At 40.0% G+C, this 68,548-nt stretch overlaps 1 protein-coding gene across 3 annotated transcripts; it reads left to right on the top strand.

The window, feature by feature from the left end:
- The first annotated feature begins 8,019 nt into the window (after positions 1 to 8,019).
- On the top strand, positions 8,020 to 63,892 carry CACUL1 (CDK2 associated cullin domain 1). Of its 3 annotated transcripts, XM_037399433.1 has the most exons (10): positions 8,020 to 8,469; positions 14,989 to 15,115; positions 19,703 to 19,805; positions 30,090 to 30,185; positions 36,125 to 36,227; positions 38,666 to 38,746; positions 49,446 to 49,535; positions 53,830 to 53,968; positions 59,236 to 59,279; positions 60,430 to 63,892. In XM_037399433.1, exons 1-10 carry the CDS (start codon positions 8,169 to 8,171, stop codon positions 60,468 to 60,470), a joined length of 1,125 nt encoding a protein of 374 aa, XP_037255330.1. In that variant the 5' UTR covers positions 8,020 to 8,168; the 3' UTR covers positions 60,471 to 63,892. The 3 variants fall into 3 exon arrangements, with proteins under 3 accessions (XP_037255330.1, XP_037255332.1, XP_037255331.1); XM_037399435.1 differs by lacking the exon at positions 30,090 to 30,185; XM_037399434.1 differs by lacking the exon at positions 38,666 to 38,746.
- Positions 63,893 to 68,548: the final 4,656 nt, after the last annotated feature.

Below are 68,548 nucleotides of genomic sequence, written 5' to 3'. Positions count from 1 at the left end.
ACAAGTCCATACAGGGAAAGCAAACAGGTTCAGTTCTCGGTCAGCTGTAACTAGAAGGTCGACTGTTGTTTGAGACCCCCAGAAGACTCTAAAATACAGGTAAGGTGCATGCACAGTGCTTAATCAACGAAGTCCCACCTATTCTTGGAAGATGAATAACTATGACTCTTCTGAGAAATGTAATGCATAAACATATGCATGGTGTATATAACTTAGCCTAAGTGTAACATACGGCATGCACATTAGATGGAGCAATCCCCTGTGCATCCACTGCCGCGATACAGGAATGTCTGCTTCTTAATGCTACATTGTGTTAAGGAGTTTTCTTTATTCCCGATTTCGGTGACACCAGGTCCTGAAGAATACATGAGTGGAGCTTCTTTTAATTATTGAGTTGAAAGCAGACCAAGAAACCACACGACAGCCTGTCATTAAAGCCTTCCCCACCATGACAGCTTATTGGAAAAAAAAAGTTTTAATGGACTAGTATTTCCTCTCTTATAGCTGTGGAAAGATAGCGGTCCAGTTTAAAACTTGAGACACGGTGACTTCATGCCTAATCTCCCAGCAGAGGAACTACAGATGCTATTTTTCCATGTCCTGAGAAAATACCAAGAATGAGGAAGTTGATATCCAGTATCTAATACTAAACAAAGACTGGGCACCAGTTCTTCTGTTGCTGCATGCTGGTGGTTCATGCCAGCCAGATATATGCTGTGCAAATTATTTTCCAGAATGTCTTAGAAGTGCAAGCAAATGAAAGATGCAATGAAGAAAGCTTTCCTACTATCTGATTAAAATGTCCTGGAAAGGCCTATTTTTGAAACAGCAATAGAAGTGCTGCCTAACACCTAGAAGCACTGTGCAGAGAGTAATCAGTGGTGGGGCTCTATACGGTATGGTAGCAAAACATCGCCCTGTAAGGGAGGCACTACCTGTTCTCTTCCCCTTTATGTATTGTTTTAGCTTGTGCCATGATTCTTCCTCCCTGCCTGTCTCCCTTCCCAGATTCTCCCCTGAAAAATCATCTTGTGGCTATCACAAATGTATTCTAAACCTTCCAGTTATCTGCTGCTCGCTATTGGTGAGGATGTATCACACCCATAGAGCCATTATTCAAGCAAATACATTACTTATGTTATTTTTGCCCCGCCAGTTTTCCTGCATTATTGCTCAGAAAATGTTCCTCTGTGTTCAGCCCTGCAGATGACTGGCTCCACCTCTAGGCGAATGACAGTTGGCTTTACAGGGTGATCTGCCCATCACTGTTTATGCTGGGCTTTTTAATTTTCAATTTGGAAAAATCAGATCAGAATGTTTTGTTACATTGATGGCTCTCAGTAACTGGCACCACGCTGCTGTTACACTTACCTGCAGGAAGTCTGGGACAAATAAAAGTTTTCACCCTATTCACTCTGTTATGAAAACTCCCAAATTTTTCCTAGATTTTATACCTAAATGTATTGATAATGTCCCTTTTTAAAAAGTTCCTCGCTACTGAGAAAATCCTATTGGCATCAGTTAATATCAAAATCCTTTTCACTTTTACTTTTTTTAAATTACTAAATTATTGTGCTTTTATACCCAACACATCTCGGTATTTGCATTCACAGCCAAAGAAGTGGAAATGGGAAACTGGATTGAAGATTAAAGCACAAAAGCTTTGGCAGATTTTCTGAAAATGTTACTTAATTTATTCTATTATGTACCCTTATTTTACTGGAACCAAAGTTTTCATGGACTCATGCATATTCTCTAAATACATTGTGAGAAAGAAATGAAATAATGATACAATAAACAAAATCTGTTCTGAGAAGTCTACAGTTTCCTTTTTGCTTTTAGTCAAGAAGCACTTGTTTGATAAATGGGGCGCGTTTAGAGAGCTGACAATAGACTGCACACACGAGCAGAGGCGGAGGCTCGGTGGAAGATTACCAGGAGATAATGGAGTAAGTCAAATGTGAAAACATGATGAAACTGCAAAAAATTTACATGCTGTTTTGCTTCTTACTTTTGCATTAATAAAACTGGGGCTTTTGTATTTATTTCTACATGCTACCCTGTAAGCATATGTCATTGGATACACCCATTGCAACCTGCCCAGCACCATGGTCCCAGGGGAGTGGGCTGACATCTAATGATGAGCTGTGTAAAAACAGCATTGGTGAAACACCTTCTGCAGCTTTTTACTGCATTAAATGCATTGGGCCTCTTCTGAGAAATCTGAATCCATCGGGGAGCCAGAACGATGCATCCACTTTGGCCCCAGTGAGACCACACTGGTGCCGGCTGAGCTGCTGAGCGCAGGTGGTGCGGGCCTGGAGCCAGTTGTGGTGGGGACCCTCAGTGGGGAACCTGTGTGAGCAGCAGCCGGCGTGAGGGCTGACAGCCCCGGGTTTGAAGAGGGCTGCGTGGAAGTGGCATCAATCCCCTGCAAGGACCACGTGGTGCCAGGGCCCTTTGCCGGGAGTGGGGCAGCTGGACCTGGCTGGTGGGAGCGTTGTCTTCAAAGGTGTCATGCAATGGCCAAACACGTGCGACCTTCCTGTGTGGTATTAGCCACCATGGGTAGCTCAGATACGGCCAAAATCTCACCTTTTGTGTAACCGCACACAAGAGGTGGTGTGTGCTCTGGCCAAGAGCTGTGGCTGGCTGCCTGTGTGCATCCTGGACTGTCAGATGCTTGAAGCTTTCCCTGGTAAAAAGGTGATTAGGTCTTCAAATTTTGTGGTGCATAAGCAAGGATAGAGTGCACTCCAAATTTTTCACATATGCTGGAGGCAAGTGGCTGGTTTTGTAAAGTGTTGAACACAGTTTCAGAGACTCATTTCTATTGCTTACACTGGCCCAGTGTCATCCAGACGTACTAGACTGGTCAATCAAAGGCCCAAGAACCAGCCAAAATGAGGTTACTAATGAATACCAGCCCATATATTTTATTATTTCAATGTGAGTTCCTTTTGATACTGGCTTATGGGACAGAATAGTCACACCCATAGTTAGAAGGATTAACCCATATCACATGCCACAAAAATGCTTTTTCGTATTTTTGCAATTATGCTAAAAGAATTGTGCTTTGTATCGGTGCTGTAGAACCAAACCCATATGAACAAAATACATGCTGTAAAATTACAGGATACACATGCCACCCATCCTGCTACCTCCAGGGCTCAGGTGAGGGCATTGCTTTACATGCCTGGCTGACATGACAGAGCATCCAGCGCATGCTCAGCTGGGGCTCTGGGCCAGGGAACGTGGCTGCACAGGGCTGCCTCTTCTGCCTGTTCCCATGGGCCAAATACTGAGTTATCCTCATAGGCAGGAACTGGGTGATACAGCCCTTGAAATAATCCTGTTTGATAATTTATGAGGGTGAGCATAACATGCAAGACTTGATAAAGAAAGGTAACAGGACACAGGCAAAGAGTGAACCTCAAGCTCTGAGCTTCAATGGCGCTCCTGGATGAAAGGGCAGAAGGTTTATGGATAGGGGTCCTAGGTGAGGCTGGTCATGTTAATTATAGCCAATTAGCACACTCAGGGCCCTCACATCAGGCACAGATGATGGAGGGGATGTGACCATTAGTGGGGAAGTTAGAAAAATTTCAGTGGCTATACTACTGTAGTCATTGTGCTCTTAATAACTTGCTGCTGATGGTGTTTGGCCAGAGAAAAGGGAGCTTGTTTGAAAATACATTTGCATTATAAAAGCTTCACACAATTCTGGGTCCTGTTCTCTTTGTAAGTCTGGAGAGGAGGAATACAGCCTTACTTGCGGAAGCAGGTATGCACTTGAACCAAATGTAAAGCTTTCCCACTTACCCTAAGTGCAAATTATTTGGCTGAGTTTTTGGCATATGCACCCAAGAGTAAGAGACAGCAGACTGCAGCGTGTCTGCTATGACTCTCCTGTTAGCTACGGGAGAATAGGATCTGATTTGACTATGTATTTTTGTTGCACTCTGCACTGCAAAAGCATACCTGTATGTCTGGCACATACAGGAGAAAAGCCAAACTTCTCTGGAGTGTTGTTTTTTTTGTTTTGATCAGCAGCATACATTTACTCTGCTGTTCCCTGGCTGTGCAACAAGTGTGTGCTTCTCTTCTCCACCAAAGGCACCATGCTGGCTGGCAAGAGGCTGCTCCTGCTGCCTTGGTGGGGGGTAGTTAGGATTTCTGTATTTTCAAAATACATTGTTTCTTTTGCTTTCTTTTGCTTGTGGAAGATGGCAGAGATTGTTCCAGTTCAGGCAGCTGATTTCTACTTGTGCTGTTTCTTTCTTCTGAACTCTCAGAAATCAATACTGCTGATAAAAATGTGTTAACAGCCTTTAGTGCCCCAGGACTTATCACATAAGCTGGTTTTGTGTGTTTTTTTTCCCTAGGCAGAGCCCAACTAAGAGATTGTAATACAACCAGACAGACTGTATATAGTCTGTGTTTGCAGACAGTATATGGTCAAGAAACACTAAGGGTGGTCTTTCCATACTGTAACTGGCATGCTTTCCATGAAAACTTTACACTAATCAGCTTGCCCTAAGCAGCAGTTGCTGTTGGAAGGGGTATGCCATAGGTACTGCCAGACTGGACTATCAGTTCCCTGAGCTCAAGCAAGTCATCTCCCAGAGATTGTCAAAATATGTCTCAAAAATAATGAGCACTTGAGCCTTCCCTTTTGGTTTATCTACTTTCTGCCAGTATTCTGCAAGGGGCTGTCTTATTTGCCATTGAAAGAGCTATGTTTCATGCTCTCCCGACAGACTGCTATTTAAGGCTCTGCTTAGCATTCATATTTCTTTCTTGTCAGAATTATTTTCTTTTTTCATTTGGTGTTTAGAACTAGAGCTATAAATCTAGGAAGCATTTTACATGCTGTGTTAGGGCTTGATTGAAATCCTATTGAAATCAATGAAAGCTTTCCTATTGACTTCAGTGGACTGGGCACTTGGGAAATAAGGAAAAATGGTCTGTTTTAAAATAAGAAGAATTGTATCCATGTCATAATGTTTATTACCAATAGCATGAAATAAAACAAAACGTATTATGCATGGCTTTTCCCAACAGGCCTCATATATCATTTAATTGCCACCTACATACACCCAGATGTGACATGGAGTGCAGCAACAGCTGTCCTGGGGTACTTAATAATTCTGCTTTATGCACACAAGTATCTGAGGAAAAAGAAAATACCCTTATCTGTCTGATACAAATGTTCATATAAAATCAAAATGACACAAGACAGAAACATTCAGCAGAAGCTAGTGTTGCAGCCTGCTTCCAAGCGCCTGGAAAGAAAAGCTCCCTTGTAGCCTCATTTCTACAAATTTCTCTGTAGAAATTAGTTCTTTAATGAGTCACACTTTCCGTGGGTACTGTTAGGAAACCTTGATCTTCCCTTTTAATTTGTAGGAAAGCTTGCAGCTGTGACCTGGTTATCAAAAGTGCTGAGCAAAAAAAATAAAAAAAAGTAAATATTATGAAGATGTAACAAACGCTTCTGATACTACTCTATGTAATTAAATACTGATCCAGGAGTCTGAAAGTGTGAAATCTGCATATTACTTTGTTGGCGAAAGTACTGTAGTCTACTGATGAGCTAGTTACAATGAAGATGAGTCTTAAGTCTCCAGGGATTTTTATGGAGATGTGAGGATACTCAGGTCGTGTCAGAATTGCATTTGTATGTGGTGTTCTCAACTAATATTGAAAATAATTATAGTTGTGGTATTGCAAAATGTAATTTTGCTAAGACTGTATTTAAAGCCTGAATCAAATTTTTACATGCTGACGAGGAAAAAAGGAAACGATGCGGAGAAGGCTCTGAGGTGCATGCAAAAACAAGCGTTGCTTTAATGATGAAGTATTTGATAGTGCCTTTATCAGCATGCAGTCATGTGTTTAAATAGCATGAGCCATACATCACTATTGCAGTTTGTCATTTGCCTTATGGGAGGGAAGAAAGAGCTTCTTGTTTGATCTGTAAGATGAGCTAACTTGTTGCACCAGGCAACAGAGGAGGCTCTGTAGAGAGCTCCACACTGAAGTATTTCCTAATCTTTTTTGGATTCCTGCCACAAGGAAGTGCAGTGAGGGTAGTCACAGTGCAAGGAACATTGTGAAAGGGATTAGAAAGGAAACATACCTCTAAAGATCATGGCAAAAAAACCCAATCCCAAAAGACCCCAGCTGGTCAGTAAATTACAGAGGTGGTAAGAAAAATAGCTGTGTGCAATAAAAGAGTACAAAACAAAGGAAGAAATCCTAGAACTGAAAAATGCTGGGTTTTTCTTACTTTTTGACTGCTCTATGATGTCAACATAAGCACTTTCAAAATTAATAAAATGAAGATAAAGCTCTGCTGATAAGGATAAGTTCCTGATTTCTCCTCAGGTCACAGTGTTTTTAAATACTGGCAAATAATCTGAGACCCAGTCCTGAGATCAGTGGAAGTGGATGAGTAGGAGTTGCCCTGCAGGTTGAGAACACAAACATGTCTTTCTTGAAGCAGCAAAGATATGCAGACTTCATTTACGTTTCTTTGTGATCACCAGAATATTGCAACACTTACCTAAGCTAAAAATGGTTTGCTGCTTTAGCTTCCCAACTTTAATATTCACCATAAATATCTGTGCTGATATTTGCCTTGTATTACACATCCCACTCAGTAAATGCAAAGATGGAGCAGAAGTGAACAAAAATGTCCTTTCTGTCCTTTTTCCATCTGTGGTTAAGGTGTAGATAGAAATAAATCAACAGCCAAAATAGCGTGTGAATATGCTGAATCCATAATCTAAGAGCTATGCATAATGCGCCAAATCAGCTTCTGGTCTCCAAGACATATTGTGATTTGTTGGTGTTTACCAAGTTAGAAAATGGAGAGGTTCAAAATTGGTTTGAACAATCCATTGATGCTCAGTGTGATTTTTAAATCTAAGAAAAACACTATTAGTTAAAATACATGAGAAAAAAATGCAATAGGGACAAATTCTTTTCATCACTTGCTTTTATCAAAGCAACTTGAGATAGACTGTTTCCACACTGCAGTGAAATCAGTGGCATCTTCTGCTGTTGTAAAAACAGGAAAATTTTGCCTCATACTAAAATACAAATTGGTGTTTCTATTTGGAAAACAAATCATAAGCTTTTCACTTTTCATGAGACATTTTAGAAAGAAGGCTAGGCATCTCTGCTGTTATCCTCATTTTTTGCTTTTTTTTGTTTGTTTGCCAAATAAGAGCAAAAGCCCACACAGTTGATATTTATTTTTGGTAAAAAGCCGCTGTTGATGTCCGTTCTTCCATCACAGTAGCCAGTTGCAAATGAAAATAAAACCTAAGGGAAGCAGACTTGAAAACAAGTTGATAATGCTGAAATTGGTTTTAACTGGTACATTGTTAATTGACAAGATAAACGACTTTCTATGTTATTTGTGCGGGCTTTTCCTCCATTCACAGGAGAAAGGAAACATTGCAAAATGGCAATGTTGTCTAGGCACTTCACAGATCACAAAGTAAGAGCGGTAAGGGTGGTATAACCGCCACAGCCACGTTTGCTTTTCTAACGGGGACTTTGCGGCGGTAGCGCCCCTTTGCCCGCCCGGCCCCCCGGCGGCGGTGGAGTGCTTTCCCGCTAGAGGGGGATGCAGCCCACGCGCATGGCAGCGGGCGCAGGCCCTGGCCGCTGAGACGGGCAGCCCTGCGGATCTCTCCTCAGCAAGAAGGGGAAGCCAAACGCAGGACCTGCTGGAGCCTCCCATCTCAAGTTAAAATTAGTCACTGGGCCTGGGACGAACGGAAGGGGGAGAGAGCAGCCCCCTCCCGGCTCGCCGCGGGCCACAGCTCCACCCGCCACCTCACGACGCCGGCGGAGCCCGCTCCGCCCCACAATGCATAGCGGGCGGCCCCGCCGCCTTCTGCGCTCCAGCCAATCACAGCTCCGCCCCTCCGGACTACACTCCCCAGCGTTACCCGTGGCGGGGCGTTCCCGATTCTTCCGCCGTCTTCCGCCTGCCGCAAAGTGTCGCGCTGTGCGGCCGGAGCCTGGGCTGGCGGCCGCGGCCCGTGCCCGGAGCCGTGCCGCGGCGAGCCCCGCCGGGCGAAGAGCGGCCGCCATGGGCGGCGGGCGGTGATCTCCCGCCCCGCCCCGTGCCGCGCCGGCAGGCAGTCGCCATGGAGGAGGAGAGCATGGAGGAGGAGGGCGGCTGTGAGGCCATGATGGACGACCAGAACCACAACAACTGGGGCGCCGGCGGCTACGGGCGGCACCTGCTGGGCCCCGCTGCGGCGCCGCTCGGTGACCGCCTGCTGCGCGGCGTCTCCGCCGAGCCCCCGGCCGGACCGGAGTTCCCCGCGGTGTCCGAGGCCAACGGTGTGCTGCGGGGCTGCGAGCCGGGGGCCGCCGCCGCCGCCAAGGGGGGAGCCGGAGCCATCGCCGCCGCCATCAACATCAACGCCTCGACCTCCAAGTTCCGTAAGTGACCGCCCTGCCCTCTGCCCCGGGGGCCTCGGGCGCACGGAGGGTCACCCGCCTCCTCCGCTGCCCCCCTGCTCGCTTCTCCGTGCCCCTTGGCTGGTCTCGGGTCTGTCCTGCGGTAGGCCCCTTCCTTGGGTCTTGGCCCGAGAGGCTTCTCAAAGCAAAATCAAATGGGTTGCGGTGCCTTGGAGGGAGAAAATAACCTTTTTTGCTCGCACTCCAACTGCTGCAGGTTTCCTGTCATGGCAAGATGACGCGGTAGATCTGGCTGTAGAACTGGGAGAGCGAGTGTAGGCAGCTTTTATAGCTGTACAGAGGCACTGTTGAATTTCCTGAAGGTTTTAGCTCAGGTTGTGTTTTCCTGGAGGGTTTTTGTTTCTGGCTGAGAAGCCCAAAGCTGGGCCTGAAACCTTTTTGTGATTGCTGACAGCAGATGGCAATGAGTGCAGAGCTCCTGGGAAGGGTGTGCTGTCCTGGAAGGGACAGATGTCTGCAAAGGCCTGATGAGAACAACTGAAGACTAATTTACACACACATCTCTCCCCGCCGCCCCCCCCCCCCCCCCCCCAAAAAAATAAAATAAAATAAAAGTCTCAAAATGTCTTTTGCATGTAGTTTTTAACAGAAATGGCAAATTTTTCAGTTGTTTTGCTGAGCTAAGGATGAGGCAAGGGAGGATTTTTTGCTGTTTCAATTATACTTTTATTTCCAGATGTCACCTCTCTGGGCAAAATATGCCCTTTTCTCTAATGGCTGTCAGAAAACTTGGATTTGGCTAGTTAAAAGGATTCCTAGAAGTGTAACTATGTAACTGCCATGATGAAATTTTGATGGGAAACACGTTTTTTTCATTGTTTCCCTCCTTTCCCCATTGCTAGCTTACCTGTCCAGCTCCTCAACAGCTCAGCTCTAGAGCTGATCAGAAGCTTGATGTTCAGGCTTCTGGACCCCTGCTTCCCTGGTGGCCTGGGTTTTGTGGCTCTAGGCACCTGGCCAAGGCGGCTGCTTTGAAGTTGAGTCTCCCAGACTCCGTAAGCTCTCTGGCTCTGCCTGCCTTGCTTTGCTGAGCTCCAGGTACCTCAGGGTGGCTCATAAATACTTGAGACAGCTGAAATGAGATGTCCTTCAGTCTTGCTTAAACTAAGCTCTTGATTTCCCAATCCAGACATTTGGAGTCTTAGTTTTTCCTTCTGTTTCAGAATGAAAATGGTCTTCAAGCTGGATCTTTACCAAATGGGAAGGTGATTTTCCAGCTAATGTACAATTTATGTGTGAGGGGACAAAGAAGCAGCTGTGCGTGATTTTGCTTAGAGTGTGGGTTTTGAGTTCTTGTTTTCACTTCTCCACCACTGGTATCCCGACATAGTATCTGTCTTACTGATGTTACGTATTGTTTTAAAGAAAATTTAAATTCCTGTAAAATACAAAATTCTCTGACTTAAGTTCATTAGAACTTTTCTACAACTTTATGATGTGGATAGTTTTGATGGTACATGTATGTGAACAGAACAAGTCCAGTGAAGTAGTACAGATTGAGAAAGTACAGGACCTGAGTTACGATCCTGCCTGTTCTAATCCTGGCTCTGACAGAAGATCCCTTCGTCTCTTCTGATACATTTCCATGTATAGAAGAAGGAGGAAAGGTTACTTTTGATGTAAACATAGAATGAGAAGGGAGACAAGTGTGTGCTAGATTCTCTCCTGCCTTAGTTATGGCAGAGCACGTGTAGAGAAGCTGATTGTCAGCCTTAAGCTTGATAGGAAGGTTGTCTGTTCTTTGCTGCATGAAGAACTTCTTGCAATTGAATGAGCAAGGACTCATGCCTTGCTTGCTTCGTGATGTACAGGCTGAGTCTTAAACAGGTTATCCTACAGGTGACCTTAAAAAATGTGGGTGCTGTATGGTTTCCAAAAATCCTATATGATAAATTGGAGCACCTCTTGACATTCCGATAGGTCTCCTTCCTGATTCTTTCCTCCAAAACAAAAAAACCAGTGCCTGTGTTCCAGTGCCGTAATTACTTGCAGAGTGTTGGTCTTGTTCATGTTCATAGTAGCGGACTAAAGCTGTCTGGTGGACCTTTTTTGGTCTAATTTAGCCAGCAGAACAATAGAAGAAGGTTAGATGGAAACCCATTAAAATCATTCAAGAGGGCCAAATCCAGTTCTCCTTCCTTGAGATCTTGGTGAGACTGAGAACTAAAATCAGATATAATAATGCATGGTTCATGTAAGTAGGTTTTCTTCTAGTTAAGAAAACTTAAGAAGATTTTCCATGTTGTAGTAAACTTACAAATAAATCTGTGTTTACAGTTCATTAGTTTCAGTCATAGTAATGGATTTATAAAGCAGTAGCATTATGAAAAATATTTTTCAAAGGCCGTAAGGGAGAAAAGAGTAAGAACTGTTAATACTTTAAGCAAAAGTCTTCCATAGTAGTAATTGTAGCATAACTCAATTATGGTGAAAAATGAAGAGTGGTTTGGTTGTTTGTTTTTTTTTTTTAAATCCTTTTCAAGCAAGGATGGTTATAAATGTGTTTGATGCCAGTCCCATTTAGGGTGGGCACATGTGGCTGTCAGTGTTGACTACCCTGTTGCATAACATAGTTCAGCACAGTGTCTGTGCATTGCTGCGTAGGCAAATTGTCTGATGAAGAAAAAATTCAACATTACTTTTACTAACCAGTCTTAACACAGACTGAGAAACATGTAATAAAAATAGAATAGAATTGAAAGTAACTACGGGGCAGACTCGTAAACTTGCTAATGTATGCTAGGATGTGTCAGGCAGGGGTTATAGCAAAATCTATTGTGTAAACATGCACATGACAGCTGAGATTAAGGAAAGCGTAGAGCCACAGGGATAGCTACAAGTCTGTAGATTAGTCTCAGGCGTCTGCTTGAGGAGTTTGTACACTTTGAGAAAATATTTTAGGATTGTAGGGTGCGTTCCAAATTAAGCAGTAAAGCTTCATATATATGTCATTTTGTGAGATGAAATAATGCTTCTGAAAGATGCCTAGCTGCTGCCTTTGATTTTTATTGTCAGAATAAATGACAGATAGTTGTCAGACCCATATCTGCTTAGTTGACAGCAAGTTGGATTACCCGTCCTGCTTTTTTAGCTATAGTTTTAAAAGAAGGAAGGTTTTTTTATATGTGAATGTAGTAAAGTGTTTTGAGCAGCTTTTCAGGTTAAGTTGTCTCATCTAAAAAAAGCCCCAACAGTATCAGTGATTTTTTTTTTTTTTTTAAATGGTATTCTATTTCTTGTGTCCTCTGCCTCTTATGTTCCAGCATCTTTTTTGAATTATGTGTGTTTGTAGATTTTTCTTATCAATTTCATGGGGGGATGTATACAGAGTCTTGGACTTTTTGGGTGGTTTTTTGTTGGGTTTTTTTTTTTTAATTTTCTTGGTTTTTTTGCCATTCTTCTGATTGAAGTTATCATCAAAGAATTTGTTAGCTTGGAGCAGGCTATGTTTCAGTTATGGCTATGATACTGAAATATCTAGGTTATGATGTAAAGCTCATGCATATTCTTTTTCACTTAAATGGTTTCACTGCTGCATTTGACTTCAGCAGTTTCTCTTTTGAAGTTTTCTGTATATGGAAAAGCAGCAGTTGTTTCTCAAGCTTTACCTGTGAAGTCTTTGGAAAATGCTGGCTTCCTTTCCATTCAATCAGACTGATTTCTCTCCCATCCCCTCCCCAAACATGGCTGTAGCTGCATAAATCATACATTCTAGGATTCTTTGTTATAAAGTATGTGTTACTTCCAAGAAATTTAATAAATCTCAATGAAATGAAAGTCATATTTTAGTATTGCCCTTTCCTTGCGATTTGGAATTGGAGGCTGTTGGACAAATTCTTTTAAATTTTAAATAACTAATGTAGGGATAAACATTTAAGAGTGACTTCCTAAAAAGGTGGAAAAGTAAAAAATATGTTTCTAAAAGAGCAGTCTGTCTGCTTTCTAAGGATTTGGGTCATTCCTTTCTTTCTTGGTCTTGAGGTTCTGGCAGCGTTTGTAATTCAAGGGTGCTACCTAAACTCATCCTTCACTTTTTGTGTGTATGTAAGCACTGCCAGAAAAAAAAGGTTGTTACTAACTTGTGACAGTTATTAACATTTTAAAGTAATTTGTTTTCTGGATTAGAAGAATAAGTGATTGTTTGGTGTGTAGTCTTGGACTATTAACTGTATAAATGCTATGGTTGGCTTAGTTTCAGAACTGAAATTTGGAAATCAAATGAAATAGTAGTTGTAAGAGTCTTTTGAATAAAAATGAAGCTGTTCTGGAATGTTACTTTGAACTCATCAGTGTTTCTTAGGCAAGTGTCCCAAGGCTGTTCATAAAAGCATTTTGTCCTTTACCTGTGCAGCACTTCTAATGGGCAGGACTCCCTGTCTGCAGGTACTTGTATTTTTTTTTTTTTTTTTAAAGTAATAAATGGACATCTCAACAGCCTGTTAAAAGTTATTTTGCAGCGTTCTCAATTCTTCCTTGACTATTTTCTTCAAATGAATAGAGCTCATCTAATATGTTAACCCAGATGTGGGTGTGATTATACATTGAAATCTTAAGTCAAGACTTGGTCTAATATTTATGCTGACTTCAGTTTAATATCTGCAGAACAGAGTACTTCTGTGGAGACCCACCTTGTTTGATGTAACGAAGTAAGACACAAATGCTCAAAATTTGCTGCTGAGTGTAAGTGTGAGTAGTAAAGCTACTATGTGGAAGCTGCTTCTCAGAGGATCTGCCCAGAGCCTGGGCTCTGTAAGGGGCAAGAATTCAAGCGAGGCATTGCGAGAGAGACGAAGAAGGGGTGAATTTACAGTCAGGCAGGTGCTGTGCTGTTCCTGACTGCATGGAGGCTTTTACCTTGTAGAGGTGACTTGCTGGACATGTTAAGTTAGGTCCTACTAGTTGTGTACCCAGACCCTGTAACCTTTATCAACTTGTTAGCAAATGGTGGTGTACTTTCAGATTGCAGGGTGCTGTGTCAGGTCAGCATCCTGCAGCACTTGGTGGTGGTGATCCGTTCACTGCTCAGACACTTACTAGGTTAACTAGATCTGTTTCTGTAACAGGTATGAAGCACGAGTGAGCCATTGGCTAGTTGAGTGAAGAGAGTGCTAGGAGAACTACAATACTAAACAGATACACAACAGGAGTCTGTAATACCTGCTCTTACAGCTAGCGTTCAAACACCTCCTTGTCTCACACCTCTTTTTATTCTGCGTTCTGTTTGTAGTCTTCTTTTTCTCATGATACTGTTAAGTCTTGCCTGTACTTCTCTAAAATTGTTCTTCATAATGCTGCCAAAAGTGACTTAGCCAGCTCCTCTCAACCCCTTGTGAAACTTAACGTTTCAGAAATTGCTCTTTAAACCCAGCAGTGAATCTACGTTTACGCATGTATTTAAAATGCAGCTTGATCAAAATATTTCTTCTCAGTGTGGTGTCCAAACTGCATTGTTTGGGGTGGGAACTGTCTTTATTCTCTGTTCCATATAGCCCAGACCCACATGCAGAGTTTAAATGAAGAAATGACTTTACATTTCCTTGGCTGGATAGTTTTGATATGAAGTACACCCTGTGCTGTGAGTTACTGAGGGCTTTGTTTTCAGTGAGTGCCGTGAAGTTTATGGAGGTGTGACAAGCCAGCTAGGTAGTCCTGTGAGTACATCCTTGAAGGGAAGGTGTTAACCCTTCTGCTGTGGCTGCTATTGGAACTGAGCCATGTGTGGTTAGTTCAGAAATCCTCCCTGAAAAGAGAGAGATTAAAACTCTGTGTCTGTGAAGGCACACCGACTGACTGGCTTGCGTGGTAGGGTGCAGTGGGGAAGCTCAAAGGGAGAGTCAGGGAGTGATGGGGAACGCTAATTTAAATACCTCCTCTTCTTCCCTGTGTTGATCCTTATCTGGAAAAGGAGTACTATTGTGCCTGCTAGAGGGGGAACCGTAATACTGATCCAAAGGCAGAGGGAATTGCATCAGCTTTTAGGCCAAGGGAGTTGCTGGTCCTACCTGAGACTTGTAAAATACATGTGCTAGGAAGGAGTATTCTGTCAACTACTAGTCTTGGCCAAAGCTTGTCCTCCTGCATGTGAGGACCTGGTGTTAATTGTTGATTCTGGACTCCCACAAGATTGCATAATTCATTAATGTGAACCAACTACCTAACTAGTCTTTTTAATTGTTACTGTGTTGTCATGCTAGGACTTCCAGGAGTTTGTTTTTCAGTGCTGCTTGGGCCCTTAAGAAATATCCAAGCACTGATTTGGCAGGTTTTCTGATTTTATTATATTTTCTGTAAATAAAAAGTTACAAATTCAAGTCTGGGTTTTACTTTTAGATTAGGCTATCTTAGTGGAAGTGAACTGTTCCCAGCTTTTTAGCCAGTTTACTGGTGTAATCTGAAATTGCAGAGCATTCACTTGCTTCTAAGCTTTTAGCTTTAAACTTTTAGCAAAGTTACTAATGTAGTTTTGTCTTTTTCTTGTAGTAATGAATGTTATAACAATTGAAGATTATAAGAGCACATATTGGCCAAAGTTGGACAGTGCCATAGATCAGCTTTTAACTCAGAGTCCTGGTGACTACATCCCTATCTCCTATGAACAAATATACAGGTAAGGAAGCTATGGTTTGTTTCTTTTTTTTTTCTTTAAAGTTAAATGTTTGTTTTACCTTGCAGCTTATGTATATATCATATTTTCTTTGTGAGGAGGAAAGTGGGAAGGTTATGTGGAGTACAATATTGTTTAAATAGTTGGAATGAGTGAATAATAGATATATATATATCTTGACATCCCATGTTAACAGTAATAAATGGTAAAGAATTAAAATGTGTAGGTGCTGAAAACATTAACATTAAAGTAAGATCAAACACAGTTACTTGGTGTAATATATTAAGTATTAAAGTCTCAACATCCCTTTCCTCAAAGGGTAAGAAGACGACTGGCATGGTAGGTGTTTGACTTCTAATGTTTCAAAAGGCTTCTTTGTCATGTCTAATAGCAACCAGTTTGGTGCAGTAGAGGTGCAGAAGTAAATAGAAGCAACTAGTGCCAAGATCCATCCGTATAAACTGTCATTTGTGTGTTTTGCGTTAGGTAGATTTGGTCTTGGACAGCCAGCTGACTGCATGCGCAGTTAGAGGCTGTCTGAAAGACTGATAAAAGGTTCAGTCCTTTATATCTCATTCTTGTCTGGAGAATGTTTGATTTGTACCTGGCCTGGAGCTGCAGTTTACTTTGCTTTAAAAGGGATCTAGGCACACGCCAGAACTCCTCTGCAGACTAAACGAGTGCACGGTAGTGGGGATGGTAGGGGATTTGCTTCAAAACCACACTGCTGCTCCAAACTAGAATGCTAAATGCTTTAGAGACCTGGCAGTTTCTTAAGAGAGTGACTGAAATGGAGATTTTTGGTTCCGTAGGTGACAGGTATTCAGGGTGTTGGTAAACAGGATGGAAACTGGGTAGCTGCTGCTGCATTTATGGGCCAAGATGTTAAAACTACTGGGCCTTGCCAGTAACACCGCTAGTAGCAATGCTGGCTTGGTTTTCTTTACCATAGTGTTGCACTCTATGAAATAACGCTGGTGGCTCTGTCACTGATTGCTATTTTTAGAGGCTTTCAGCACTACTGTCTACTGCCCACTTGCTCTTAGCGACTTGGTCTCTCCAGTTTGAAACTTTGAGTTAGGGAACCAGATACGAGAATGGCAGGTGTTTGGTCTTCCCTCTTAATTCCAGTTAAAAACTTCATTAAACAACTTCTTCCCTCTCCAAACTTTTGGAACTGCTGTTATCAGGACTTGGACTTCATCATGAGTATAAATAATTAAGATGGTCATTTGAATTGAGAGACATTTTGCAGCTTTAGTCTAAGTCATCAAAATCCTTTCCCCAGCTTGAAATCCCCAATGTGCAAACAGCCATTGCTAAGAATTAAGCCAACATCTCATCTCTTGACAGTCATCTCTGACGACGAGTAGGTGTACAAAATTAATGATTTAATTCTTAGAGTAGTTCCATATCTAGTTGTGGTTTTCAGATAACTGGAGTTCATCCTTGTCACATTTTTATTCCTCAAAAGTTTTGTTTATTGAAGGCATAATGGGGTTTAGGTTTCTGCTAGATAACCCTTATACCATCAAGGTGACACTTTATGCAGTATTGTAATGATGCACAGATGTCTGCTGCATGTATTTTACAATTACCAAAACAAAATATTTTCTGTACTTAAGTGTTACTGATAAAGCTAGTGTGTTAATTTTCTTTTAAAAATTATGTCTGTAGTTGTAATTACTCTGACACAGCCTCCTCCAACCAGGAGATTGATATTTTATTTTTAAATTTTTAAACTATTTTTAGTGTTCCTTTGCTTGACAATCTAGATTGTTTGAGAAGGGAAGGAAAACTGATTTTTTAATTTTTTTTTTTTAAATTTATTGAAGTTAATGAGGATGCTTGCTTGGAGTATTATGGAAAGTCTGTAGCAGAACTGGGGTTTAGATCCTTTCTGCTTCCCTAGGCTAAGTCTTTAGTCTGAAAAACAGGGTGGTTTTTTTAAATGTTTTGAACAGCTACATATCTCATATATTTTTTTTTTACAGTGAAACTGAGCTGCAAATACAGTGGTGTTTTTGATCGTCCTTGTGCTGACTAAAGGAATCAAGGTTTCCATAATGTAAACTCAAAATATGTTATGAGATACCCAAACTATTATGTTTGTCATGATCAGTGATAACTGTAGGTGTCTACTCCGCAGCAGTGAAAGCTAGGAGATAGCTTCGAAGGTGTGTATGCAAGTACTTCCTACAGATCAGTTTACCCATAAGGTGTTGGTGTGATTAGTGACTGTTTTCATTTTGAGTCCAAAGCTTGCCTGCGCATAGTGCCCTCCTATTAAAAGGGTTAAATATATTGACAGAGAGATTTGAAGGAAACTTCGAGATGAGGAAAATACGAACAGCTAGGTTATGCTTGTGGCAACTTTTACAACTGCCTCCCAGGTACAGTGCAGTTAGATCAGTGTTCTTCAAGACACCTTACAGATCTCAGATCTGCATCGCTTTTACTAAATGCTTACCTTCTAATGCTCTGCTTGGCTCTTCCTTTTCCCAAGGTGTTTGGTTATGCTAGAGGACTAACAAACTGGTGACTTCTTTGGGGTAATAGCAGGGCAAGGATGATTCACAGAAACAGCCTGTAATCAGGAACTGAAAACAGGATCTGAAAATGGGGAAGGAACCTCTAAACAGCAGTGTTCAGATAAAATGTAAATACACTCTGCGCATACATACAGAGACTGGTGTTTGACTAGAGAACAAGTTGCAGAAGTAGGTATAGTAGTATTATAGGTAAAACTAAGCAGAAGTACTTTAAAATTCATTTTGATTACGTTGTTGCAAATGAAGTGCTCAGCTTGTGGAAGTGGCTGTGCACTGGTTAGTTACAGAGCAAACAAACATGGCCATTTGCTGTTGTCACTTAGCTGGCTGGTTTGTAAAATACCACAAAAATCAGTCTGCCTTTTCTTGTCAGTGTTTCTATCTTTGATCCAAATTAAATTGATATTTTTCTGTGTACTGCATCATACCAAAATGTCCTTTGCACTTGCTTGTTCCAGAATAGGATCTGGTATTGGTAGACTTCATGTAAAAAAAAAGCAGGATGACTTTGACTGTTATTTTAAAGAATATCAAACTACAGATACTAAATTATTTAAAAAATATAATAGTGGGAGAGGTGTGGGGTTTTCTTTTGGTTTTAAAGAAATGGCATGGTTTGCCAAATGAGTAGACCTTGTGTAGGGATGAATGCTGTATTTTTGGAACTTTTGAAGTTTTCAAAGGGAATAAACACAAACTTCTGAAAGTTACTGATAATTCCCCTCTAAAACCTTCCTCCAGAAGACTGAGAGTGGCAGTTATTGAGTGAGAGCACTGTCTTGGCCCCTGAAGGCTTGGAGTTAGTGCCTAAGCTCTCACTTGCATTTGAAAATTCCAATAGCCCATAGTCTATGGTTGTTTTAATCCCATCTGCAGTTTGTCATCGTGCCACCTTCTCAGTAGAGAATTGGAATGGCTCATTCCCCTGCAGAGACACAGTGTTGCTCTACCATAGCTTTAGGCTTTTGGTGCTATTAAAAACCTGCAGAATCCAAGTCTGGGATCTGAACCTTGCTGGAAATTGTTTGCATGTGTCCTAAGGAGCAGTCTCTGCTCTAAGTTATTTGCTGTCATAGCACTCTGTACAGAGAGATCATGGGAGAGGGGAGCAGAACAGACACGTGGGGAGGGGGTTTGGCTTGCACAAGATAACGGGTGAAGTCTTCTTTGTGCCTCTTGACTTTTGGCAGCTAGCTTTCAAAGTGCTGGCTTCAAAGAATTGAAGTGCTCAAGAGAAGTAAAAGCTGCTTGGTATAGATAATGTTGGTGTTACTCCTGATGGTGATGAGTGCCTTAATGTAACTACTTGCTGAAAGTAATAAATGTCTTTTGTTTTACAACTGTTGTAAATATGTTTTCAATACGTAGCCTTATTTTGCAGATATGTTATGTTGCAGTATGAGAGCAATAAAATGTTCTTAAAAAACAAAGGTAACACTGAAGACCAGGGTTAACACAGCCAAGCTATGGAATGTACAGTTAAAGTTTTGTTGCTCTTTCTCTGTGTCTGTTTATTATTACAATGTATGGTTTTCTTAGAATTTAAGTAACAAAGGATGGAGTAACATGCTTGGGTCTGTAATTTTAGCACTTTTGTCATTTCTTTTTAAAACCCTAGCACAATTTTGGTACAACTTCTATGACTCTTTGTCAGTGTTGCCCTTTTTTTTAATAAGAGTTTTACCCTAGAATATGCAATAAACATGCTTATTTTAATGGAGACTTCGTTCATATGGGAGAGGCAAAAGCCAGAATTAGGAGTGTGCTGTTGACAGAATTATCCTGGCTGTTCTGAAGTGCACTATTAGCTAAAGTGAGATTGGGGAGGGGGAATGGAACGGACACACTGGGGCTTCCAGGGGACACTTAAGAGTCTGCTGGAACTCATTCCAAGCTTAGGGCTGTATTTAAAAGTTCAGCAATCATTCAGTTAACTCTGTCCTCTAAATTGAGACTTGAACAAAATAATTTTAAGTCTGTTACTCTTCATTGCAAACTGTTGTAAGTTCATTGTTTGTTCCTATATTTGTTTCTGCAGTTGTGTGTATAAGTGTGTATGCCAGCAGCATTCGGAACAGATGTATAGTGACCTAATAAAAAAGATAACTAACCACTTAGAGAGAGTCTCAAAGGAGCTGCAGGTAAGAAGCTGCACAATCTAATTCTGTCTTTCCTGGGATCTGTGATTATATCAGAGCAGCATGTAGGTGGCCCATGGAGGGGATTGCCATTTAAGACTGATTTATGCTAGTTCACTAAATTGTGGGCTACTTCATTCACTAACTGGCTGTCAGAATACCAACTACTAGATCCAGGTGCATGGCACTGACTAGCCTTAGAGATCTGGAAAGCAGTGGCTAAACTTGAATAAGTAATATAGAATCAAAGACTAGAGAATGGGAAATATACAGTGTAATCTAGGATGTAAATGCTTCAGTCAATCTGAGCACATGCCATAGATGTCTGCCATTGCTATGTTAGTCTATATAAACTGCTTACGGTCCTTGTGCACCACAAGTAGTGTGAAAGGGAAAATCTAAAGGAAAAAACTGAAGTGAAGTAAATATGAATTGTGAAATATAAATTAGGAATTATTGCATATGTAAGTTTTCTGCTACATTTTATTCTGCATTTTTCTTGCCTATCTCTAGATGTCAGTGGTTTACAGCAGTCCTAATACAATTTGTATATCCCTATCCTTCTCTGCATCTTATTTGTGCATCCATGTTTGTTTTCATATGTGTTCCTTGTTGAAAATTCCTTCTCGGCTAGAATCTCCAGACATGTTCTTGAAATTGTCGTTGCTGTAGCAGCAACACTGTTCTATTTCCCTACAGCTTTTGTCATTTCTGTAACTGATGTTTGAGTTCTGTACTGACGTGCAATGCATCAAGTAGAGAATGCCAAATACAAAGGAACCCTAAACTACAGCAGCTCCTTCAGTGCTTCTAACAATTGATAACTAATTTCTGTCAGTCAAAAGCAGTCTTACTACTTTCAACTGCATCAGGTACTTCTGGCTAAATGTGCATTCCCATCAAAATATATAGCACTGTGATCACTCTGTCCTTGTCATTTCACTCTCTTTCACTTGTTGCTTTCCTTAGGAAGACAAATAACCACCCTGCATTTAACGAGCACGGTCTTTGGGGCAGTCTTTGACTATAAAATATCTGGGTTGTCTTGAGCTAGGTTCTTTGCTTCTTTTCTCTTTTACAATTTCTTTATTCTTCATGGAATGATGGCCTCGCTGTTCTGTAAAAATCGGTTAGCGTAGATGGATGTAGTATTTAAAATAAAGCCTACCCTTGGTCTGCTGAGCTCGTGCAGCTTGTACATTTTCCTTCTGCTTGTGAGAGCTACGAATCATTGCAGCTGTACAGGTTTGGCCAGTTCTTCTGATGCATCCCATGGTAGTGTACTGCATTGCTTTGCTTTGAATTTGGGAATACCCCAAATTCTTTACTCTGTGGCAGACCTTGGCGTTTCCTTTAAAGTTCCAAAACTGACTGAGGCAGCTGCTTTTAAAATTTGCTTTAGCACATACATGCATTCAGTGCTTCTGCCTAAAAAGAAGGCTGCCTTCTGAATATCAGCTGTTGCAAGAATAATTAAGACACCTATTTAATGTAATCTTTGTCTTGCAAAAGTTTTTTTACATAGGTTAGACACACCTTGTGGCAAGAGAACTGTAACATAACATGATATCATCTTTGAGTGTATTACGTGAGTTTTGTCTGATGCAAGTGTGACTTTGGATTTGGATGGTAAAATCCATCTTTTTGAGCTGCTGGAAGAAAAGCTCATGTGCCTTCAAAAATTGTTCTGTAAAGAAACTGTTTTAGCTGTGAAATTTACCCTTAAGAAATTACTTGACTACAATATATTTTATTGTCCTGATACTTCTGTGATTTTAATACATTTCGGTGTCAGTCACTTGGGTTTTACATTGAAAATGTGGTGCTAGATCTTTAGTGTAGCAACAACAACAAATTATTTTGTAAATGTTGGTCACTTGGGAATTTCTGGTTCACACAGGCAAACAATAAAAAACCCCCACTATATATATGTGAATCCTCAAAATGCACAATGTGGTGTTTTGCTTTCTCTGACATAAGCTCATTCCATCTGCCAACAATATTTAATCTAATTGCAAAGTTCTGCTTAATTGGCAAGGTGTGACTTGGTGCAAAGTAATCTTCTTTTTACATGCGGAGATGCAAATGTAGCCCAATATAAGCAGGAATGTTAGTTTGTGTGAGAAAGCAGATGATCATGAAAACTGAAATTGCAGGTAAATGTAATGTCTTATTCTGGACAAGCCATGCAACTTCTTTGCATAGAAGTGCAACAGTGTAATGGCAAGTGAATTGCAGAATATCTGCGCATGTAACTAACATGCCAGAGCAAGCTGCTTCCTACAAGAACACTCATCAACAGCAAAAGCAGTAAAACTGTCAGATACCAAATTGTAAAAGTGGGAGCATCTCAGGGAGCTGGTCCGACTTGCTCTTGCATGGTCGTGGCCATTTTGGATTTGTCTTCTTTCTGCGTGGCGTTCACTGCAGTAACTGTCGACATCTATATTTTTATGTATTTACCACCACCCACCCCACCACCCCCCCCCCCACTTGCCTGGCCAGCTGGCCTCAGCTGAAGTCAGCTGAGTGGGGGGTGCTCAGTGTCCTGAGCTGGGTGTCGCAGGCACTGCCACTGGAGCCCCATGGTCATACAGGGACATGCACACACTCCCTGGTCATCCCCTGTGTGACTTTCGTTCTTCCACACTGCAAGACACCTTGTGTGGCATTTGTTTGTTGCCACATATATTCCTGAAAGTCTGCTTCACGGATTGTCACCACAAAAAAATAACTTTCAGTGGTGACAGAGGCATTATGAAAACGTGGGTGTGCTGAAGTATTCTCTGCTTGTTAAACATTGGGTGAAAAGCAGTGAATGTTGCCTGCTGAGTAATAAATAGTATGTTTAGTTGGGATGAACTGCTTGTCATCAGACCATCAGCTCTTTATGGGTACTCCTATATCCCAAGATTTTCTGACTCCCTCCTTACTATGTGTGTACATAAATGATGCTCTCTTCATGCAGTTTGAGTTACGGAGAGACTCTGAGCAAAGGTTGCCTTCCTTTCTTGCAATTGATGTCTGACCAGCTTCTTTGCATTAATAAGGTTGAGTTTTGCCATGTGGAGCTTCCACTAATTGAGAATTAAATTTCCACAGTTCTTGAGCTGATCAGAATTTTGGATTTTGTGTGCTTTTTTTTAAAAAAAAATAAAAAAAGGATGGCTGCAGAAAGCACAAATGAACATGTTTCCTGTTGTCTTGGGGTCTGTGAAGCCTGTAGTATACAGATGATTTTTTTTCCGAGATGTTTTATTTGGAAACATTTTATTAGTGATGGACATAGCCCATTATGTTGTGGTTTAAAATAATGACAGCTGTTTTTGTGGGTAAGTGCTGAGTCATTCAGATGTATGAGGTAGGGTGGATACACAGACATATGCTTTCAAATGAAATGCATCTCTTCTTAGAATGAATAAAATTATATTTGCATTAGGCACTAGTGTTTCTGGCTTCGCTTATTCTTATGCACTCTGATGAAGTAATTTAAAATCAAGTACCCTGCCTGTTACATATCTCTTCAGCAAAAGACAATTGAAAGTACTTCAAGCACTGGCAATCAAAATGCACGGAGGCGTTGAGATGGCCCGTAACAAAAGTAGATATATATTTTTTTTTTCTTGGTGGAAGTACAGTGGAATATTTTCATTTTAGTTAGAATAATATCAATATTTCCTTTAGGAAATGACTGAGAGCTGAAAAGCAGTTGTGTTATACCCTCTTTTAATTCAGAGAAAAGAGAAAAAAGGATCTATTGTTTTCTGCTTGTGTGTGTTTGGTGTTTCTTTTTTATTATGAACAATGTTTTTTGTTTTTTTTTTTTATAAAGAACATGACTGAACTGAGCAGCCGCTGGTGTTGTAGATAATATGTATGACTGCTGGTGGTCACCAGGACCTGCAGATTTAGGGTCTTTGCTGTGCAGTGCCAGAAAGTTTTCTTGCCTTCTGTTAATCCTTACAGTTTCTCGAACCAGTCAGTACAGTGTATGAAAATACCTTCTCACTCATTGTTTCCTTGGAAGAATATGCATTGGAATCAGGTTACTGTAAAAGCTGTTCTGCTATTTTGAGGGCTGCCAGATCTCTGGGAACTGAGTGCCTTGTATCATGTCAGTTATCTGTTGCCATCTGTTCTTAAAAATGTCAGCAGTATCTGTTGTGGACAATTTGTTCTTTTCTTGCCTTTTCCTTTCTTTGTTTCTGTCTCACGTTTACCTTCTACTTGTCCTTTGGGATTATATGGAGTTTTGCCATCCAGTGGTGAAGAGCCTGTGATTCCTGACCCAACTCTTTCTGAAACACTAATCTGATAAAATACAGATGCCTTACTCCAAACTTCAGAACCTCATCTGAACTTAATTATTTGTCTTTTAGAAACACTGTGTAACTTCCAGCTTTTCTCCTGATTGCAGGAGTAAAAGCATGAAGCCTAAGTGGCTTGTCATGTTTACCTTGTAGGCTTTGCATATGGTCAGGGTGGTAAAAAATGCATCCCAAGTAGTGCTTGGAGGGACTAGTAAAACTGACCTAATTGTGGGCAGAGTTACATGCTGGGTACCACCTCATAGCAGTTCTTGATATTTATACTTCAGGGTAATTTTACCCCAGATGGTTTTGCAGATATATTTTGCTTTCCTTCCAAGGTACACATGACCTTTATATAGTGCTGTATTGTAATTGAACAGTTATGCCAGTCTGTAAAACAGAGCTTTTGATGACATCATCTGTGGCTCGTTTTTGTGTAAACTTAGTAAGTTAGATTGCTAATGAAGTTATGAGTTTGACTTTAGTAATGTATTTATGAAGAAGCCCATTCTTATTACACTGTTTGTATGCGCATTGTCTGATTCACTAGCGAAATGAGAAATAGCAAGCCGCCTTCACGATTCATGTCTCATCATTTGTAGCATAGAAATAACACTCAAATTAGCTCTTGTTAATTTGAAATTAGTTGATTTGCTGGAATAATTTCCATAGTTGCAGTAGTTTCTCAAACACTTATGCAGAAAACAAATCCGCTTCCTCTGTTCTGCCTGTAGAAAACCTCAGAAATAGAGGTGGAAAATGGAAATTGAGAACTTGCATTTCCTAACTCTTTTCTTACTAAACATGTTAAAACCCTAGTGTTTCTTAAAGTCCATTTGGGTTAACTGAATAATCTGTTAATATCAGCAGTCTGTTTTTTAAAGAGGAGACTCAGACTAGCCATTTATCAGGTCCATAATACTTAAAAGGGGGAAAAAAAACCCAAACCAAAGAACACAACCACCAGACATCCAGTGCCACAGGCATTTATCTATCAGTTTTGCTAGGTGAACATTGCTTCACTGTGTGTGAAACAAGCCTTTACTGCTGTGAAACGCACTGAATTGCATGAGAACAAGTGAATGATCAGTATTAGAACTGAGATGGCAGAAACCAGAAGTGTTAGAAATGTGTGCATCTTCGTGTGTGGATGTCAAAAAGGTGGCTTTTGCTTTGAGGTAGAGGTCACCATGTTGCCAGAATTGCCATTAAAAATGGCATTGTCATGAGCAAGCTAACCTGAAAAAAGTATCCTTGTCTGCAACTTTTTGAAAAAGATTGTATTCCTGCAGTCATTTTGAGTTCCTTGCCACACTACACTGGGTGCTGCAGGCCCTTATACAATTATGGAAAGGTTTAAGTAAATATGGCACAAATTAGTATGTTTTTACTAGATGGAATTAGGACGATTTGATGGTCCTTAGATAAAATGTCATCTCGTTTTACAGACATAAAGAATAGAAATGGAAACATGTCCTATGTCTGCTACCCTGCTCTAAGACAATTATATGAGGGTGCATAACGATGATGTACAGCTTTGAACAGTTTTGAGTGCAGACTTGAATAGGAAGACACAGTCAGTCTTTAAATGAATTGTATTTTGGCTTGATGTCTGGCTTTTGTAAAAGGTTTTAATAGTACTCTTGTCTAGTGAGGTAGACCTGGGCATCACATATATTGTCTGCAAGGCAAAGTAAACAAATTACATTTTCTTGAAAAGAACAAAAACTGGTTTAAAAGATTCAGACCACTTGCATGAATAGCAGGTTAATTTGTATAGTCATAGCCATTCTCCCTTTTCACTTGGCAGGCGTGGGAGAGATGCTGCAGCATGTATGCTGGCATTTTGGCAGTGAGCATGTTCCCAGGAAAATGGAACTGCCCATTCAACGTAGGAATGTAAGCTTTACTGAATATATTGCTGATTGTGCCAGACGACTATTCAGAAACAGATTAACTTTGTGTTCCTCAAGCAAAGAGCTGTTGTCACTGTTTCTTTCTTGTGAGCCATTTCTGAGTTGTCTTGAGCCAGCAGCATGCCTTCTGGTTTTGTTCCTATGTTTAGTTAAAGAACAATTTTCAAACTAAAAAAACCCACATCTTTTTCATGTGTACAGTTTCTTGCCCACAAATTCTTTGGAATGCCTAGATATTAGATTTCAAATAAGGGAAGGCTAATTGGGTCTCTAATAGCTTGCTTTGTTTGAAGATGTCTGTCTTACATGTCATCCTTTCTCAAATGTGTTTTCTTGTTACTTCTCATGTCTCTTGGTGCTGAGACGTCCACTATGGTGTGTAAGGAGGTTAAATGATGTCTTTAACAGCAGCCGTAGTATTTTATGCTAAGAAGTAGTTGGCTCAAAAGCAAGCCTGAAGACGTTGAACAAATGCAACTGCATCATGGCATCACGATTTGAGAAACCTGACCAAAACATCCAGTGGACAGAGGCACTATATATAGTTGCTACTAGACAGCTGTTCTTAACCCTGTGAGTGGTAGATGAGTGCAAATGGAGGAGAGGAGAGGAGCGATGTCTCCCCATACAGAGTGTCTTAAGAAAACCCCCAAAACAGCAAGCCCAGCGTGAATTGACAGTTTGATAGGATTCAGGATAGGGAAGTGAATGAATGAAGGAGCCTCTTCCTTCCTGGAAGACCTTAGGCTAGCAATATATTTTTGTTTCTTTGAATAGCTTCTGTAAATCATCCCTCAGGTATGATAGGAGTGGATTTAAAGACTTAATATTTTCTGAGGGGTTGTAAGAAGTAAATGTCATGCTTAATTCCACTCCTCCTTCTGTAATTAAAAAAGCTGAACGTATGTGTTATCTTTTCTGGACCAGGACCAAGAGCGAAAAATGTCAGCCTAAGCAGTTTATTTTCTCTAAGATTTTTTCAGTTATAGCTAATATATAAATGCAAGTTCTAATCTAATGATAGCCTCTTAATAGAAAAATCTTAGCAACATCTACTTATTCATTAATTTGGTGCTACGCACTGCTTTTTGGTTTATAAACTTCATGTAGTTTATATAAAACTAGTCCCACTCCAGTTACTGCCTCATTAATGTGCACGTAGAGATGTGGAGAAAGTTCCTATGCTTAAACAAGTCATTGACTTCAGTCTAGCAGTTTTGAGCAACCATACAGTAACACCATAATGAACAGAAGACAGATGGTTCTGTTTTCCCCACACAGATTATGATAATTCATAGATGAGCTGTGAAAATACTATTATTGATTTCTCCTTGGCCTGGGTTTTTGTTGGGTTTTTTTTGCTAGTTTACAAGCAATAATTGAGGATAGTGTTTGATTGTGAAATGTGTGTGGGGGTTTATTTCGGGGGGTTTTTTTATTATTTGGAAACAAGCAGAATCAGGTAATATGTGCTTTCCTGTTAAGTGTCTTGACTGTTGAGGCTTGACATGAAACGCCATGAGAATAAAACTGGAAGGTAACATCTCATGCAGATAAAGCAGGTAACACTATGATTTTGCGTTCCAGGGGTTAAGACCAAGGCCTGATATTTGCCTGACACTCGTGGTTCCTTCCCCTGAAGCTGTCAGAACTGTTCTTAGCTTTTTTGTCTTTATCTATAGCAGTTGTTTTCCACTTGGTTGCAAAGTGCTGGTGGTTAACAGCTTCCAGATATCCTTCTATTAAACAGCTCTTGAGGTTGTTGTTGGGAGATAGATGAGTGTGCAGTTGTTCTTCCCTCTTAAAACATCTCTCAATATGACTTAGGCTTTGTGAGGTGAGCTAGCAGTTACTTTCAGTGGAGGAAAAAGATAGCAGTCCTTAATACCCCTGTAAACACTGGCAGACTGGCTGTACACTATTGCCTAGTGCCTGTTCATGGAATTAAATCACACATTGTCCAGACAACTGTCTCTGGGTTTTTGTTGTGGTGGTTTTTTTATTTGTGTTTTGTGTTTTGTTTGTTGTTTTTGGTTTCTTTTTTAATGAAAAGTGCAAATTGTCAGTGAGAGAAGAGTGGTGCCCTGTGTCAGGCTATGGTCTCCTTTTGTCTGACATGTTCTTTGAAGCAGAATTTTCCTTTTTCTTTAATCTTAGAAACTGTATACCAAGTGTTTTCAAATCAAAGGGTATAACCATATTTAAAGTTGAGGTTGAAAATGAGCGAAGCAGGAATACACACTGCTTAGAAATGCAGATTTCATTGCATCTTATTTGCAAAAATTTATATATGTAACTATATATGAAAGGGAGTCCTTTGAGTTCATAGCCACTTTTATACATTGTTGGCATTTTGAACTAAAATTTGTTTGGCCACCCCTGAGAACTGCATCTGCAATAAGATTAAAAACTTAAGATCAAAATGAGGAATAACCATATATAACATTTGGCAACCACATATGGAATAACAGTCTTTATTCCTTTGCCAGTTTTGCTTTCCTTTTTTGAAATGTCTGCTCTGTATCGGTGTTTGCTGTGAAAATTATCCACATGTTCATTAAGCATATTAAGGAGGGAAGCAAAAGAAGCTAGTTTAAAGAAAAAAAACCCAGACTTCTATAAATTTAGAATATTAGTAGAGCAAGAAGTCAACATAAATTTTAACTGTTCTCTTAGGGCCCCTGGTGAATGTCCCTACAAAGGCTGAAAAATCTGCTTTGTAGAGATAAGAGCTTTACGTTCCAGTAAGGTGGTTGAGGTGCAGCTAGCTTTGAGCATTTCTCATGCCACACACGCTCTGGCTTTAGAAAAATCTTTGAGCTTTTTTTCTTGCAGGGTCCCAGTCGCTGCTGCATTCTCCATCCTCTTCTGGCTTGGTGCAGTCAGAGAGGAAAATAGTGCAAGGGAAGAGGAGTTTTGCATCTTGTTAGCAAGCAACACTTGTCCTTGGGTGTGTGCAGGTGTGCACATGTATATGAACAGTAGAAACTCAGTCAGCTACTCGCCTCCCTCTGAAGAGACCATGGTAGGGAAAGCAGGAGTTGGGCCAGAGCCAGAGCACATGGGTAAGCTGGGATGGAGGTGGGATGGTGGAGGAGTATGTTACCCCAGCTACACTTCCATCCCTGGGCGTGTAAGTGCACTCCTGAATGCCTTAACGCAGCTCCCCTGCATCCCTCCAAATAAATATTTATAAAAGAAACAGTGGTTAGTGCTTCCCATTTTTCTGGTCACTTTCTAAATTTAACTTAGCTTGCTGCAGAGCAGATCTTTTTAGCTGCCTTATTTCCTTCTCTGGGAAAGATGGTATTGTACACAGAACACAGAAGCGCTGTCACTGTGGGCTCTGCAGGGTCCATCATAAAGCAAGCTGGCACACTCAGGTTTTGTGTAGGGGCTAGAGGGTAATGCTGCGTGTCGGAGCACTGCCGTAGATTTTCGTGGGCCTGATCTGGAGTGCAGGACGCCAGATGTGGGGCACTATCTGCAAACACTGCTTCACAGTCCCTCCAACTCAACACCCTGAGTACTTGCCTTGCCTTAGGTCACCCAGCAAAAATTTTAAAATGTTTTCTGTGATGGAGAACATTCCCTGGAGCTGGAGAATGTGCCACTTGCTAGCTCCTGCAAAGCAGCAGCTTAATGCCACCCTGCTGCCTTGGAGTAAAACCCTGCAGGGGGGTCAGAGCACACATCGCAGCACTTGCTGGAATTTGGTTACGGATTCTAGGTGTAGATAATTCTTCAAAAACAAAGGTTTGGTCTTTAATATGTGTTTTTATTTGCATATGCTAAATGCTAGTTTGTTACAGTCATACTGTATTTCTTATTGAATGGGCATTGACATGGTTCTAGGCAAAAACCAGTTATTGAAGAAAAACTGTTTTTGCTGGAGGGACTTATAGCAGAAACTCTGGAATGGTGTGTGGCTTGCTTTGTGTTTCAAATTTAGTGTTTCAAATACTTGGTAGTTTTTTGAGTTTGCTATGAAAGCATAGCCCATACTGTTCCAGATCTTTCTCTTGTTCAAATTACAACCTGACTTTTACGGTTTCTTGCAGGCCAGCCCTCCAGATCTCTATATTGAAAGATTTAACATAGCCCTTGGACAGTATATGGGAGCATTGCAGAGCATTGTGCCTCTTTTCATATATATGGTAAGTTTTAGAATATTCTTTTCAAATAATGTCCATACACAAGATTCTGACTGAAAGTGAAAAGAATAAAACGCTGCTGTAATGATTTTTAATTTGTGGAACTTATGAGTCATGCTTTGCTTTGCTACCTGCATAACAGTACTAACCAAGTAGTGTGGGGAGAGGGAGAGGAAGCTGTGCTTTTAAATGTAGAATTTTGCAGTTGGTTTCTGCCCTGACATTTCTTTCCTGGCAATGGGGGGTGGGGGTGGGGGTGGATGGATGTTTTTTGTTTTGATTGGAAAAAAGCTGTCCCAAATAGGTTATTATTTATATCTTTTTTGAACAGTGATAATTATTGGCTTGTTATATGTTGACTTGGCAGTTTGGGCAGGTTGCAAAGATGATTGTTTCTTGCTTTTAAATTGCACAGATTCAGACAAGACAAAGAAATGTCTCTTGGAAATGTCTGTGTCACATGATTGAGCATTGACTGGATGAAGACAAACGTGTTCATAGCACTGTCAGGCATACTTGCAGAGTTTCCAAAACTATTGGCTATAAGCGTATGTCATGCTGATTTTGTAATTTATGAAGTGTTCTGTACCTCTGAAGAAATGAAAAATTTTTGTCAAAATGTCAAGACTTTTGTTGGGTGTTTGTTGGGTTTTTTTATGGTAATGAATAACTTAAGCTTGAATTTATCCTTCTCCCAGAAACCATCCTTGCGTTGGCATCACTTAGAAATAAAACCCAAAGTGTCTATGTGTTGGGCAAGAAATGTTTTTATTTTTTTCAAGAAAAAAGTATTAAACTGATTTAGAGTGAATAAATCTTGACCTCTTCAAAATTATTCTCAGTGGTAGCTTCCCAGAGTTTGGGAAGCAGTATCTTTTAGAAGGGTCTCCTACATTTCAGAGAATGTGTCTGAAACGGAGTAACTTGCCACAGTCTTTCAGCATAGAGTTACCACACAGATTTGTTGCATTAAAGGACTAATTTTCTTCTTGAACTGGGTGTCTTCTAATGTGCTCTTTTGTCTAGTTAATACAGAGTGAAGTTCAGTTGCTATAGCTTCACTTAATAGCTGAAGGATGTGTTCCTAGTGATGATTTCGTTTTATTATTTATTTATCACCTGTTCCTGTTGTGAAGTGCTGGGGAAAAACTAGAAAGGGAGTTTTTCCCCCTGTTGCATTCAGATATTTTTAATGTTAGCCATTTTTTTCACCTATGTGTGCTTAACTTGTTTATTGCAGACAGGTGTTTAAGCAGTCTCATAGTTTAATAGCCATTTACAAATGGAGATAAGCTGGTCAGGTGTGTACTTATTGAATGCTCATTTATGCTCATTTCTGTCACTGAGGTTCTTCCATCACAGAAGTCAAAATCTGTCCTTAACAATTAAGACTGTAGTAACTAAGATTGAAAAAATGTTCATGAAGAGCATATAGACAGACAGGTTTAATCATTATAGGCCTTGTCTATATGACCAGACAAGGTATAATTAATTGCCAAATAGATTTTGATAGCTTGTGTTGTACACAGTTGCGATGCGGTGTTTGTATCTTCAGAGGAGGAGTGCTGTGTATCCTGTGGTTTCTTATTTAGAATTTGAGTCTGATATCTGAACATATTAAAAATGGTTAATGAGTAATAAACCTGTAAAATGAGTAGTTAGTAATTTTTTTATATTTGAGGACAAAGAGAAGTCAAAGTACTCTTGCAGTTTTAAAGGAGAAGCTTCTTTAAAGCATGACTAGTGATTTCTTCAGACAGTAAAACTCTGTTCCTACAAACACTTTCTCATTTAAATGACAACTCAAGTTAGACCTGAGAGTTACAGAATCACAGAATGGCTTGGGTTGGAAGGGACCTTTAAAGGACATCCAGTCCAACCCCCCTGCAGTGTGCAGGGACATCTTCAACCAGATCAGGTTGCTTGAAGCCCCATCCAGCCTGACCCTGAATGTGTCCAGGGATAGGGCATCTACTGCCTCTGCGCAACCTGTGCGTGTATCGCCACCCTCATAGTGAAAAATTTCTTCCTTATATCTAGTCTGAATCTACCTTTTCATAGTTTAAAACCATTACCCCTTGTCTTATTGCTACAAGCCCTGCTAAAAAGTCTGCCCCCATCTTTATTATAAGCCTGCTTTTGTGTAGAGTTTAGTGACCTAGGTGTTAGCGTTGCGTTTGGCAGCAAGAGGAGCTGATTTGGCTCAGCTATATAGCTGGCTTTGAAGACTAATGTCAAATTAAGTCTCATACTTTTTCTCTGAAATAATTTATTAACCAGTGCTGTGCATAATGTGGAAAATATCTCTAGAGAAGTCAGAATGAAAAATGTTTGCCTCATTTTTCTCTGTATGCATTTGCAAGTACTTTTATGTACAGCTACTCCTGCAATTTTACATTGTAGGTTCTAATCAAGTTTTCTCTCATGCAGCAGCAGTGGCTTCCTTTATTTAGACAAGAAAATACAATTAAAAAACAATTGCAAGAAGTGAAAGCCTAATTACAGTATAAATTAAAGTTTTGCAGTTACTTTAATACATACTTTCAGTGTATTTTTAAGTGAAGAGGACTAAGTTGTTGAGCTCTGCCTTTTTAGCAGAGGTGGCAGGGCTTTCCTTTTTTGGTAGTGATGTGATTGCTTTGGGCAGTTGAGTTGCAGTGATAAACTTTGTTCTGAAAGGGTAATTGTATCACTGCTTAGGAAAACTTTTAATATACATTTAAATATTATTTTTTTTAATTCTGTGATGCTGAGGAAAAGCTCAAGGTTGTTTGTGGGGTTTTTTTTTGTACAACTGGAATCTTGGGTTTTGGCCTTTGGTGGCCAGAAAAGGTACAGTATTTTTGCCTTGGGCTTAGTCCTGTGTGTTTTGGTATCAACAGCAACACTTTTTGTTTTTCCTGATAGATACCAAATAATGTTCTTGTATGTGAATGGTGGGAATACAGGAAAGATGTTTTCTTAACTTGCTTGTGTATGGTGACCAAGGTTTGTTTCAGAGCTTATCCTGAGTGATGTTTGAGAGGGCTGACTTTGCAATCAGGGGAGTTTTTCCTTTTTTTGTTAGGAGCATTAGTGGTTTTCTTTATCACATGATGATGGATTTTTTCGGTCTTATGCTGCTACAGTGGACTTCTCAAGAAAGCATGGAGACCCAAAATGCTTTTATCCCTCCAAAGTTCTGTGCGTTTGAACTCCTTCAAAAGTTCTGGGAAGATAAAGCAAATTAAACTAGAAGTCAGCTTAGCACATAGTGTTTCATTCCTAAGCATAATTCCTAAGGAATAACTTTGCTTTGTAATCTAAGTGAGGCTATTCTGGATGCTTACAGGTTGTACATATCACAGTATGCTGCACATATGAATGATTAAAACTCATATTGCCTCTAAAATATTACTGTTCCTACTAGGTGGTATTGCACTTTGTTGCTTATGAGCTAGAGGGCATTTTGTGTGTGTCTGTATACATAAGTGTAAGTGTGTGTGTATATATGTATATATATAGTTATATGTGGATGAGATGATAAGCACTCATACACTGTTTTTTATGTTTCTAGTATTTATTGATCTCCTCTTAATGGTATTAACACAAATACGTCTCTTAACGTTTGCCAGATTGCTTTACTGATACAGTGTTTTGTAGAAGAAATGCTTATATCATATCTGACTTTCTCAGTTATTTATATCTGCTTATCTTTTTACCTGTCATTTAGACCTTTAGGTGACTTGACACACTTCTCAATAAATACTGGTACAGCCTAGGTAGTGACATCTTATACAGAAAATCTTCCTGGTTTTCCACTAACAAGAATGAGAAAGGTGATAGTTATTCTGCTACCTCCTTTCAGCACTGTGGACTGGAAATGAAGTACTTGGTTAGATCATTTTTCATTGTCTATTTAAATTCATGCAAGTGTAACATCTTTTTCAAAAGGTGTTTCCAAGTGAGCAGATGTGAAAGTATTTTACAGTTGTTCTATGTGAAAGCATTGTGTTGTAACTCTTCTGCTTGAAACTGCTGTTGGGGTTTTTTTGTTGTTTTTCTTGCTATGAAACTTAAGGTATAAGCTTTCCAACCCTTCAACAAAAGGAAGCGTCACAGTTTGTAGGTTGCCAACTGCTTTTAATGCAAGAAGCTTTTGAGACTGGGAAAGGAACAGAGTAAGCTATTTCCTTAGCTGGGTGCATCTCATCTGTCAACTCATAAGGATCAGCAGAATCAGTAGTTTGACATTGTCAGGTTTGACTCGGGTCGGTAGGCTTGTGCTGTGATGTTCTGGTCTCTCCAGTGTGTCGCACCAGTGGCTGTGTGGTAGAATGTGGTGAGGAAGCTCAATGTGGAAGTGGTTCAGGAAGTTAGGTCAGATGAAGGAGGTAGTGTGGTGTGTTGCTCAACACTTCCTAGGAGATGTGTATCTTCAGTTGCTGTGAGTTTCTGTTGCAATTGAGATTCAGCATTGATCAGAAATATTACAAGTGAAGTTAGTCTGTTTCTTATGAGACAGGTTATTATGTCTATGGAGCCTTTCCCTCAGTCTCTTCAAAGAACAGGCCTAGGTGAGGGGGAAGCAACTGAGTAACAGCCCTTTATAAAACCTCTGCAGGTAGGATAGCTTCAGGGAGGGAACCAGCAGTAGGAAGTTACTCAATTTTTAAAAAATATCTTTTTGAGATTGTTGTCTATCACTGCAACAAATCTAAACTTCAGTAGGGGCATGTATTCAGCCCTCAAATTGCCTTCATTTGTGATTAATAGTAAATAACTGCTTGCCTTGAAAATTCAAGTGGTTTCTGCATGGACGGTTTATTATGGTATGTGTAGTTTTGGTAATGGCCAAGAGAATGGGTTTCACACAAAAAATGTAAAGATAGCTCTAATCGTGTTCTAAGGGTTTGTTCCAATTATATTAAATGCTTTAATGAATAGAAGAACTTGATTTAGTGTGTGGAAAAACCTTTCTCCCTTAAGATATCCATTCCTCTAGTAAATCTTTTAGATAAGCGTTCCAGGTCTTTATTTCTTGATTAAGTTTATTTTCTATTACAGTCTCTGCAATATCTGGTTACCTCTTCTACACAAGTTGTCCAGATGAATTCAGTTGTTCTACTTGCATGTTAGTGCTGTAAAATGATAAGAGATTTATTTTGAAAGAATTATTTTTTTCCAGCTTTTAAAACTCACCTATGAATAAAATACAGACAAGAAATCTTGCTACTAATTGCAGGCTGGAAACTGAGAAATAACACCAAGTAGTACGTTGGGTATAGAGGCCCTCAAGGAACTCATGAATAGAATTTCCTTTAAGGGCTGAAGAGGTGAATTTATTATTAATGCTGAGTGGGTCAAGATAATTGAATCCTGCAGATCTTAATACAGTTCAGTTTTCTGTAGATTTGTATATGTCACTTCCACTGTTCATTAGTTCTGAGTAGTTACCCTCTTGAGATTGTCCATGATGAACCACAGAAGTGTATAGTTGTACTGATGATTTGTCTTTATTTTAATGGCTTAATCACTTTTAGACATTAGTAAAAATGTTTTCTTTTGTTGCAAACATGATGTCCAGCCCTACTTTGGTGTTAGAGCATTTATTTGGTGTTAGTTCTAAAATGAAGTGTTTTTTCTACAAACTCAGCAGTCTGGATTGATATGGAGATGTATCTGTAGATATAAAGTAAAAAAAAAACAACACCCAACCAAACACCTATATGTAAGTGGGTTTGTTACCAGTAGTACCACATGTGTTCTTAATTTTAAATACATGGTTTTTTATTGTACAGGAATGTTCTATTTAGTATAAATGCAGTCACCAAGGAGGCACTTTTAAAGCTCTAGAATATTTGACCTGTAAATTTTGAACTATTTTTATTCAGGAAAAAAGTAAGTTTGCTTTATTTGCTATTACAAAAAACAAACTTGAAACCTTCTGTCTTATTTTCCAGAATAAATTTTACATAGAAACCAAGCTTAACAGAGACTTAAAAGATGACCTTATAAAGCTGTTTACGGAACATGTTGCAGAAAAGCACATTTACAACCTAATGCGTAAGTAAACTTGTCAATTTTTTCTTCTAATGGGAGTCTGGAAAGCTACAGTGCTTTCAGATATTGCAGAAATCCACAGCAAATAGGGAGAAAATGGCAAAAGATTAGTGAAGTTAAATACAAATTATTTTTAAGACTTCCACATGCAGAAATGTGGCATGCTTCAGTTTTGTTTGTTTTTTTTTTTAAATATGACTTTGTATGAAGTTATGTTTTTCTTGAGCAGCTGGGGGTACCAATATGTATTTTCTCTTAGGACTTGTGATTATGACATAGTGAATGTTTCATTGTCCTGTTGCTTATGCTGTTATTCAATTTCATTATCAAAATACTGACAGGTGTCATTAATAATGCAGTGTGGTCAAAGAATTATGATACCGCTGGGGATACTGTCATGATGTACTGGGATAATCCCTGCTAGTTAGGGAACTGCATAATGCTGACAACAATTTCTCTGTTAAGCTAATGGGTTAATGCAAATAGAGTACGTGTTAAGTGATACACTTCCCATTAAGTGCTCCTGGGGTAACTCCTGTGGCGAATCTGAGTCTGCCTGCAACCTGCCACCATCTGTGTGTGTTTGTGTGAGCATAGGGACCTCGGTACTGACCTAGTTAGCCCCTCCGGAGGGCAGTTAGCAAAGGCAGAGGTAATCAGACTTGGAGTTCAAATTGGAAGAGTTTGCAGAGTGGTGAGCAGTTGACCAGTGTGCTGGAAGAATTGCAATTGTAGGTGCTTTGTGCAACTGGATGGTTCCTGTGCCCTGTGTTGAGTTCAGTGCCCAGCCAGGTGTCCTCCTTTCTGTAACTCAGCCCTACTGCAGTGTCTCTGTCTTCATCTAGCTGCTCCCCTCCTCTTTTCTCTGAAGCAGTTGGCATCTGTATGCCAAGTGGAGGCCAGATGATGGGCTACTAGAGTCAAGCGTATTTCTCCTTTTGTATTTACTTGGGTAGCAATGCCCTCCTCTCTCCAATGAAGGGCTGAGGGAAAGGAGCTTTGCTGTGGTTTTAGGGTCACTGTGAGTTGGCATCCTGGGAGAGGGGTGGGTGAAAAAGGTGACTACCCACACATCAGGGAGCCTGGTACCCTACAACAGTGGGAGATCATCATCTCTGATGCCGTCTTGCTCTTGCCATCTGCAAAGGTCTCCCGAAGAAGAGATTTTAGCTGTGTGGCAGATCAGATCACCTTGGGAATAGCAGGACAATGAGGAATGTCCGCCCATAGACCTGATGTTTTATTTTGTGCCAAAGAGGTTTAATGGTATCATGAAACCTAGTAGGAAGATTATTGTGACAGGACCATGGTAAATTCTGCTTATATTGCTTTAAAATTTAATACATTTTAATGTATGCATATGTATACATTTTGCAGGTAATGAAAACATTATTATGATATTTTTTTTAATAACAAAGCAAAGGTAACAGGTCAAATCTTTAGAACAATGTCAGGTGTATGTTGCTATGTAATTAGTTTTCTGTGGATGATAATATGAGAATCAAATAGAAATTGCAGGTGAACTATTGAAAGCAAAAGACCTGTGGTTGTGTGTGTGTGTGTGAAACCTGAAATACTTCTCAGCTCTGTATTAGTTGCAGAAGTAAAATCAAAACAAAACATTGAAAAATGAAAGTAAGCTGTCACCTTACAGCTTACACACATATACAGCTGTGTTGCTGTATATGGGGTCTGTTGTTTAGAGCAACTTCAGTCTTACTGTCAGCTTGTTAAACCTAAGTTATTTAGTCTTTATCGTACTTGTAAGTAAAGTGATATATACTGACATGTATAAACTCAGAACTGTGATCTGACTTGGTTAAATCTTGGGTAGTAAGATCTTTAAATTGAGTAAAAATATACCTAAATAAAATTCTAAACCTGCTAATGGACTCCTGGGAAATAATTAAAGACACACAGCACATGATATAGTGCTCTGGAGGTGCTGAAAAAGTTCTAGTATTGTATTATTTTCTGCCACTCTCAGCTGTTCTTTTGTGGTCTGAATTTCAGCAAACTAGAAAGAATCTTGCCTTCAGTTTTGGAAGTGTAAGGGCCCTATGAAAATAGGGTCAGTCAGTGTTTGTTAATTACTTCCTGATGTTATTGTCAGTGTGTGGTGCTGTTTCCTGATATTTGATATAGATTTGGTTCAACAGAAAAGTGTTCTTGTATGAAAAAACCAAGGTTTTGAGTGGGTACTCTTACAAAACTAAATGAAATTATGATCTTTGTAGAGAAATGAAATCCTGGGGCTATTTTTTAGGGATGCTGCAGCTGCTACTTCAGTGAGAAGAAGCATGCCTTTCCTCTCTTTTTAAAAAACAGAGTAAAATGGTTAATCAGTTTGTGATCTAGGCACAGGGGACAAGAATAACATCTGCTCTTGCTCTTGAAATTTTGTTGCTATGTTTTTGGTACAAAGGAGTTTTTGTTTGTAGCTTCTTGTCATTCTATCAGAGCCTGGAAGCTGGCATTGCTGTTTGAAGCTGTGTTCAGGAAGGACTGTAAGTACATTTCAGGTCAGTTAAAGTTCCTGCTCCTCTTCAAAAGATGGGGGGGGGGGGGAGACAGAAAAGCAGTGCAGCACAGATCTCTAAGTGTTTGATCTTGCTCAAATTCCCAGTGGTTGGTTCAGTCCTAGTCCTTGTGCTGTGTGGTTGAAGGCAGGAAGATGCAAAATGAACTTGTGGTACAATGGTCTCTGTGGTGGGAGCACTTATCTGAGCACTTAGTTGCAGAATATAGAGTGATTAAGGTGTGAATTCATTATTTACAGAAGAAGTATTGCCTATGTGACCTTTACTTGGACAAATTTTGCCTGCCCAAGCACTGATCTGGTTCCTTTTTTTGTGTAGAGGAAATGTGTTGGTATTTTTTTAAAAGCGCGTTACTATCTAGAGTACTTCTGAGCAGTTAAATACATGAAAAATAATATAATACACAGATCCATGAACACAGTTGTGTTTTGTGAAACATTTTTACACTCACACATATTTATCAAGTCAGTGTTCTTCAAATTAAAGTGGATGCATTTGAATTAAGTGAATATAACCTGATTATTCTCCTTACAAAGCCAAAGCTGGCTATTGCTGATAAGACTGCTCTATTAAATGGCTTGGGAGAAGTTGCTATATGCAGAACTACTTAACTGAGTGTAACAAGGAAAGATACAGCATCTTAATTTACAAGAAGTTTTAGAAACAGGGTGGGAGGTGGGAGGGGGATGCAGATAATATCCCCTTGCCACTAGAGAAGGGGTGGCAAAGAATGTTGTCTTTGTTCCTGCTAAAGTCCTGCATGAGTTGACTTGTAAGTAGAAAAAATCAGAAACACATGGGTTTTCTCCTTGTGCAGCCATTGTCTCTCCTGGAGGTGAGACCTGATCTCAGTGCTCTGGAAACATCCTGCCTGTTTGTTCTTTTGTCTAGAAGAATGACACGTTATTGCAAACTTTTAACTGTCTTCAGTGGTGAAAAGGAGTAACAGCTCCTGAAACTCTTGTTTCTAATCCTTGCAGTAGGTAAAATCCAGTGGCAGAGAGTATTTGCAAATAATTGCTACTTTTTTTCAATATTGGCAGCTTAGTGCCTGTAACAAACTTGCTTTTGAATCTTAACAAAAGGGAAAAGCTATTAACAGCTTAGTGGTGTTTGTCCTTGGTGGGTAGATCTCTTGGTTTCCAATTACAAGAGTTTGCAATTACACCTGTTCTCCTTCCCGAAACTAAAACGAGGAGGGTGGCTGCTGGGCTGGAGTCCTGCTCTGGGAGGTAGATCAGATTCTCAACATCTCGATACTGGAAAGAAAAACAACAATAACTTAAATGTGTCATATAGGTGAAAGCAGTTTTAGAAGCCAGTCTGAGGAGAAGAATTCTCCTTGGTCTTTGCCTGTGATGGTGTTTGTGGGGAAAGTAGGCTGTATCAGATTGATTATAGCACTTCCAAATAAGCGGTAGCCTTAGCAGATCGCTGTAGTACTTCAGCTGTTTATATCTGTATGTGTGTGAGTTGTTTCTTTCCTTCCATGTTAGTGTTTTGAGTTCAGGAAGTGGTTTTGCCTCTTGTAGGAGCAATGTACTGGGTGATATCACCCAGTACAAGCTGGTTCTTCCCAAAGAAGCATCTGTCTGTACTTCTGGACAGAAGTTACTCAACTAGGAAGACAAATGAACTCTATCAGAGGGAAAACCTCTTTTTTCAACACTTCTGATTTCCAATTGACTGTGCTAAGGAGTGAATATGTGCTTGTTCCTATCTTTAATCAACTGAGTAAGGAATAGATTATAGAAACAGATCCTTTTGATCCAGAGGAAAGGAAACCTCTTGGGCCTTGGTGAAAATGTTATAGAATAAACAGAGCCAAAAGACTTGATGGGTCATAAAATTGTTATCAGGATCGAAGGTGATAACACAGCCTGTGAATGAGGCAATTTCCTGAAATTTACTGTTTCAGAACTAGACCATGGGCTTGAAAACAAGTGACATACAGGCAAAATGATTATTGGGGATTAAAGCATGAGCTCTCAGCTTCTGGCTGTCTCAGATTTTTGTTCGTGATGTATATCAAGATAATTACAGAATTAGCTACTGAAAGCTAAGCATACAGAGCAGTTTTCTGTATGCAAATTCTAATAGCATGTAGGCAATTGTTGAATGTAGTTTTCCTTGTCAGTGCTTGTGTGAGTACAGAGCTAAAACCCAGTGTAAAAATTTATCATGTATAATCACCAAAAGTAGCAATTTTTCTCATGGTTTTCCAAGAAAAATGTCTTTGTAAAAAGTCTGGAGGAGGGGGAGGACTCACAGCCTATTTCATTATGTTAGCAGGTTCTGATTAGTTACTGTGAAAAAGATTCTTACGTATGATGGCTTTGTCTCTTTCCAGTTACGTCACTTGGATTCGGCTGAGGTAAAGGTATCTTGCTGCTCTGTGTTCTTAATTTTTATTTTTTTATTGGAGGTATATTGTAGTTCAATAGAAGGTTGTTTATGTTGGGAAAAGTTTTTCTTTATAAAGATGGGTGTAAGAATATTTCCACTGCATTGGTGCTTTCTGAAAGGTACCTGAAAAGTTAAATCGGATGTTAGAAAGCTGTTAGCAACTTTTCTTCAACAATGAAGTTGTCCAGCTGTCCTTTTTGGTTGCAGCAGGTACAAATTTAATACAAAGTTATAAAGAATGAATCTAGTTAGAGCTGTTAGAAGTTGATGAATGTATCAAGGAGCATGTTTCCTGTGCAGAGATTTTCCTGCTGCTTATGCAGTGGTACACAGGAGAGGGTGTGTTGCTCTGTAGGCACCCAGACCTACGTACATAGCAGATGTGTTTTGGTGTGGTGACCTCCAGAAGCCTATTGATGTCAGCGAAGCAAGGAACCCTCATCTCTTATAGCAGTACACAGCCAAATATAATGCATTTCATTAATAAATTCCATATCTAGCTTTTGTTTGTGAGTACCCCAAGAGAAGAGGAGTAGTGCAAAAGGCTGAGAGAAGGACTGTGATACCAGGTTCATAGCCTAACTATACAGCTACAACAAAGGACACGGGTTTTATTTTGATGTGTTGGGGGCTTTTTTATGCACTCCCCATGCCTCACCCTTTGGCGGAGATAGACAAGAAAAAATGAATTGGACTGACTTTTTTCCCTGCTTGATCTCACATCCCCCCCATTTTGACATCTGTCTCAATCTGCATATGAGAAGCAACCTGTTACTGGCTTGATGCACAAACTGCAGAGAAAATCTCCTGTAAAAAGGGGGAAAAACACTCTCATTTTTCAGCTTCTTACGAAAGACATTGCCCCTACCCTTTCTGTATGGCTGTCCTTCTGCATTTACATTCAGGAAATTACTCTTTGTGCCTGTCATTTTTGTTAGATCTAATGCTTATGTTTCATAAGTAAAAAACATTTAGTTTCATAAATGGGCTTGTTCTTGAATGGCTGTACTGAGCTGGATCGAAAGTCAGTTCAGTCCAGTGTCCTGGTCTTGACAAAAATCGATAGAGCATCATTGCAGGTTTGGTGCAGCAGTTTTGATGACCATAGAGATGTGTGCCCTGTAGGAAGAGCTGAAGGTTGCCTTGCGCGGTTTAGGCTATGTCTATGTTAATAAGTGGTGTGAGGTAAAGGGAGCAGGTCTGCAGAGTATGAAACACTTGTGTGCTGGTGTTGAGGACTCAATGTTTGCCTTTACATGTGTTTTGACGAGTTTTATTTTGCACTTGCTAATGTCTGGTCCTGTGGATAGAATGCCAGTTAGTAGTTCAAGCACATCTGGTTTAATCTTGCGCAAAAGGAGTTAATATACTCCAAGGCAGCTCTGTCATATGAACCATGGAGCAGTAAATGGGGATGATCTGTGAATTTGCTTCAAAAGCACATTTCTAATCTGAACTAAAGCATTAATGTAGAATCTGCCTTTAAGCATTTGAAATCACTATTCTTTTTTTCTTCGAGACACAGAGTGACAACTGTGGTGGCAGAAGCGATACGTTGTGTATCTTTCTTTCTCTAATATATTGGATGTTACTCATCTCCTGGACACTGCTTTACTTACTTTTTTTCCCTTAAAGTGTGCAAAACCACTATGAGAAGATAATCTGCACAACCTTACTCTGCCACCTTCATAAAGCTATGTTTCTTGCTTTTTAAGTTTAAGAATGATACAGAAAAATAAAACAATACGTTTCTTACAAAAAAAAAATGAAAAAAGGCAGAATTACTTGCCTGTAGAGTGACTTGCTGTCTGTCTTTAGAATCATGCCTCTGGATAGGTAAAATGAAATGAGAAGATTCCTTCCTAAGGGCCTTAAAAATGAAGCAATGTAGCAGAGCACTAGAAGAAAACAACACTGATTCATGCCAGTGCATTTGTACCACACTAAAATGGGATGATTTCTGTTAGAATCCCTCTACAACAAGAAGCTAATTTACTCTTTTTTCCCCAGCAATAAAGCTGTTGAAATACCAGCTTTTGACAGCAGATGTTTTGGGGGGCCAGAAGGTTCTGTAACATAAAGGATCCTTTTCTGAGATGTAGGGAAGGGATGCATTTATTGTCACAGTCTTTGTTAAAAGTAATTTTACAAGATTTTTATGCATCTACAAGTTTTTGAATTTGTTCACAGTGTTTAATATCTGGCTAATTCTACATAGGTAAATAGTTTGATCTTATGACCTTCATTTCAAATTCCTAATTCTAACCTTAAAATCAACATACTCTTTCCCCTCCTTCCTTCCTGTCTCCCTTCCGAATATTTGTAGACACAGATAATTGATAGTGAAAATCAACTGCACTTAACATTATACTTTTCCAGCATGTGAGGAGATTGCTGGGATGCTGCTACTGCAGGATAATTGACTGTTCCTTCTTTAAAACACTTTTAAAAAATCGTCACGTTAATGTCAGTCTGCTCTTAAACCTCAGCAGGTACCCCTACGCTCTTAAGGACTATAGGATAGATTTTGTAGCTATTAATCTTTCTTATACCTTCTGTGCTCTGCAGATCTGATGGAATAATCAAGAATAACATGCTCACCAGTTTAAGGGTGGTATCACTAATACTGAAGTGGTAGCTGTAACTTGACAGCTAAGAGCCAAGTAATTGTATTGTAACCATATTCGAAACAGCATGTGTCGTTACCAGGTATTATGGAACACACTCAAACTCTTTAAATAACACTTAATCTACACACAAATTTTGTCACTGAACTAAATTTTTTATCGGAGAACTGCGTTATTTTAAAAAGTTACAGCTATCTTTCTTTTCTTATTTCATGTTCAGTAAATTGCAGCACCTCAAAGGAAGGGAATTTTTTAATAGGAAAATAATAGTTTTAAGTAATAACTGTCATCTTTAGTCTGGCTCCTTGGTAAAGAAATAGGAACAACGTTCCCATTTCAATAAGCCTTCGTAAAATTGGAAACATGAAAATATCATCTTATTTTCCAATTATAGAAGTCCAAATGTATGTATTTCTACATTTATAGCTTCCATATTTATTCTTTCATATTTATTCTTTCATATTTATTTCTTTCATATTTATTTCTTTCATATTTATTTCTTTCATATTTATTTCTTTCATATTTATTTCTTTCATATTTATTTCTTTCATATTTATTTCTTTCATATTTATTTCTTTCATATTTATTCTTGCTACAACACTGAATATTTTCCTTGTGATTAAGACTTGATTTTTATTTTGTAGCATTTTTATTAGATACTTAGTAAAGCTTTTGGGCTAGATAATGAGTATTTTGAAAGTAATCTCTGGCTTTCTTAAATGCCTGGTGGGAAATGCTTAGTAATAAATACAACTTTTTATTTCTAATCTAAATTTTAATTACAAACTTTTGAAGAATTTAAGTTGCTAAAAAATTATTTTTAGCTTTTTTTAAAGGAAAATGAAAATGCAGAATCTTGAGGAGTTTGATGTAACTGCAAGCATGAGGGTGAAGCCAGAGGATTTTCATGCAAAAGGCTTTTGAAGTTCTAGATTGATAGTTATGTACAAATTGTACATGGGTTAAAGTAATGAAAAGGTAATATATGCTCAAGGTTCATCAGTCAATTTAATAATAAAATAGGCAGCAGGTAAAAAAAGCCAACAAACCCAAAATGCCAAAGAACAGGGGGGAAAAAAACCCACCATAAAAAAACACCAACCAACCTCCCAAAGAACCTCAACCCAGGACAACAACAAAAAATCTACAGCCGCATCTGGGACACCAGCCATAGCGGTTCCCTCCCTGTTTAATTGCTGCTGGCATGTGGGGTTCAGTCAAGTGCTTTGCATGGACTGGATTTGAGAGTAAAGGCTGGGATACAGGAACCATTGGAATTCATTTAAGGTGAATATGACTTTACCACAGTAAGTCAAAGGGTATGTATGGTCAGATGAATCCTATATGTTTAAGCTGAGAGAAGGTAATTCATTACGCTATAGATTTGTCTACACGTGATCTGATGATATCTGTGCTATTAAGGTTCGGTTAGGCTGTGCACTGATGAGAGCTCCATTGTTCCTGCTCTGCATCCCTGTATATCTCATGCACAGTTGTAGAAGGGCTCAAGTTTTCATTCTGCAAAACAGTATAAATATTGCATACATATTGGAATTAAGCACTGAAGAGAACAGTTTGTACAATGGGATAAAGATCTCCAGAATACATTTATTTGACTTCGTAGCTTCGTTAAGCAATCAGTTCTGCTTCTGTTGGAGACTGGAGAGCAGCAGCTGACTTAATTAACACCTTAGTTGTGGAAGCTGTTGGGGTTGTTTTTAATGGGAATACACTTTATAATTTTAAGTGCATTGTTGAATAATAACAACTTTGAACACATCTGCCTAAGGTGTACTTACATATGATTTGTTAAAACATCTTGCTGTGAACTTCTATTAGATTACTGCAAAAGGATGAAAATAATCTTCTGAGCTAACATGCAAAAGTTGTAGTCTTTTTGGCAGAACAGTAAATCTTTGCCAAGCAAAATCTATTTTGAAAGGAATGTCGAAGTTTAGAAAAATATTTTTTTAGAACAGCTAAAAATCTTGGGTTTTGCAAGTGAATCTTGAGTTATGAAGAAGTGAGTTTGAACTTGTTAAGATACCATCTACTATTTCTGGAATTACTGGGGTCCCGGATCTTGCCTCAGGTACCCCACTGTAATTAGGCGGTAGCTTAAACCTTCATAAAGGGACAAGCTTCTTCAGCGTTACTGTGCAGTAATGGAGTAACTCAGTTACTGCAGTGCCTGAAGTGCTGCAGGTTCATACCTCACTTACTCCACCATCCCTCAAAAAAATCCTGAGGCCATGCTGGGTATTGTCTTACCTCAGTTCGACAATATTTCAAAGCATCTTGTATCTTTTCTGCAATTAAAACATTTTATCATGGGAACCCACACTTCTCTTCTTTGATTCTGCCGTGAGTTATTTTCAAGACTATTTGCAGGTTAATTAACTTATTTGCATATTGGTTACTTAGTCTGTAGAATGCAATATTAGTTCATAAACACTGTGGAGGTGGTCAGATAGTATCATAGTGTCATTACCACTGTCATTCATCTGAGGCTTAGTTTTGTTCTGCCTCGCCCTGCTCTGTCTTTGTAAGTGCCGCAGGTGGAGCTTCTGGGAGTAGGTAGAAGGAATCTGTGCAACTTCTGTGCGTAGAGTCTCATTAATTATTCTAATAAGGCTAGAGCCAAAGCCGTAGTATTTGGAGGACTTTTGTAAGATTGTAAAATAACAGGTAACTTCAGTATGTCTAGCACAGCTGTTTCTATTCCTTGAGTTTAAGTGACCCTCTCTTAAGAAGTAATACAGGATTGAATGTTAATATAGTTTCGCTGCAAAACTGAAGATGAATTTGTGCATGAGGAAGTTTTACATCTTTTATTTATTTAAATCTTTGTCTATAAACTTGCACTGAGATTTTTCACTTCTATCCAGAGTAGTCTCGTTTGTTCTTATGGAGATCATTCTGAAAATGCATGTTCTACAGGAGTGCTATTTATTCTTCAGGTATCAATGTCTAGCTTCTGGAAAACATGTAGGCTGGATTAGTTTATACTGTATGGTTTAATGAATAGTATATTCTTTTAGTTTTCTTTATTAGTAACAGGAAATATATGCATTACTTTGTTATATTGTTCTTGAAGATAATACCATCATACCTGTATGTGTTAACTGCAGTTTGCATTGTAGTGTGTGGTGTAGTCAGTTGCAGAAAGATAAGAAATGTTAATTTCTGAAGCTGCAATGAAGTGGTGAAGAAGATATTTCTGTAGGATTGATTTCCAGGTGTATTCTTCCACTGATTCTATTCATACAATCTGTTTCTAATGCCAGGTAATGTGGTCAGTAACCTAGAACAAAAGCAAGTGGCTGCTCATTATACTTGCTTTGTTTTGCAAATATATCTCTTCGTGTTATCTCAAGGGATCCCTAGTGAAATGAGCTTCATGAGTGAATATTACCTTAAAGTAACAAATAGTATTGCATGTTTATGATGGTGAACTATCCTGAAGATATGGAACATCCTCTTAAACTGTTGCTTCTACAAATAATTTGGTTGGTCAGCACCTTGAGCATGTTACGGGGACTTCTTATGGGAATGCTGTGGGGGTTTCCATTAGCTGGAAGGGAAGAATAAAAGGTGGAGCATCTTGCATCTCTAGCGTGTCTCCAATACCATGGACTGACAGAAATGAGGTGGGCCACCAGTCTGATTTACTCATCGCCTCTTGCCTTTGGTTCTTATATACCATAAAATAAAAATTTTGTTTCTCTGCCATCTACTTGTTCTCTCTCACAAAAAAAAAAAAAAAAAAAATAAAAATTAAAAATTGAAAGCTGACCGTACATATGACTGCTCAGAGTATAGGCACTGTATTTCATGTTTCATCTGTAGATGGAATAAGTGTGGCTTGCAATTTTCTGTTTCCTCAGAGGTATCAAAGTAGTCAATGCCCTCTAATTAGTTATGTAGTTTTGGACAGCTTCTGTTAATGCTTGTGTTTGTCCCCAAAGCAACTCCAAATGACATCTTTCTCTCCCACAGTATGTCCTATACATGTACAGTTATATAAAGTAGCTTCTGAAATATTTTGTAATTCATCTTGCTAGTTATAACTTGGACACTACTGAGAGCACAATTTTCAGTTTATCAGGAATAAAATCAAGAAGCTATGTTTATTTTCTTAACGTCTTTCAAAATGTTAAGGGACTTTTAACTCTGGACTTCATGGTCTGTCAGTATTAATTCCTAGGTTTATTTTCATTTAAATAATTTGTTATACATATTTTAGGAATATAATTTGATGTCTGCATACAAAGAACAAATGTCCAGAGAACTGTATGCTTCGCAAACCTATCGGTGAAGCTTGGGCTGAAGTAGCTCCAGTCTAATTAAATATGTATATGTATACACACACATTGTTTGGATTATGCATTACTGTCTCATATCTTCCTTATAAAGCATTATGTCCTGTATGATGTGCATCTTTCTTGGCTGTCAAGAGGCTGTTTGAAAAATCTTTAGGGAAGAAGGCTGTAAATATGTCATTACAAAACAAATCACAGGCTCTTCACCCCCCTCAAGGCTTCAGCTGAAATGAGCAAGCACTTTTAAGATGGTTCTTTTTAAAATAAATTCATCTATAGCAGTTAAATATAACAACTTTGATTACTTGACGGTTAGAAGAAATACTTTATTTTTTGATCACCCTATTATATGAGCCACATAAACAGTTTCAGAAAGAGAAGAACATGCTACTAAAGATATTTTTTTTTGTGGTAAATACTGTAGTGGCAGATGCTGAAGCTGGAACTGGAGATGCTTTGAAGCTTAAAAAGCAGTCTCTACAATGTAAACACAAGAAACATGCCCTTTAGGTAGAATTGTAAGAGTCAGTTCTCCGTGTAGTACAGAAAGGTGTATATATTACTCAAGCCTTTTTGTAGAGGAATAAAAACTGAGAGGCAGCAGTTGATTTAAACCTTACTGATTTATTTTCTCTTTTTTGGTGTTTCTGTAATTCAAATGCACGTATTTGAGGTTTGTACATACAAGGCAAGATAAAGGGCTGGATATTGTAATATAAGCAGTAAACGTGTATTGGCAGGTTTTTCCACAAGTGGAAGATGCAATTATTGCAATGTTTACTACAGAAGATACAAGAATGAAATAAAGATATTCACTTGTGTTCAGAAAAACAACTTTTCATATATGATTATTTACTTATTTTTTGACACTACTTGTACTTAATTCAGACTTTCAATCCATCCTTAGGTTTATGTTCAAGATTCTAAGTACTGTAAGGCAAGGATTTGTGGATCTCCAGGTGTTTAGCGCACACAGTATGAGTGTGCTTCTAAAAATAAATTGTTTGCTTCAGTTCTGCATCAGAATACTTAGAGCCATCACTGGCTCGGTTTTTTCTTGCAACTCCTGCTGCTTGTCTGAAAATGGATGAAAAATAACTTATTTCACATTTTCATCATATAATCTGAACAGAATGTCTATTTAAAGCTGAAGTGTTATTACTCTTAAGAACTAAATTGTCAATCAGGTACCTGGATGTTTCCTTTGTCAGGACATCAGATAACAAAAAAAGTACAGCTACTGTATTTCTTTGATACAAAAATGTATGTGTAAGAGTTGCTATTTCTTGATTAGAAAAATTGCTAATTCTCTTAATTTTATTTCAGCTTTACTTTTGGAAGCTCAGTCAACACCGTTTCAAATAACTCCTTCAACCATGGCAAATATTGTGAAAGGCCTGTATACACTACGACCAGGTAAAAAAGAAAAATATTTCCAGGAGTCACTCATACTTTGGTTGTGATATATTTTCCTAAATACGTATGTGCTCGCCATCTATCTAATGCATGTTTAACAAATGAATGTGTGTTCTGTTCTGTCCATTGTAATGCTTCTATCTATAATTCTACTATCCAAAGGCCCTGGTTCTTATTGTTGCCCATCTCTGTTACCTGCACAAGGTAGCATGTGAATACCAAAGTCATTTTTAAAAAAAACAAAGCCTCTGCTCTGGAGTCAAAGGGAAGATTTACTACTTTTGCTCTGTGGAAATAAAAAACGCTGTTTAATGAGTCAGTCGTGGCAGAAGTTTGGAAGTACTGAAATGGTGAAAATTATATTGAGTCACACTTAGAACAGCCAGATCTTTGACATGAGATGAATGACCGTTTCGTCTATGAAGCTATTATTTGGTTGATGATATTTCACAGAAGAGCTTAATTTAATTTCTGAGTACATCATGACCTCTTGTGCAACAACAGTTATATTGAAAGGAAAATAGTGTTGCAGTTTTTAATAAATTTTGTATCAAAATCTTTGGTTCTGTAAGTTTTGGAGAACCGAGTAGAGCTCTAGCCTGTGTTTGAAAAGACTTTAGAAACGGGAAGTATTCAGAATATCCATAAATAAATAGTACCTGCTTCTCTTCCTTTTACAATACTGATACTTTCTTCTTGGTGTGACAGAGAGAAGGATAATGTCTAAGCTTCAGTCTAGCTTTGCTTTGCAATCCCCATTTATAGAAATAGAAATGAGAATGGGAAAGCTTTACAGAAAGTTTTAGTGCAATGTTTAGCATGTGTACGAGCCAGGAATGGGGTGGAGTCTCTGTTTATAAAATGCTTGGATAAAGCACTTTAGGCAAGGATTATTTTTACAACAGCAAAATTAACATTGCACCATCATTTTTAAGGCAATATTAATTTCATTTTTATGAACTGTTCAGTACCAAAGAAAGTAAGGGTGTATACATCAGTATAAAAGTATAATTCTTTTGCAAGTAGCTCAGTGTGATTTTCTTTTACTGCACTTAATATTGTAGATGATGGACTTGTGATTTCCCAGTTTTCAATTTCATATGATCCCTGTCTTGCTGTATACTTCACAACACAGTAGAAACTGGCGTGGGTTGGTATCATGGGCCTAATCAGATTTTGAATAATTGCCTTATGTGTGTAAGATATTTAACTATAAATATTGTTCCTTCAATTTGTGATTATCTGCCTTTCCACAGCTGGGTAGGAAGACCCAAGTGACTGCCTTTAAGCTGTTGCTTAAACAGATAGACATTTGCTTTAATTACCTGCCTCTCAAACTTCTCAGCCTCTGAGAAAATGAGGAATTTTAATGTTATTCCAATCAGAAGAGCACAGGATAGACTTCTTGATGTAAAAGGCTGTTCTTTGGTGGTGCTGGTTTTTGAGGATGAATTCTGAAACAATTAAGACAAGAGTTCCTCTGAGGTAGTGCTTCTCACTTACTCCATGGGATATACTCTGTTGGATGTATCATGGGGACTGGTGAGCAGGTGACTGGGAAAGTAAAGCAAAAAATGTGGCCAGTGGGAGATGCTCAGGGATTAGAGCAGCACTGGGAAGCATCTGTTTAGGCAGTGCAGAGAGCAAGAGGAGAAGCAATGCTGATGTGGCTGGTGGCCATGAGCTTTCTCTTCTCTTTCTCTTCTTTTATTTTATCTTCAAGTTGGAGATACTTGACAGCCGTTAGATTCAAACGTTGCAGAAAAGACTGTCTTCTAATTCTAACTCCAGCACATGGTGGCTGCAGTAGAAAACACTGAAGCCTGGACAGGTGCTCAGGCTGCTAGCTGGCCCACTTGGATTTAATGTGAAATGCTTTTTTCACCTCGCCTATAATGATCTCTCAGAGGCATGAAATACCCTACCTCAGTATTTCATGTTGTGAATTCCAAGTCAGTTTCTTGGCTTGGCTCAGTTATTCAGTAGCAGTAGCTTTTTGGTAGGGAACACATTCTACATGTACCTTTTTACTGTATTTCATGAGATGAAAAGTACCATTTCATGTCTGTAGAGGGTTTGGGGTTTTTGTTGGTTGGGGTTTTTTTTTGTTTTGAGTGGTGCTATGATCGGGGGGAACAGGTGCCAGGGAAGGTTATGGAGCAGCTCATCCTGAGGGCCGTCATGCAGCACATGCAGGACAACTGGGGCATCGGACCCTGCCAGCCTGGGCTTGTGAAAGGCAGGTCCTGCTTGACAAACCTGATTTCCTTCTTCAACAAGGTGACCTGCTTAGTGGATGAGGGAAAGGCTATGGATGTTGTCAACCTGGACCTTAGTAAAGCCTTTGACACAGTTTCCCACAGGATTTTCCTGGAGAAACTGGCTGCTCGTGGCTTGGACAGGTGTATGCTTTGCTGGGTAAAAAATTGGCTGGATGGCAGGGCCTGAAGAGTGGTGGTGAATGGAGTTACCTCCCGTTGGTGGCTGGTCACAAGTGGTGTTCCCCAGGGCTCAGTTCTGCTTAATATCTTTATTGATTATCTGGACGAGGGGCTCCAGTGCACCCTCAGTCTGCAGACAACTCCGCAAGTTGGGTCAGTGCTGACCTGCCGGGGGGCAGGGGGCTCTGCAGGGGGGTCTGGGCAGGCCGGGCCGATGTGCCGGGGCCACCTGCATGAGGTTCAACCAGGCTCAGTGCCGGGCCCTGCCCGTGGGTCACACCAGCCCCAGGCAGCGCTGCGGGCTGGGGCAGGGGGCTGGGAGCTGCCTGGGGGGAAAGGGCCTGGGGGGGCTGGCTGACGGCCGGCTGGGCAGGAGCCAGCAGGGTGCCCAGGGGGCCAACAGCACCCTGGCTTGTATCTGAAAAAGTGTGGCCAGCAGGACCAGGACAGTGACCGTCCCCCTGTACTCGGCACTGGTGGGGCCGCCCCTCGAACCCTGGGCTCAGTTCTGGGCCCCGCACAACAAGAGGGAGATGGAGGGGCTGCAGCGTGTCCAGAGCCGGGCAGCGGGGCTGGGGAAGGGGCTGGAGCACAAGGCTGGTGAGGAGCGGCTGAGGGAACTGGGGGCATTTAACCTGGAGAAAAGGAGGCTCAGGGGGACCTTATTGCTCTCTTCAGCTCCCTGAAAGGAGGTTGTAGGGAGGTGGGAATCGGCGGCTTCTCCCAAGTAACAAGCAGCAGGGCAAGAGGAAATGGCCCCAGGTCATAAACCTCCACTGGGGGAGATTTAGATTGGATATTAGGAAAAAAATCTTCACCAGAAGGGTTGTGAAGCACTTGAATAGGCTGCCCAGGGAAGTGGTTGAGTCCCCATCCCTGGAGGTATTTAAAAGGTGTGTAGATGTGGCACTTAGGGACATGGATTAGATAGAGGTGGACTTGGGCGTGGTAGGTTAATGGTTGGACCTGATGATCTTAAAAGTATTTTCCAACCTAAATCACTCTGTAATGAGTGAGGCTAGTGCACTGGTTTTTGTTTAAACCACCTGTATATTGGCAATGATTGTTCAGTGAGTTTGCTCATTGAAAAAACTGTTGAAGCTTGGCATCAACCAAGTAAATGTGGGAACTGGATAAAATCCAATTGCATTCTTTGCTCAGTCTTCTGTGTTTGTTATAATAAGCCTTGAAGCAGCGCTGAAGTCTTGCTCTTGTCTTGCTCTTGTAAGGCAATGTTCAGTGTAGTGAAATTAAATCACATTTCTATCCTGAAGCTGAATTAATACAGGTTAAAATTATATAATGAACGTTAAAAAAGTGTTCATCTAAGCTTTGGAAGATCACGAGAGAATTGCATTAATTTGTAATGGGGAATGGAGAAGCAGGATTGTATGGTGATACTACTGTACTTTCTAGAAGTAAGGCTCAGGGAAGAGAGGTGTAAGCTTTGTGAATATGCTTCCTGGAGTGAAGTGTTACAAGTGATCTGATTATCAAAGTGAATTTGCTGATCATCAGTGCCTGTCCTTGAGAGTGCCCAGAGACTCAGCAGGCCCTGTGAGATGCAGCAAGAACTGAATTTCAGTTTGGTGATGAGGTTGATGACAAAAAGTAATTACTTTATCTACATGTAAACATCTGATTTTAGCAGGCCGATTATTTGTTCTGCTTTAAAGCTTGGTTTCTGTGGCTTTTGGGGATGGTTTTGGGATTTTTTTGTTTGTTGTTGATTGTTTTTTTTTTTTTTAATTCAGGATCCTAAAATGTATTTAAGAGTAAAGTTACATTTGTCAAAGAGTAAAATTTTCATAAAATCCCTTCCACCTGTTTTGTTGCTTTTCCTTTTTCTACAGAATGGGTACAGATGGCACCAGCTTTATTTTCTAAATTCATCCCAAATATCCTACCCCCTGCTGTGGAATCTGAGCTTCAGGAGTATGCTGCTCAAGACCAGAAACTTCAAAGAGAGCTTATGCAGAATGGATTTACTAGGTAATAATTATTAGTCTGAAGTAGTAATTCAGCTGGACAGTGCTGAAATGGTAAAACCGGATACACCTAAAAATCCTGAAGAAATAATTTAAGAATTAATAAATAACCTTCCCATCTGGAGTATCATCACATATCTGAAGTATGGCAAACATTCCAGATGTTTTGAGCACTACCAACCCTGCAGATGGTACCAAAAAGTAAACTATTTGAAGTCTTGACATATTTTCATGAAACAGATTACTTTCAGTTCATGCATCGCTGTGTTTTGATTGTCTTCTAATGCATGATCGTGCTTTTGTTCAGCCTTTACTTTGGCCGTTTATTTTCTGTAAGCTCACTTTTTTCTCATGATGCCTCTGAAAATGTCAGTTGATGACTTCTTACTCCACTTTCAGAGCTATTTATACAGACGAGTGTTTATTTTAAATAGGTATTTATCATCCAAGTAATGAAGGGGGGTGGGGAAGAACAAACAGTAAAAGAGACAGTGGAAAATGTTCATATCCTGTATTGTTCACCCTGGGCAGTGGCTGTTGCTCTGTGCTCTGCTATTTAATCACCAGACAGAAACACAGTGCTTTCACCACAGTAGTCTATCACTTTTGCAGTAGTTTGACAATCTAAGATCAGACTGGGGAGGCTGTTGCGCTCTGTTCCCAAGCTTCTGCATGAAGAGAGAGCATAATCTTTCCTGTTACTTGTGCAACACTGAGAACCTGGTCCTGTAGTTTGAACACCTACTAGATGGGGGTATGTTTACTATTAGATATAATCCTGTATTTTCTTTGAAAGTAATCTCTCTCTTCAGAGCTTGGTCAATTATTGAGCTTCAAAACTCTACTACTGATGGAAATGGTTTTGTAACTCTCTCCTTGTAAAGCTTTCCAATGAGGAAAATAATTTTTTGATAGATATGTGTGAGTTAAGACACTAAGAACAAAGCCATAAGCACTTTGGCTGAGAAAAGCAGTGCTTTTGGCCCAAGAAATAAAAGTTTGAGACTTTGAAAATGAGTAGGCATATAATGCTGACAAAAGAACGTAATGCACAGAACAAAACAAAAAAAGGAACTTCTAGTTTAGTCTTAACTTTCAGTCTTACTAGTTTTGTAGGTGACTTACAGTAGTTCTGCTTACAACTGCATTTCAACAGTCCATGGAGAATTAAAATGAAGTTTCGAGTAGTAACAGTCCATATCCACAAAAACAATGTTTCAAAAACATTTTTCCACTAAGTACCTGAGAATAAGACAGGCTTGTCAGCTTGGCTGTGAAGTTCTTTGGCTGGTACTGTGAGGAGGATACTGTATAAAAGGCTAAAGAGTAGTAGGAAGGATACTGACCATTGCAAAGGCTAGATGCTTCTGTGGTGCTGTTAGTTGTTAGAGACTTGGTGGGATCCTCAGAATATATTTTAGCAACTCCTGTTTCATCCAGAAAAGTAATTCTCTACCACTGGAACTAATGCAAATCCATAGGAAACTATTTGTGTCCTGTATTGTAGATGGGGACAAAGAAGAAATTAGGGCTTGAGGATAGTCATAAAAGAAAGAACTAAGTCAAGGTTTCTGTGTTGCATACTCTTTGCAGAATCTAAGAGTTCCTTTTCCTTTTGGCTTTCTGCAGTATGGGATCCTCTGGATATTAGACGTGTGAAGAGTTTTGATGTGCCTTGTAGGCTTAGAACTGGCCCACTATTGTGCAACTGCTGTTTCAATAATCAGCTGAAAGCAAGCTGTGTAGAATGCTTTTAGTCTCTGAATAGGTTTTGCACAGTATATTTTATATGGTTGTACTACCAGGGAGTCACTGTAGTCTGGTAAACATGGAGGCTATATAAAGTGTTGGAGTCTGTCATCATTAAAATGACATAGGTAAAAGAAGACTGAAGTACAGGTAATGTGTTTGCAACATGACATTTTGCAGTGGTATTTGAAATGCATTTTGCCTTGTAATGTGTCTCACGATGTAATAAGGTTCTTCCTGTGTTATGAACATAGATAATATTTATTTATAACTTTACAGAATGTTTCTGAGTTTATATTCCTACACACACACATATAAATTTTATATATATATATATTTATATATATATATGTCATGGTTTAACCCCAGCTAGAAACTAAGTACCACACAGCTGCTCACTCTCTCCCACCCCCAGAGGGATGAGGGGTAGAATTGGAAAAGAATGTAAAACTCAAAGGTTGTGATAAGAACAGTTTAATAATTAAAGTAGGAGGGGAATTAAACCAATAACAATAACTATAACGAAAAGGAGAGAGCAGGGGAGAGGAATAAAATCCAAAGGGAAGGGAGAAAAAAACCCCAAGTGATGCACAATGCAATTGCTCATCACCTGCTGATGCCCAACCATTCACATGACACAATTTGATTAATTGGCTGTTTTCACCCAAAACGAAATCCCCTTGAGGCACACATCAAACTTTCCCCATCCTCCCACATTACTCACCAAGTGCACCAGTCCCATGGATCAGTTTACCCTTGCCCGGGGCACTGCCCCAAACTGTTTTCCCAAACATCTTTCTAAGGCACACTACAGGAACTTTATCCCCTTCTACAGTAGGTAAAAGCTTTGATTGGGCAGGACCAGCTCACTTGGCAGTTCCTCTGGCATTGACTAACCAGGCGGCTTTTGCTAAATGTGTATCCCAAGGCTTGATGGTCCCACCACCCGCTGCTTTCAATGTAGTTTTTAACAGTCTTTTTAACAGTTTTTAACATGGTTTGATTTTCCCAGAGGCTGGTGTGTGGTAGGGGATGTGATATACCCACTCAGTGCCATGCACTTTGGCCCAAGTGTCTATGAGGTTGCTTCAGAAATGAGTTCCCTTGTCTGACTCATTTCTTTCTGGGGTGCTGTGTCACCGTAAGACTGATTTCTCAAGATCTGGGATAGTGTTCCAGGCAGTGGCACAGGCTGTGTTTCCAGCCATCTAGTGGTTGCTTCCACCATTGTTAGCACGTCTCAGCTATTAGGAGCAAGCTCCCTTCAGCCTGAGAGGGAGGATCTAGGAGGTACGCACCATGGGGTACCCTGTGGTTTTACCTGTGGGACCACAGAGGGCACATGGTGGGGAGAGAAGATATAAGTAGATTCCATGATTGGCTCTCCAAAAAGGAAAAGCTAAAGGTGCGGTTTATCAATAATCTCTGCCAGAGAACACCTGAATAACAGGGGTGACAGCAATACTGAGTATGCAAACTAGATTAGTTTCACAGCCAGTAAATATTATCATATCATAAACCAGTACTGTGAAGGACAGTGCAATGATAGCTTTAACCCAGACCCCATGGGCCATCAAGAGCACTACAAGGAACACATACTGCAAGTAAGGTACATAATGCAACCCTGAGATCATGAGCAGCAGCTGAGAGAAAAAAGAAAATAATGAGGCCAGTGAGTATTTAACCAATACAAAGAATACTTATAATAATTTTATTTTAACACACTCTAGTCAGATCCGTTGTTATCTTAACCCTTTGTGCCCCATGTTGGGTGCCAAAAAGAACTGTCATGTTTTGACACCAGCCAGACTCCCCCCTACCCCCAGAAGGATGGGGAGGAAAATCGGAAAAGAATGTAGCACTCAAGGGTTGAGATAAGAACAACTTAATAATTAAAATAAGAGGGGAAAAAAACAAACCAATAATAATAATTGTAATGAAAAGGAGGGAGAAGGGAAGGGAGAAAAAAACCCCAAGTGATGCACAGTACAGTTGCTCACCACCTGCTGACAAGTGCCTAGGCAGTTCCCCAGCAGCAATCCACCAGCCCCAGCCAGTTCCCCCCAGTTTATATACTCAGCGTGATGTCCCATGGTATGGAATATCCCTTTGGCTAGTTTGGGTCAGCTGTCATGGCTCTGTCTCCTCCCATTTTCCTGTGCCCCTCTAGGTTTCTGGCAGGGCCTGAAAAGCTGAAAAATCCTTGACTTAGTATGAACATTACCCAGCAGCGACTAAAAACATTAGTGTGTTATCAACATTGTTCTCACACCAAATACAAAGCAGGGCACTGTACCAGCTACTGAGAAGAAAATTAACTCTATCCCAGCTGAAGCCAGGACGATGTATAAAAGGTTTTTTTCTCTTTTGCTAAGTACTGTGCCCAGTCTGTTCTCTACTGGCTTAGTATGAAATGTCATCTGTTCTCCTCTAATTGAGTTAAAAAATGATGATGTCTTTGCTGTTGCATTTCCTACAACAATGAGCATGAGGAACATGGCACAGCGAAGCATCTTCAGCAGCATTAATGGCATGTCGGGTTCTAGCCGAAACAGCTTATTAATGCTATTAAATACTGTCGTTGCAGAAGGTGGAAAGACAAGCTAGTTCCTTGGTGGTATTTCTCTTGTGAAAGACCTTAATTAAGGCATATACAGTGAGTGCACCACTTTGAGAGTGGTTTCAGGGAAGAACACTTTGTATTATTAGAAAAACCTCCCAATTTCTGCCAATTACCAGCAGATAACTGTGAAATTATAACCACTGTGATGAAAATACATTGGAATCTCTTTCTTATATAACAGTATCAGTAGCATATCTGTCATCACAAGAAACTTGAGAAGCACTAAGATTTTCCAGCTTTAAGAGTTTGTGTGTACAAGGATAAAAGAAAAATATTTTTATAAATAGATGGGAATTTGACATTTGGGTTTTTAGGAGCAATGATGTTAACCAGCGTTTATACAACTTTAGCTACTTAAATCTTCTACTTGAAGAGGGAATGCTGGCTGTCAGCTCAGACTTGTGTAGAGTCTGATTGTTGGATTTTTCAGGAGCATCTTACCTCTTTAGACCGATAGACGCAGAGTTTTTCATAGTTCTATAAGGTTTGGTTGAGGAGTTTGCATTGAAGACAATTTTATGCGTAATTTGAGATTACACTGCATATGAGCAATTTTCCTCATCTTCATTTTGTAGAAGTCTATCGTATAAAATCAAACCTACTAATTTTAACAAAAGCGTGAGCTAATTGAATCTGTAAAAAAATAGCTTATACTTCTGTTTCAGTAAATTGATGATTCCGCAGTCACGTTATTGCTACTATGGTTGCATTTTGTTTCTAAAGTCCATAAAAGTCAATGATTGTGCTGAGGTATTTCACTATTTTTTCCCCTTTTTTAAAATCACAGAATGATTTGGGTTGGAAGGGACCTTTAAAGGTCATCTAGCCTGCAATGAGCAGAGACATCTTCAGCTAGTTCAGGTTATCATGAAAATACCTTTCTTCCCCTTCTTTCCTAGAGGTGACCAGTCACGCAAGAGAGCTGGAGAAGAGTTAACTTACAGTAAGTATGCATCTAACCCTGCCCTCCAGTGTGCTGCAGTCCCTGATGGCTTGGGCACAGACAAGTAGTGGTGGACTTTGGGTTCTCGGGGGGTGGTGGAGTGTCAGAGGCTGCATGTCCACATGTAGCTAGCTTGTCTGCCAATGTAAACTTTACCATTCTAATTAAAATTCAAAATTATTGGATTTAGAGCCTGGCTGACTGTGCTGGAGTCCCACAGCCACCTGTAAGGTAGTAACATACCCCAGCAGCTACCGAGGCCAAGGTACTTCCACTTCATTTAAGTGGAAGCTGAGGTTTTGACAACTTAGTTGTCCCAACTCTGTCTGGTCAGGATACACATAACAGGCAATGAAATGATGAGCCAGTCCAGCTTGGATATAAATCACCCACTAGTGATGTGTGTTTCTGTGGGAGTTTGGAGGGCTTGTGCTTTTCAACTTGGAACCCTAAATTACATGTCTGATACAACCTGGGATCCAGCTGCATTGAGATACTATAGGCAGTATTTGGCTATAAATGTTTGAGTCATGAGCAGGGAAGTTCTCTTCCATTTTTAGATGGAAGTTTCTTGCTGCATGTTTAACTGTGAGGTTCTTCACTTTGTTACTCCGTTAATCTCCCCCAGTATAGATTAGGGAACTGGGGGATGAGACGCAGGGAGAAATGAATGATGTTTCCATACTCAGTTGGTTGCTCTACTCCAGACAGCCCTAATTTGGGTGCAGTCAGCCAAAGGTCCTGTCTTCTGTGCTGACTAAATATTTGGCCAGGAGAGACTCTAGTCCCATACATTGTAGGCTAGGACTGAAGTACAAAGTTCTGTTTGTCATTAAAGGGCTTTGGGGACTGGGGAATACCTGGCACTGTGTACTTCAGTTCATTTTACCACATACTTTCCACCAAGTTCCTTCCTGTGCTTTCAGCTGAGTATGTTTGCTTTATTACCTACCATAAAATGTCATCCAGTTTTATGATGAATTCTTATTACAACCTAAAGTGAACGAATGGGTGTTTTATGTGGTAGATCAGCTTCTGTTTGCACTGTTAACATTTTGCAGGCAATGCTGGGTTTTGGGGCTGCTGGGGGAAGGGAGGCAAAACCCTAAGTTTAATATGAGAATTTCTTGAACTTTTTATATAATTTCAGATGGCTCGTCAGCTTGTGCAAGCTCCAGGGGGTACAGATAGTGAATATACTGGATCAGCTTCTATTTCTAGCCAGAACAGACACTGGAGGAGCACAGGTGGTATCTGGAGCCTCCTTTGGCGACTGCTGATACTTGAGCTCTGACATGAACTATGCCTCAAAGAAGAGTTTTGGACTTTCTTCTTTATATAATAAAACGTCAGTTGCTGCTACAATTGGGATACCTTTGAAAGACATGATCCCTTGGTCTAGCCTATCAACAAGTTCGTGTTCTGCGATTTTTGTGAGGAATGCACCTTGAAAAACAATCCTTTCAAAGTGGAAATGGGCAGCCGAAATCAGCAGCTTCCAAAAGTGTTAGAATGGAAGAATCTTTTTTGCACTCTTTTCTTAATATTAAGGACATTCTTAAAACTAGTTAACACGTCAGTGTATTAGTTTTTAAACTTCAAGGTATTTTCTGGAGCTTTTACTTAATAAGAATAAAGTTATTTTGCAGTATTTGTTCGTTAGTTTAAAAATTGTCAGCTTTTAAGAGTTGGTCCCATATAAATGTATCTTCTGTCAGGGAGTTTAAAATTCCAGATTTTTCTTTTATCTTTTTTTTTTTAATTGGTATTTTGAAATCTGTTTTCCTATGTGTTTGTACTCTGTGCCTTCAGCTTGTGCACTTTGCAACTTTATAGACCATATTTTGTTACTGCAAAATGTGTTCTTGAGGAAAAACTTGATGCGAACAAACATGCTGCAAAGCTGCACTTTTCTCTTGCATTAATGGGAGGTGAATTTAAGGAGGAAGGAAGAAAAGTTGAACCTATATCACCATCACTAATAATGACTTGGAAGTTTGTCCCCTTTTATGTTTCATATGTATTAGTGTTTAATGCTGGGACCAACTCTTGTAGAACTCTCTCATTGACTTTTTATTGGCTTCCATAATTGCAATAGATTGAGATGTGAATTCCAGACTGAATGAAATACTAAGATGTGTTTTATGCTGTGCTATGTAGAAACATTGTGGGCAAAATTCTCCAGTCAAGTAGGTCTGCAAAGTGCATCTCTGTCAGCACAAACCAGATTTGCACCTGGTTGATCGGCGAACAATGGTACCTGTCCATGATCACTTTGTGGTTCCTGTACCATTTCTCCTGTTTCAGGGATGTGATGGGGGTATGCTAGTGGATGTAGTCGGAATCAGGGAGTTGAGGAGTGATCTAATACACGCATGTGTACTCGTCACCCTCCTGCTTCCAGTCTTGTGTAAACTCAGCTGGAGATCCAGCTGAGCCCAGTTCCAGGAGATCTGGACCTATGGTCTAAATCCTAGTGATTGTGACATGGTTTTTAATCAATAGTATGAGCAATGTGATTCTTTCATGAGGGGAGAAACATACTTGAAAAAGCAGTTTGAATACAGGTTGTTTTTTGTTATTACTATGGATTTATTTTTTATCACCTTTAGTTACGAAGAGAAATGAGTTGGTAATATAAAAATATTTCTGAAGTGAAACAAAAGTTTGTTCAGGTTTGTCTTGCACAACTCTTATGCCCGTTTAAAAAAACAACACAAAAAACAACACAAAAAACCAACACAACCCCCTTTATGCTTGTATGGGTTCATTACAAAATGCAGGAAAAAAGAAAAAAATAGATGCGGCAGGGACAAAGATTTTTTTTCTTTTTGTTCTGTATGCAGGCTTCATGTAAATGAATTTAATTCTGTCAGTTTCACGTCAGCCACTTTGGCAATGCCATTAGTTCGGAGGGTGGTGGGGAGGAAGAACGAGGACGACGCTGCTGTGATTGACCAAGTCTGATTTACCTATATATTCCTTTGCATATTTGCAAAGCCTATTTAATTTGGAGGAAGGTTTTCTTTTAAAATTAAAAATGAATGCTTTTGTTTTGTTTTCTGTTTAGAGCATTGCCAGCAGTGTGAACTCGTCCCCAATAGTGGAAACCCAAACCACTCTGAGCACAGATTTTTGTTGGTAGTAGGTGTTGGTAGTGTTTGCTTCAACGTTGCTATCAGCTACTTAAGTTGAAGCAGAATGAGATAAAAACAGGGGGTTTGAAAATTTGGCCGAAGTATGCAGTAGAGAAGTTAATGAAGGCTAATAGGGAACAAAAAATGATTTACCAGCTTCCAGGTTTTTATCAGTTTTGGTTTTAAACAAAATTTAAGTCTCTGATAGTGTCCTTAGCTTTAAAAAACACTGCTGAAATGACAATATTCTTGAGTTAAGAATAGATACGTTAACCTAATTTGGTTGGTTTGTTTACAACTTCATTAGCGTTCTAGTTCACATAATACAGTAATCAAGCTCTGTCATCTTTGTCAAGTGATCATAATTCTTTTCTGTTCCTAAAGTGGTTTTACTGGTTCACGTTTGTAAATAACATGTAGTGCTTTTGCTTCATATTTGAGGCAAGGGTTCAACATTCATTTTACATTGTGTTAAGTTTGGGACACAGACTTCTAAACCAGTCATTCCATCAAAAGGTAAAACATTCCTGTCAGCGTGGTTCGCTTCATACTCACTGAGTAGCGCTTGGATGCTTCTCAGTCCTGTGTAGCATTCTCACTTGGCCACCATACTTGAGAAATCTGTTTGTTAAGCACTGTATTATGTTGTAAATTTGGCATTAAAATTCCTGTGTGTTTTGGCATTATTAACACAATGCTGAAATATTGTTTATCTGTTAAAGACGTTACCATTGTGACTGAGCATGAAACAGAATACAGCATACTATACTAAATTATTTTGTTCCTCTGTAAACTTGCATTTTACTTACAGTAAAACTAACTCAGCCAACTTGAGCATTGGTACTGCAAAGCCACAGTCACCAACAGCATGATCCTAACTGCAGTATTTAATTTAACCAAATAACTTGTGGTAAATCCGTTGCACCTGTAGCTTACTCTGTTAAGATTAAGCAGTAAAGTTGGTTATACAATGGGTGTCCTCTTTATGTTGCACTGGTTCTATAGCCGAACTTGCTACATTAAAATATTTTTAGGTTAATTTCACTTCTTGATTTGGGAAGATGAATATTTACATTAGTCCTGCTGACCACTGTAATGGTAGGCCATTGTCAATATATGGTCAAGGTGGTCTTTGATACAAACAATGAAGGTGTGTGGGGGTCTAACTAGATAAATACTCAACTCTTCTGCAGTTGGATCTCCTTGATGACTTTCTGCAGTTGTTGAGGAAGTGTTTGTGGATGAATCTTTTGAAGCAAAAGGTTTTGACTCTTGTCATTTGATAGAAATATGACCAGCCAGATTCATTGCTTTTAATTTTTCCCTGATGTGATTGTTTACTTTCTACATGTTAAAAAAAACCAAACTACAAAGACCATGTTTTGAGCGACTGAAAAACGTGTTTCATGTACACTGTGCCAACCCTAGTGAAAGGACTATTCTGTAGAACTACGGAATAAAAACCAACTGCTTGAATTTGACTCCTGTCTTCAACCCAGCTCCAGCAGAGAGAAAACAAAGATTTTTGATGCCTTGACCTGCACCAGATACCCAGAGGGCACTTAGTGCAGCACGTAGTGGGGACTTTTAGGATCAATTGACCACAACCAAAAGGTACTGCTAGGGAGAAATTGTTACTGCTTGGGTTAGTGTACTTGCCTTTCTGCTCTGCTGGGACAATGTGATAACGTGGGGATAAGTCACTGTGCTGATGCCAGTTGAGTTGAAAATTCCTTTTTTGAGGGTTGTCTTATGTTGACGACTCATTTAAACTTAAATTCAGAGCTGAATACTGTAAATTAGTTTCTTAATGGTAGTATTTGCTTCCATCAGTGGTGTCTGCTTTGCTACTCTGAAGAGTTCCTTCACTGCTCTTGGAGCACCTCTACTAGAAGCCTTTAAATGTACGTTAAAGATCGCTGCATCTCTGTGGAGACGTTTGCATAGTGTAATACCGAGCTGCAAACTGTGCTCCCAACATTGGGCAGGAAAAATGTAGATGGTCAGGCTTTGTGTCCCCTGCTTACTCAGACCTGAGGGTCTGCAGGAACAGACACACATGCTTTGCTAGTAGGAGGTGCAGCCTTCTCTGTGCTGTTCTTTGGCTGAGCGTAAGCAGGGGAGGGGGGAGCCCTGCAGTGCAGTTGCTTTGCTAGGCTGATGCATGTGAGTCACGTCAGTGCTATAGCATGTACTCGTGTCCCACCATGCACGTGCTCAGCACAGAGTCTGATCTTCATCCATGACTATTAAGACTTTTGTGAAAAGAAACGGAGGTCTCGGTCCCATCCAGTCTGTTATTTCTAGGCAAGACAGAGGACAATTTGCAGGTAGAATCTGGTCTTTCCTTCTAGAGCTTTCTTGCAAAATATTCTTTGGCTGGTAGAGGAGAGGGAATCTCTCCTCCAAGGAAAAGGACTATGGGTCATCTGTCTCTGATTTTTGTCTACTGGTCTCCAAGGCAACGTGGTGCAAGACAGTCAATCGTATTGAGTACACTATGCTTACAGCACAGCAAGACTTTAATTATGGATTTAATCTGGGATAAACAATGGTCTTTTTGGTAGGCTCACAAACCTCAGGTATTGGTAATCGTGGAAGGTGTGAACCAGGGATGGGCTTACTCTAGCAGGTGTCATTCTGGTAATTACAGGTCAGAGGAAGTTTATTTTTTCCCAGGGGACATTACTTATTATAGTGTAAATTGGTGTGATACTGCCCCAACAAGGTATTTTTATACCCATAGCGCCTGTTAACAGAAGGTCAGAGAATCTGAATTTTGTCTTTATCAGCCCTGAAATACACTGGCTTTGAATGGGGAGCAGCATCCCGTGCAAGGGGAAGCCTTGCCTTCCGTCAGGAGGTGCAGAAGATCAGTGTTCCTACGTTACTGAAACAAGACAAACAGCTGATTTGGCCTCAGTTGAAAGCTCCTTGACAAAGTGCTTTGTACTTGGCTAGAGGGAGTAGAAAGATTAAACCCATGTATCTTGACCTAACTTGAATGACTGGTTTAAGGGAATTCCAAAATTTCATAGGCAAGGAGTACTTGGAAATTCCTTCCGGCTGTCCCTGGGATGCTCCAGATACAGTTGGTTATTATTGCTCTTTCTGTGCTGCTGCTAACTGATCTAATTAGCACAGGACAGGAAAGTTGACTCCCCTAACGATGACAACAGAATGGATTTAGGTAATAGCACTTGCTGCCTTTTTAGTATTGTTTTTCAGCCAATCCTGGTTTAGTATTAGAGGGCAGCAGGTAACTTGTTTATTAGCACCATTTGCCGTCTACCAGCAAATGGAATGATTTTGTGTAGAGAACAGCTCAGAAATGAGCATCTTGGGATGGTTGGTACCTGTTACCCTGTGGATGAGAGACATTGTCAGGACAAGTCTGAGTGTACTGCTGAAGAGCTGAGGTGGTCCATCCGCTTAGGTTCATGCTGTGACTGTCCTATAGAAGCATATAGCAACTGTGAAGTGAATTGTGCTTTGAGCACACGCCCAAAGACTCTACAGTCAGTTACCATGGGATAGCCGATGCTCTGCAAATTCACATTTTATATTCATAATAACCTGTTCCTGTAGCAGGAATGGCTGTGCAGTGACATACGACTCACATTTGAAATCGGTCAAGGCATGAAATCTTAAAAGTAACCTATTTGTAAGGTGCCTAACGTAAATTCCCTGTATGGTCAATGTGAAGCCAAAGATTTTTCCCACAGGTACCGCACAGCACTAAATGGATATACTTTATGATTTCCATTTTTGGGTCTCTGTTACTAGCCGTGGCTTGCTGGTAGTTGAACCGGTCTCATCAAAGGAGAAGGAAGCAGATCTTGCCAGACAGGACCTGGCCTACCTATGCAAGAGCAGAAGGAAAACAGGCCTGTTTAGTTCTTTTTACTAATGACTTTTGTACTAAGCCTTTACGGAGCAGGCACCTGCTGTTCCCAGCTGCTTGGATAACCCAAGTTGTTCCAGGTATGTAGTTTTGATGGTTTTCTCTGTTGGAATGAATCTTTGGCAGAATGTCACCGGAGGTATAGAACCATTTCCCTTAAAATACAGAGATGCATCATACCTGGTGATTATCTATTTGTAATCTAAGCGATCTCATGATCCTATTTCTTCCCTTAGTTACAGCTTCTGAATGTGTGTTCAAGTGATGATGTGCTTTCCAGTTATGGCTTCAAACTTCTACCTCAGAGAATGTTGTAGTTACTGGGTACAGATATGCAGGAGAGAGAGGCCTGTCGAGTAAAATTAAATTCTTCATGCTTATTTCAGCTTCATGTTTCCTTCCAGGAATGTGTGGTTAATTGAAAAAGTACACACACGATCCTTCACCTCTTTCATAATTTGGCATAATAACATTTTATTCTTTCTTTTCTAATAATTCCCAGCATTGACTTTGCCTTTTCTTAAGCTGTGTATCAAGCTAACACTTATTCAAGCTATCTGTTGTAATCCCCAGATGTAGTTTGTGGGTAATAGTAGTTCCTCCTTGTGGAAGTAAAATGAGGACCATGTTTTCCCAATGCATCATTTTGTCAGTCAATATAAACCTATGCAGTCTGTATCTCTCACCCCATTGCATAGTGAAATGAAGCCCTGTAGCTCTTTGTAGTCAATCCTCTTCTTCCCTGGATGATGGCACGTGAACTTTGCGTTTCATTGTTCACCTCAGTGCTTTTTTTTCAGCTTTTTATGAGCGCAGCAATTAGAATGACCCCAGCGCTGTGGAATTCTGCTGGTGCCCTCTCTGTGTTGTGAGCACTGTCAGTTCCTGCTCTGAAGCTTTCCAGTGGCAATTTATTCATGTGGAAAAGCTGCCCCATTATCTCGTGGTAGCTTTCGTAAAGAGCTTTTGATGAGAGAGCTCACCAAACACCCTGTGGAAATCTGTGTATATAAAGGATCTCAGTTGCCACGTGCTTGTTGAATGTAATTCAGCTACGTCTGTCGTCATAGAAAGCCATGTATCCGTGCTACAAACTACTGAAGCAAGCCCTCATCACTCATATTTTATAGCTCTCTGTTTTAGCATGGTGGTGTCACTGCACAGGCTCAACTGTCCAAACTCTGACATCGCAGGTGACGAGAGTTCAAATGGGAATTTGTGATGTCACACTCTGATCCTGCTGAAGAATTGGGAATTATCAGGATTATTTCCTTGGGTAAAAGGGAACAAGGCAGACTTTTAGCATGATAATATTTGGTTTCTTTTATTTAGCAGAGTTTCTGCTGCTCTTTCTCTGCTGCAGATTCTCAGAACTCGGACTAACCGGTTGTGAGCCACTTCATGACTCGCTGCTGCAGGAGAGGAGAGCGAGCCGGCTGAGTGCCTTTGCCTGCCAGCACAACTGCTCATCTTCGGAGAATCTACTTGCATCTGAAGATCCAAACCGAGCAAAGGAGACCGAGCAGAGCAGGCTGGCCGCCATTCCGCTGCTCCGGCTGAGGTTTGACATCTGCAGTTGTTGCTGCAGAATGGTCTCTTTCACCTACAGGGCGCTTTAGTGCCTTGTTACTGGAATTGCCTGTCATGGCGCTTGGCTTTGATTGTTAGTTAAAACAAGCCACAGTCAGTGATCAGCAGGTTTCAGGAGTCACCTCTGAGGCATATTTACCAAAGCCACTGTGCCCTCCCTGAAGCAGGTCATCTCTGGGCTCTTTCCTAGGAAAAGCTGTGCCTTTCTGCTTCTGAAACCTGCGCGGGATCGACAAGGCTGCTCCGAGGGTCCTTGCCCAGTGCGCGTGGGCTGGGTGCGCAGCACTACCTGAGGCCCTCGCCCGTGTGCTCTGTGCCTTGCAGTAAAGTTTTTAATTAAAGATTTAATGACTGTGTGTATGGCCCACAGCTAACCTTTGGGCTTGGTAGGCGGTTTGCCTAATAAACAGGGGAACAAAAGGTTGTCCTTAGTATTTACATAAGTGAGTAGGAAGGACAGCTCCCTTGGGCTTTGGGGAAGAACGGGGTAGAAAGCTGAATCGTGAAACCACAGCACTAGTGCCCTGCCAGAGCAGCAGTGGCTGTGCTTTTGACTGAGAGAGCACTTTTCCACATGCTCCGATGTGTGGAGCTGCGTGCTGACAAAAGGATGCTGAGGAGAGCAGGATTCCCCAGCG

Source organism: Falco rusticolus, chromosome 9 (assembly GCF_015220075.1).
Source record: "Falco rusticolus isolate bFalRus1 chromosome 9, bFalRus1.pri, whole genome shotgun sequence".
In the NCBI taxonomy this organism is placed as follows: domain Eukaryota; kingdom Metazoa; phylum Chordata; class Aves; order Falconiformes; family Falconidae; genus Falco; species Falco rusticolus.
Note: the sequence above shows the minus strand (reverse complement) of the source record. Positions and strands in the feature narration are given on the sequence as shown.

What these genes read in the sequence shown, in the direction of transcription:
- CACUL1 (XM_037399433.1), top strand. Translation starts at nt 8,169, where the DNA reads ATGGAGGAGGAGAGCATGGAGGAGGAGGGCGGCTGTGAGGCCATGATG. An exon ending in TGCCTCTTTTCATATATATG is followed by an intron (nt 30,186 to 36,124) that starts GTAAGTTTTAGA and finishes CTTATTTTCCAG; the next exon opens with AATAAATTTTACATAGAAAC. An exon ending in GCACATTTACAACCTAATGC is followed by an intron (nt 36,228 to 38,665) that starts GTAAGTAAACTT and finishes TTTTGTTTGTAG; the next exon opens with CTTCTTGTCATTCTATCAGA.